Source organism: Phasianus colchicus, chromosome Z (assembly GCF_987193195.1).
Source record: "Phasianus colchicus chromosome Z, bPhaCol1.hap1.1, whole genome shotgun sequence".
In the NCBI taxonomy this organism is placed as follows: Eukaryota; Metazoa; Chordata; class Aves; order Galliformes; family Phasianidae; genus Phasianus; species Phasianus colchicus.
The window spans coordinates 1,762,040-1,826,570 of record NC_143476.1 but is presented as its reverse complement, the minus strand read 5'-3'; the positions used below and the strand labels follow the sequence as shown (position 1 = coordinate 1,826,570).

At 49.2% G+C, this 64,531-nt stretch overlaps 2 protein-coding genes and 2 long non-coding RNA genes across 4 annotated transcripts; all 4 read right to left on the bottom strand.

Annotated features, from left to right (window-relative positions):
* Positions 1-5,761: 5,761 nt before the first annotated feature.
* Positions 5,762-26,481, bottom strand: LOC149912189 (rho GTPase-activating protein 32-like). Its single transcript, XM_090130925.1, has 17 exons — positions 26,298-26,481; positions 14,429-14,513; positions 12,736-12,951; positions 11,482-11,998; positions 10,847-10,933; positions 10,426-10,503; positions 9,658-9,780; positions 9,399-9,476; positions 8,996-9,077; positions 8,373-8,516; positions 7,994-8,096; positions 7,766-7,898; positions 7,518-7,600; positions 7,050-7,157; positions 6,551-6,696; positions 5,976-6,063; positions 5,762-5,777 (listed from the first exon to the last, which is right to left on the bottom strand). Exons 6-17 carry the CDS (start codon positions 10,477-10,479, stop codon positions 5,762-5,764), a joined length of 1,158 nt encoding a protein of 385 aa, XP_089987051.1. The 5' UTR covers positions 10,480-10,503; positions 10,847-10,933; positions 11,482-11,998; positions 12,736-12,951; positions 14,429-14,513; positions 26,298-26,481.
* LOC149912187 (rho GTPase-activating protein 32-like) lies at positions 19,534-60,713 on the bottom strand. The gene is made up of 16 exons (XM_090130924.1): positions 60,406-60,713; positions 59,771-59,857; positions 59,350-59,427; positions 34,340-34,462; positions 34,081-34,158; positions 33,678-33,759; positions 33,055-33,198; positions 32,676-32,778; positions 32,448-32,580; positions 32,200-32,282; positions 31,732-31,839; positions 31,233-31,378; positions 30,538-30,745; positions 29,780-29,925; positions 29,275-29,591; positions 19,534-19,554 (listed from the first exon to the last, which is right to left on the bottom strand). The coding sequence occupies exons 3-16, from the start codon at positions 59,401-59,403 to the stop codon at positions 19,534-19,536; spliced, it is 1,746 nt and encodes a 581-aa protein (XP_089987050.1). The 5' UTR covers positions 59,404-59,427; positions 59,771-59,857; positions 60,406-60,713.
* LOC149912188 (uncharacterized) lies at positions 37,183-39,292 on the bottom strand. The gene is made up of 3 exons (XR_016462108.1): positions 39,071-39,292; positions 37,418-37,633; positions 37,183-37,317 (listed from the first exon to the last, which is right to left on the bottom strand). It is a non-coding gene; the product is annotated as an uncharacterized LOC149912188 (long non-coding RNA).
* A 164-nt stretch (positions 60,714-60,877) lies between the features above and the next one.
* LOC149912186 (uncharacterized) lies at positions 60,878-62,839 on the bottom strand. The gene is made up of 3 exons (XR_016462107.1): positions 62,728-62,839; positions 61,073-61,288; positions 60,878-60,972 (listed from the first exon to the last, which is right to left on the bottom strand). It is a non-coding gene; the product is annotated as an uncharacterized LOC149912186 (long non-coding RNA).
* Between the last annotated feature and the right edge of the window lie 1,692 nt (positions 62,840-64,531).

Genomic DNA, 64,531 nt, shown 5'->3' with positions numbered 1-64,531 from the left:
CATTCTGATTCACCCTTTGCATCCACAGCATACAATTTTTCCCACACTGCTGTTTCTATCCAGCAATGTGCATATGTGCAGTGGTACAGAGGTTGGTGGCCCTGCCTGTGGCAGGGAGTTGGAGATTCCAGATCCTTGAGGTCCCTTCCAACCCGGGCCATTCTGTGTGTGTGTGTGTGACTGGCTAAACACCAATTGTTGCTAGCTCAGCAGGTATACTGCTAATTATTGAATGTCTGACAGCTGCTTATCAACACTTGGCCACTATTTCTGGACACCTGCTCATCCCTGAATAGAGAGAAGTTTGGAAGGAGGACAGAGGGGAGTCTCTTGATGCCTGCCTGTTGCATCCCAACCTGCCCACAGAGTGAGTCACTTCCGCCTTGTGTGGAGGCCCTGGCTTCTTTGGAGTCTGTTTTTCTTTTGCTGAGCTTCTCCTATCCAAACAGAATGGCCTTACAACATGCTTTCTGGTCCTTAATACTATACCCATGCAATTTGTAACTATTACAGTTCTGTAGGTGAGAATTGATCACATGATTGAACAACTGTATTTCTAAAATATGTTATGAAATAACTTCTTTTTACTAATACTAATAAAGTCTTTCTACTTTTTCAAACTGTTTCTAAGGGCAAATTACAAAACACATTGTGCTGGACTGCTTCAGAGCAATCCCACATTTGATAGCCAGTGCAGAAACAACATTCCATCCTACAGCATTAGCTAGTTCAGAGGTACCAGCCGTGTATCTGGATATGGCTGTTGTGCATAACTGGGGCTGAGGGATCAGAAATGACAGCTCCACTCTTGGAGACCACAGAAGTAAAATGGAAAGATAAAATAGTTGCAGGGCAATTGTTCTCTGTGCCTGAAGCAGGGACCGATTTATGGGGGAGAGATTTAACAGTCAAATGAGGATTACAGCTGCAAGTCTGTGAAACAGGTATCACGTGTCAATGAATGTGTTATCAGCTGTGATGAAGAAGAAATGAATCCAAAGCTGTGGGCAGGGGAAGGAAATCGGGGTGGACTCACAATTTTCCCTTACAAAGAACTGCCCAAGGAGGGAGTGGAGCTGTGAAACAGCAACAATATCCCATAGCCTTAGAAGGGAGAGTGGGTCTAAAAGCTGTAACACAGACACTGGTTAAGGATGGTCTTCTGGAACCTTGTCTGTGGCCTTATAACACCCCAATCCTGTCGGCACGGAAGGCAGACGGCACGTATCGGCTGGTGCAAGATGTAAGGAAATGACTGAACCCGTTCTCAAAAGACAGCCTGTGGTTCCTAACCCCTATACCCTAATGAGTCAGATCCCACACGGACAGCAGTGGTTTGGTGTGAGAGACCTCAAAGATGCTTTCCGGACAGCCTCTGGACTCAGAGAGAAATGGCTGCGTTTGTATGAGGACACATTGTAATCCTATCGTGATTCGTGATGATACTGTAGATACTGGAACTCCTGCTAATCCTTGTCTTTGCAGCATTTGAAGCAAGCAGCTGGTGCTGCTGTCATGCAGAAAGCTCCCTTCCAACCACTCAGCAAGCATTTGGATGAGACAGCTTCCTGCTGGGGAGCCCTCCGACATCACTGCTGCCTCCTCCAGAACCATACCTGCAGATGCTTCAGAGCTCTTCAGCATGGACTTCCTTCCTCCCATCAGCAGCTGCTCCTGCACTGACCTTCATTCACACTGGGATACCATCTGCTTCCAGCAGGAGCTGACCTGCGAGACAGAGAAAGGAAACGTGGGATGAGCACCAATGCAGAAGCACAAGGCTGTGTCACCACCACGTCTTGCAGCCTTGGGAAGTCAGCTGCAACTGCAGCCTTGGTCAGAATTACAACGGGCACCGTAAATTAAGTGTGACCTCTGAAGTTGTTGCCATGATCAGAAATAGACGCTGAAATCGCTCACATAACTGTCGGTGGTTCCCTCCAAATTCTTTTGCTTTGGGGAACAGATGGACTCGGAATGGAAGGACACGAGAAAAATGACATCTGTTTGAGCTCAGCAGACTTGAGAGGTGGGCCTGGGTGAACCTGATGAGGTTCAGCACAGCCAAGTGCAAGGTTTGGCATTTGGGCCGGAGGAATCCCAGGCATTCTTTTGTCATCGTGGTGGTTTCCAATAGACCCCAACAATGAGACATCAGGTCGCCGTGTGGGCTCCTGGGTGACACTGCCATTTCCCAGCCATTGCAGCCTAGGGGCAAATAAAGTAAAATACTTCAGAAAGATCTCACACTGATTGCATATTTTACTGTTCTTTTACACAAAACAGAAGGGGAGGGCAGCAGATGCATGCAGCTGCATCAACACCCAGGCTGCTAAAGGAATGGAAAGACAGAAACATCAAATATCAATGCCTTATTCTAATGCAAGGAGGGATGCTTTTTTCAGTATTACTTTTTATCATTTAAAATAAGCAGTTGGCACTCTAAGGAAAATCCTAGGCCCCAAGTTCTGGCAGTGTGGCAATCTGGACTCAGCTGTGAATGATCCAAACAGTCTGTTCCAGATTTTAACATCCCTTATATGCATTCACAAGTTTTCTCTCTTGACTTCCCCTTACAGCCGTTAGATGCCAGCAAAACATCCCACAAACACTCCTTACCTCTGTGCACACAGGCACCCATCCAACCAGAGCCATCAGTCATTCCCAGCCATGCGCTCTTCCTCCAATCATGGTCAGCATCACACGGCCGTCACGCAGCTCACTTGACTCAGTTTTTCTCTTCTTTCTGGAGGTGTCCTTGCTTCTCAGCCTTACCTTCTCGTGATGTTTATCTCGCTCTGCAGCTCCTGCTCTGAATAGGCTTTCTTGGATTCCCGCATGACAGGCACAAAATGCAGCCACAGCCCCTGCCACCAAGGTCAGCTCTTCAGCACACATTACCTGAGGAGCACTTGGCAACTCCTGCAACCTGAGCAGTGCCAGGAAGACTGTTTCACTTCTGCTTCTCCTGGCTCAGAAATTCATTTTCCTACCTAGAAAATGGAAAAAGAAAGAAAAACAATCCTGACATAAGCAGACACAATTGATACTATGGAATTCTGGAAGGCAAGGGATTTGCCCTCTGTGATGAGAAGTTGAGTGCAAAGAACTAAGAAGAGCCATGACCAGGTTGTGAACTTGTGGGTAAAATCAGGAACTGCAGCAGTGCAGGGCTTCTGGAGGTGAGGGTCTGCTACAGCCGCCTGGAAAGAGAGCCTGTTGGTGGGAGCTGCTTACTGCAGCCAGCAGAAGCATCGCACTCACTGACTCTCATCCTGATGGGGGATTCCAGTCAGTCTGGGAAATCAGCATGGCTGGCTGCAAGCAATCTGACAGACTCCTGGAGTGCAGTGAGAATCACTCTGTGGTGCAGGCATTGGGCACAGCAAGCAGAAGGGAAGCATTGCTGGACATGGTGCACACCAGGGGTTACGACAGGAGGCGGTCAGGGCTGCAGTGACCATGCCCTCCTTGAGCTTGTGATCTCAAGGAATGTGGGCCTGGCAGGAAGCAAAGGCAGGAGCCTGAACTTCAGGAGAGCCAGCTGCAGGCTGTTCCAGGAATTCTTGGACGAGATCCTCTGGACAACTGTTTGTAGGGGCAAAGGGATGGAAAAGAGCTGGTCACTTTTTCAGGAAAACTTGCTCAGGTTGCACGCTGAGATGCAGGAGAGGAAGGGGAGGAGGTGCCAGCACAGCTCTGCACGATGCTCTGCCACACTGGGCAGCTTGATCATGGCTCAGCAGTGGGATCCGACGTGGAGAAGGGGAGAAGGAAATCAAGGATGGGAGGGAACCATCAGACACAGTCGGTGAGTGTCTGTGAAGTCTTGCAGACCCAGAGATTCCCAGGTTGTTTCTGCTTTCGTAGCATTTGTGTGCTGCAGGGTGAGCAAATTCTTCTGCTGCTTGATTCTTCTGCAGGAGCCGCCTAAAAGGGAAATGGCCACTGAGCTGCAGACCAAGCAGTACTGCCTGACGTTGGCCAGGGGGAGCTTCTCCTGCCGCAGTGTGATGATGACAGGTCTGGAGATGATCTGCAGGGCCAGTTCGTAGATGGGAGCCAGGAAAGGACATGATGGGAGGAGGGAGGTGTTAAGCAACATCCAAGGCATGGAAATGCATCAGAAAGCCCTGAAAAGCATCACAAAGCCACAGCCAGGAAGCTTGGGAGTATCATGAGCAGCATCCAGGATGCGAGAGATTATTTGCTACCATGCCAAATGGTAGCAGAGCTCCCCCTGCAGACATCCCAAAGCCAGACAAAACAGGAACAAACCCGGAGCTGTGCTGCACGCACCCCACAGCCACAGCATTGCAAGCTGGGGTGCCTTGCTGTGTGCTGCATTCATCCCAGTCCGTGTGAATGAAGACTCTGGAGGCAGTCAAGGCGTTGATTGAGCACGAGTGTGCTTTTATTATTAAATAAAGGACAGGAGGGTGTGAGAGGTCCACGGTGAAGATGGGACTCATCCTGTCTTGTCATGGAGAGAGTGGCTCAGAGCTCTCAGTGCTGCTGTCCGGTGCCTGGGACTGGAGGCCTGATTGAAAGTCCCCCTGCAAGAGGCTCTGCTCCTCCTCACTGACGCTGACCTGCTCCTGCATGGAGGTGCTGCTGCTGGGGCACTCACACTGTGCTTGGGATGGGCTGCACTGCAGAGACTCCTGGTTACAATCCAGGCTGGTGACTGTGGTGTCTGGCAGGCCCAGGTCAGCAACTTCAGCAGAGCCAGGTGTAATCAGAGCATGGACTTCGATGAGCTCCTTCTCTCCATTAATGTTGTTAGATGGAAGGCTGCTATTAGAACTGCAGCAATTTGTGCTTCCTATGAGCTCTCCACTGATGGAAGCACAGAGAGCATCCTCGCTACTTGCCCTGGATCTTGTGGGTTGGCAAGGGCTCGATTCACCTAGAAAGGATACACAGGGGTTAGTGTCAAACTTTCACAAGCTGAATTACGACAGTGGTTCTTGATCAGGGGTGAACTGAAGATGTTAGGAAGGGGCTGGAATGCTAGAAGGAGATAGAAGTGCAGAGCAAGCTTGAATTCTATGTTCCTGAAAAGCAGGGATTTGGAAGCTGCATTTGCACCCTTACCTGCCAGGACTACCACTGCTGTTTCTGACTGCTGCCTGGCATTGCGCTGCAGTTGGCGTTTGCTCCCAGAGGATGGCTTTCTGAGGCTAAAGCAGCAACACCAACTGCTAGCTGGTGATTCCTCAGTCTTTCTGGGTGGATTTTGCCTGGAGAGAGAAAACAGCCAACGCTGTGAGTCGTGTGTGGTGCAGGGTGAGGGAAGAGCTGCACTGAGCTCTTGGCAGCAGTTGCTTGTTCCTGGGACTGCCTGGTTTCTGCAGAAACACAGCTTAGAAACTCGCTCTGTTTCCAACAGTTGAGGATGGCTCCGTTCTACAGCTCAGCCCTGAAGTCTTGCTGGCTAAATTCCCCTCAACTCTGTCAAGCAAGATGCAGAGCATGTGAGCAAAGGCTCCACAGCTGTACAGCACAGCATCTGAGGGATGGCTTTGATGGAGCTGGCAGGCATAACTGCTTTCTGAGGAACCGTGCAGCCATAAAGGAAGTTCAGAAGCAGAAGCATCTCAGACTCTTTCATTAGCACCTCATCGGCCTCATCTCACTGCCATGTTTAATTTCTAGTGCCAGCAAGTCTGACCAACTGCTCTGCTTAGAGGAGAACTGCAATTGGTTTCAGGTACGTGGCCCTGACATCTAAAAAACCCACCAGTAGCATAACTTAGTTTCAGCAAGTTTTGGCACTAGAAATCATGGAGAGAAAAACAGAAAAACCCACCCAAACAATGATGCTAGGTGCTGGAAAAGAAAGTCCTCTTTACCTGTCAGATGGAAAGTCGATGACGGTGTGGAATTTGCCCTGCCCAGCTGCAGGGCTTTCTTCCACTTCAATGTCCCTGCTGCTCTCTGTCACAACAGGGGGATAGCTGCTGTGGCCTCGCCTCTGTGCCTGTGCCTCCTCCAGGCTTAGCAGCTTTGTGGCAGCAGAAGAGACCCCCACAGACTTGGGCCCTGGGAGAGAATTGTGCCCTGTCAGGGAAAACCACAGGTAAGAGCGAGGATCAGAAAGCAGCAGCACAGCCACTACAGTTCTGGGGGAGGTGCTGTATTTTTCTCAGGCTTGCTTATCCGAGTTACTGGAAGAAGAGGAGCTCAAAATAACTATGTGGGCAGAGGTGTGTTTATGGCAAAGGACATGGTCATCATTAAGAGCAGCTTACTGTATCAAAATAGGCAAGGAAAAACCCAAGGAAATGGTGGCAGGAATTGAGAAAACTTCGCTGCCACACTTGCATCAAGCTTCTCCTGTGTGCAAACCATAATAATGTCAGTTTCCTCCTTGTGAAGTTTGTGCTTGGACATTCTCAGCATCCAGCAACAGGATGCCAAATTCTAATGGAAGCCCAGAGGTCTGCTGTCCTCTTGATGGTAAAAGAGTATCTCAAAGGTACTGGAGAAGGCCTGCATTTGATCAAGGTGTCAGGTCAAGATCAAGCTAATGGAGGAAGAAACTCACCTGCTGCATCTGCGATGTCTGCTCTGGATTTGGAGCCGAAGAGGACGTCTGTGTGGTTGATGAGAAATTCCACCACATCTGACTGTGTCTGCAGCTCCATGCAGGCAGCTCTTCCGCTGGCGCAGGCAGACTCGTTCTGCTGTGATCTGTAGAAAAGGCAGATTTTAGAAGTCATTTCTCCAAGACCGTTTCCCCGAGTCTGAATTGTTGCAGCCAAAAGCTGTCAGCTGAGGCTCTGGAGACTTCCGCAGTGGGCAATCAGTGATGCCACTGCAGAAATTCCCCTGGATGATCAAGGACACGTCAGTCCCATCTCAACAAGACTGCAGTAATTGTCACCTAGACATTGTGCCCGTGGGGTTGGAGAATAGCCCAGGCTCCTGCGCTTCTGTCAGCCACAGATTTTACAGGAGAAGAGCACATTTGATGGAGAAAAAGAGAGGACTGCTTTTCTTAACTGGAGAACAGAGGAAGCGTTGAAACAGAACCAGAAGTTTACCTTAAGAGGTTTGGAGCCCACACAATGGCTAGGTTCTTGGCATGCATGTTTGTGGTGGTAGAGCTCGCAGCCAGACACGCCAAGTGTCTCATCAGGAACTCCAGTGTCCTGGAAAACAAGAGAGGCAAACGTTCAGCACCAACGAGCATGCCGTGCTGCAATTCAGAAAGCAAACCTCCATTCATGCTACTTCTTGTGATTGCTACTGTCACCGAAGATGAAGTAGATCCAACTTGACTGAGTGCCACGCTGCAGCACCAAGCCCCAGCACAGCACAGCCGCAGCCATCAGCTGCACCAAGCGTGCCCCCGTGCCCAGGAACTGACCCCATAAAGTAAGCCCATGGAGCCTTCAACCCTTCAGCATACACAGGCATCGTGTTGCCGGCGTGAGACAGAGCCTGGAACCGCATCGTTGCCCTCTGCAATGCAGCAGGGCTGAGCTCAGCAGGCTGAGGGCAGCACTGACCTGTAGTGAGGAGCGGGCAGCTGCTGGATGACGTCCTGCATTCTGAGCAGCCGCTCCTCCTCTGTAGCGGCACCAACAGCATCCTGGAGTAGTGCAGAAAGGGAGCGAGACACCAATCAGGCTAGTACACCACTGCGAGTAAACCTCGTGGGGCTGACAGCAAAAGGGCCTCCGAGCTGGGGCACTGCTGCAGCCATCTGCCAAGAGGCCCAGGAAGAGGGAAATGAAAGACGTGGCCTTGTGCTTACCGAGAACTTGCCGTACAGCTGGTGGGTGAGCAGAGGGTTCGGGAGCTCCCTGAAGTACATCTTGCAGAGGGAGCTCACGCTGTGAATGTCACGGACGGTGAGCTCAGGAATCTGCTCCGACTCAAATTCCTGCCTGGAGAGAGGGACGCAAACCCGGTTGAGCGAGAGGAAGGCAAGCCCAAAGCCACACCAGATGCACTCAGGCTGTGTCAGTCGCAGCACTCTTACCGCAGTCTCTGGATGTTGGACGCGACGCCGGACAGGCGGTATATCCCCTGCACCACGCCGTGCTGCTCAATGAACTCAGCGCAGCTCTGGAGGACCTGGGGGACTGAAGAACACGTGCCAGCCGTCAGTGGAGCTCCTGATTCAATCGTGCTGCAGGCTGTGCTTCACATCCCATCCACTAAGCCCAGCCAGGCTTGGCTGAAGCAAATACAGATGTGCTTGTCTCTTAGGAGCATCCGCCTCACTTTATCCTTCAGCCATCAACTCCCATTACACGTGTCTCCACGGCTATCAGCCTGCCCCCTGCTAGATATGAGCTCCCTTTCATCTTCTTCAGATGCCCAGCAGAGGAAGATCTCAGGAATGGGCAGCTCCTTACCATCACGACCGGAGTGGAGAAGATGCTCTCCCAGGTCACCGCCAAACACCCTTTCCTTCTCCACCTCCCGCTCGGTCGGTTTCTTTGGGCGGGCCTTCACCAAGGAACGAAGGAAGGTGAGGATCTTGCTGCGTTTCTTGGGCACTGCACAACAAAAGGAAGAAACCAGGTCATTTCAGGTCTGGCTCCGTTGGACGAGGCCGAGCACAGCACATTCTACAGAGCACGTCAGAACGGGAAGAACATTACCAACCAGTACATACAAAAAGGGATTTTCTCCATGCCTGGAGGAGCCCAAGGCAAGGTTGGATGGGGCCCTGGGCAGCCTGATCTAGTCTCACATTAAATGTGGGGGCTGGCAGCACAGCCTGATGCAGGGAAGTGGAAGCTTGAGGATCCTTGAGGACCCTTGCATCCCAAGCCATTCTATGAAGATTGTATAGTTTCCCCAAGTCCAGTCATAAACACAGGAGGATTGGGCCAAATCTCTGCCCCAGGGTGTGCATGAAGGATCATCAACCCAGAGGACAATGTGGGATGGATAAAGGAGGTACTAAACATGGAACGCACCCCAAATAATACTTCATTTTGCTTCCCCACACCATCAAATGTAACATCCGTACCTGGCTTTGGCACAGAGTTGATGAGTGCCTCAGGAATGTTCTTATTAATGAGTTCCACACACTCCCCTGGGAAAAATCCAACCTGTAACAAGAAGAGAAGAAGAGAGGCCAACTATTGCATACAGCACTTCTCAGATCTGAACTCTTAAACCTAAAGACACGTAACATTTCCCTCGGAACGTGCTTGCCTGACGTTCCATAAGACTATCCAGCAGAAAATGGCCATAGTTCACAGCATAAAGGTAATAATTTTTCAACATTTGCAGCCAAAGGCAAGGTCCCTTGACACCGACACAGGGAAACTGTTTATGTCCACTAGGCATCCTGAGCAGGCAGAGCAGCTCTAAGCTGAGATTCCTGCCTTTACTGAAGTTGCACTCTCCAGTCTGAAGCTTGTGCCTACCTGGAAGCCGAGCTTGCCTCTCCACCAGGGGGTCAGCTCCTTTGGTGGCATGTCGATGACACACACGATGTCTCCCACCTGCAAGAGATTGCAGTGTCAATACCAGCTTCAGCACGGCTGGGAGGAAAGCACAGCTCAAATGTCTGCATTCTTCTGCACTGCCAAACATCACCGAGCATGAGAGCACTTGCACCAGTGCAGCTCTGAAGGCATTTGCCATTGTAAAATTGAACAACAAGGAACGCCTTGAACTGCTTACCTCAAAGGAGAGTTCATCCGCTGCCTGGGCAATGTGTCTCTTAATAGCATGGGCAGCAGCAATAGCTGGAATGTTCACAGGTGCCACCTCATGGTCCAGCAGGGGCTTCCCCTTGTTCTCAGTCTGAAACAGAGAGCACAGGCCACGGTGAGGAGCTGGGAACCAACAAGGAGGACTTCAAGGTGAGGAGCACATCTGCAGAGAAAGCTGCAGGAAATGCACTCGGTCCTTATCATGGGCACTTCAGAAGGAACTGCAAGTCTAATAACGGCTGTTTCTCTCCCTGGTGTGCAGCAGGCACACGCCAGCAAAGATGCATCTCTCCCCATCCAGACTAATCAGCAATGGCACTGACACAGACAGGTGGCCTTGTGCATTTTGCCACATCCTTTCCTGCGCTGTTTGTGCAGGAAGGCTGACTGTTTAAGATGCTAGGAGACCGTGAAGAGGGAAACCAAAGCTACGGCTGCAGTTACAAGGTGCAAACAGTGCCATTGCAAGCACCAAGCAGCTCTCTTGAGCAGTCCAACCAACAGCGAGGCCAAACAGAGCAGAGAATGATTGTTGTTTCTGCAGCCATTTCAAGGGAAAAGTCAGTAGAGGACAAACACAACAGCCGAGATGGCTCTGGTACTTTTATAAACTTGCCACGCTTGCACTACTGTCTTGCCACAGAGGAGCTCTCTTGGAAAGCAGGAGAGCACATCTGCGGCTCACTCTGCTGGCTGCAGTCAGGGAACAAAGACCAATCAGAGCTTCATACTCTACCTCTGTCCATGCCAGGTCAGGCCCACAGCTGATCTCGCTGCACGCCACAGCCATCAGCGTAGGTGTGACAAGCTGGAACTGAAAAGAAACACACTTTTATTTTCTCTGTTCACATCTCTGCTGTGCTCCCTACAGCTGTCGGGCACACTCACACAGCCCAAGCACGCCTGCTGGTGTCCCTGGTGATGCTGTGCAGCTCTGCACAAGCTGGGGCTGGGACTCTTTGCCTAAGGGATTGCTTTCCATAAAACCAGCTGTTCACAGCACCACAGACAGCATCCTTCTGAGGGCTGAGCTGCAGAGCACGTGGAGAAAACCCACACGTGACCAGCGTCCCATCAAAGCTGGATGAGGCTGTGTTACTAAACACGGGGCGTCACGGGCTGCTAAAGCATGTGGGGGGACAAACCATGGCAGGTACCTGGCAAGAGATCAGAACGAGGGAGAGAAATCTCACGAATCCGCAGCCGTTCCTTGTCACTTTGCTCTGATCTTCCACGAGCAAAAGCTGCACCAGGGAAGCAGGCAGAGGGTGGAGAGAGGAGAGAGAAAGAGCAGGTCAGTTTGCTTCCACGGTTTAGCAAAGACTACGAGGGAAAAAACAAAATCTGCCCTCCCTCAACTTAAAAACTTAAGTTTACAACTTAAAACCATTTCCCCTTGTCCTGCAGTTATCTACCCTTTCAAAGAGTTGATTCCCCTCCTCTTTTTAGGCTCCCTTTAGGTACTGAAGGCTGCCATGAGGTCACCCCACAGCCTTCATTTCTCCAGGCTGAACAAGCCCAGCTCCCTCAGCCTGTCTTTGCAGGGGAGGTGCTCCTGTCCCCTGACCATCTCTGTGGCTCGCCTCTGGACCCTCTCCAACAGCTCCCTGTCTTTCTGGACACTGTACTGCAGATGGGGCCTCACAAGAGCAGAGCAGGGGGGGACGATCACCTCCCTGTCCCTCATGGCCACCCCTCTGCTGATGGAGATAATGTGATCCTATGAGCTCCGCCAGCCAGCAGTTCTCAGCACTCACTGTCCCCCCGTCTCTCCCACACTGTCTCAGCTTACCTACAAGGTGCTGCACAGCACGGTGTGAAGACAAAGGGACGCAGTCGGTGCACAAGTGCAACAAGCGAGCTGCTCAGTCAGAGCTCCAGCGCTCCAATGAAGGGACGCAGCACGCACTGCTCCTCCCCTCATTCTAGCCCTTATGACATCACTGAGGGCCACCAGGCTGCTCCACCACGACGGACAGGGTGGGGAGGCAAGACCAGTCACAAGGGCAGAAGATTCCAACAGCCCAGCCCAACGTTCTGGAATCAGGGGCTGCTTGGAATTCTACCCCAGCCAAATCCTGGAGAAGCTGGCACGGGGTCGTCATGACCAAAGCGCAGGACCTGGCGCTTGCTCTTGTTGAGCCTCGCACAACTGGCCTCAGTGCATCCCTCTGGAGGGCCTTCCTGCCCTCAGCCAGATGGACGCTTCCTCCCAGCAGCGTACCTTGCAGTGCTGGGCCCATGTCAAATCCACACTAGAGTGGGTTTTGTTACATTCAAGGGCATGTTGCAGCACCCATCTATTTCACCTGGAAGGAAATAAAGCAGGAGATGGGAGAAACACAGAACTACTGCCAGACTGCTTTATCCCTTTCTTAGCCCAACTTCCCTTGCCTCATCCCCTACCCCAACTCCTGGATGATGCCCACGGGCTGACAGTTGGATCTCAAATCCATAGGAATCCTTTCACAGGACTCCATCAAAAAGGCTGTCACACTTGTTCCGTACACTCACACTGACCCAGCAGTGGTATCACAGTCACTTAACACACACACAACAACCAAACCCCGAGCATGCACATCCCTTCCTGCGTGACTGCAGCCCACAGCTCCCCTTCACACCTCCGTGGATCTCTGGTGTTTTACACTGATGCAGCCTCGCTGCAGCTCCGTGGCTGTCACACAAGGCCTGCAGGACCTCTTTCTCTGCAAACCCCGTCTGCAGGCATTGGTTCACGAGGTTCACCTCCTGCCCTCCTGAGCAAAAACAAGCACTAAGAACAAGAGCAAAGCACACTGGACTCGACCTGGCTGGATCCCCAACCCTCAGTCCTGTCAGACGGACCCTGGTGTGGAGACTCATCCCCAAAGCCTGGCTGGACATCAGCACAGGCATCATTCTTCAAACGCCCCATCCAAGCAGCAAGGGATCAAAGCGTTGGCACAGCTGAAACAGAAATGCTGTGTGAGTTTCCTGTTAGCACTGAGCAGGAACAAATCTACCGCTGAGCAGCAGGATGTGAGACAAGCAGCAGAAGGCACCCAACCTGCAGAACCAGCTCGTTTGGGGTCGGTCCAGATGTTTGTCTGCTCCCTTCCCTGGCCCAGGCCAAGCTTGTGAGCTGCTCCTCCTTTGTGCAGGGGGACATGGTGCAGATGCCATGTGGTGGCTATGCACAGCATGCCTTGCACTTGCTTTTCCTCTCTCCATCTGCCATTAGCAAACAGCATCTCCAGCCTCCAGAGATCACTGAGTCCAACCCCTGCACAACAGTGAAAAAAAAGATATGATAAGGGGTACTTAAAGCACAGCATCTGTAATCAGATCAGACTCCTGCACTGTGAAGACTTCCATGAGTATTCCTGCAGAGTGCATCACTTAGTCTCTCTTTAGCCTTGTGTTCATGGTTTTCCTGTAAGAGCTTGTCTAAACACTGCCTATAATCGTGGTTATGCTAGAAGCATTTGGATTTCTTGATCCTTACTGTGATTTCAATAACAAATGCAGATGTTTTTTTGTTAGGGACAGCTTTCAATTTCTCAACTGAAATTTCAATATTGCATTAGGTGTTGACAACCACGGGGCTGCAGTACAGAGAATTACAGGGAGATTAATTTCTCCATTCTCCATTCTCCTAGACATTTATGATTACAGTGATGTAGTTATAGACAAAGTTGCAAGATACCAAAGCTAGAATAACCTCTTGGTGCAGCAGGATGTCTGGAGCCCAAGTGCAGAGTCTCAGTGTTGCAAAGCCTTGAAGAGGTGCACCGTATGTGCTGGGGCTGATGACACAGACACTGGAGCAAGGCCAGTGTGCTGTTAGAAACTTGACCAGCAGCTGATCTGCTGTCAGCCATTTCTGGACACAAACGGGATCTGGTCGACTTAGGACATGACCTTTGGGCTGGAGAGCAACTCCCCGAGGAATCACACAGCCACTGCAGACCGTTGGCAAGAACCCCATACCAAAACAGCTCATCTGCAATCAGTTTTTAATCTGTGCAGCAGTGATTGGAACAGGCGCACGCTCTCTGCAATTGCAGGAATGTTCACAAGTGGAATGGACATCACCTGTGTGCTCCAGCTCGTCTGTGTGCATGCTAGGAGCAGTGATCCCCCTGCACCCAGGGCTGCAAAAAAGTCCTGTGGGCTTTCTAACCTGCCCACCAGCAGCCCAGGCTGCCCAGAGCCACATCCAGCCTGGCCGTGGATGCCTGCAGGGATGGGGCATCCACAGCCTCCCTGGGCAACCTGTTCCAGTGCCTCACCACCCTCTGGCTGAAAAACTTCCTCCTCACATCCAACCTAAACCTCAACACCCCTCGTCTCAGTTTAAAGCCACTCCCCACTTGTCCCATCACTATCCACCCTCCAAAACAAAACACCTCGGCTGTTCAACACTGAAAGAGCAAAATAACCCACAGCTCTTACTTCCACTGTATGCATTTAATTCCAAATTAAGGTCACAGGTTAATTACTCATGTGATCCTTCCTGACAGAAGAACTACTCGTAGTGATGTGTAGGAGTAAGGAACAGTTTGAAAAGGTCATGGACATATTAGAACTTGCAGCATTTATCTTAATAGATCCCTACATTGCAAAGCATTTTGTAAAACACACGTTACAAGTACTGTGCACTGGATTACACTATATCAAACTCTAAGTAACAATACAGGTTGCTTTTAAATCTACACTTACATGTTTTCTTCTAACTCCTTGATAAAATTCCTTACTACCTTCAGTTTTACAGCCAAAGCAGTGTTTGAGCTGGTAATGTACTCTTGAACAGCACTGTTGCCTTTAACATTTGTATGTTTAGATCTGAAAAGAGAACTTGGTCATTATTTCATGATGAGAGAATCATATATGACAAAACAGATTTACAAAAATCTGACAATACTGTAAAATGCGAGCGTAAGAATGTGGCTTTGATTTTTTTTTTCTTCTTTTATTCTTCTTTTTATTTTTCTTTCTTTTCTTTTCTTTTTTTTTTTTTTTTTTTTTTTTTTTTTTTCAAATGGTGAGTGTACCATTAATTCAAGACCAGAATTTTGTTTGTAAGTCGATCTCTATAACTGTTCTTGGCATCATTCTGTAGGATGAACTAGATACATGGAATTTGGCACTGGCTCCCCAGGGCAGTGGTTTGGCACTGAGCTGACAAAGGCCAAAGAGCATTTGCACAATGCTCTCAGACACAGGGCTTGACCCATAGGAGGTCCGGTGTGGAACCAGGAGGTGGAATACATGATCCTCGAGGTCCCTTCCAAATACAGATATTCCATCATCCTCTAATACTTATATTCCCAAGTCCTGTACGCAGTGCTCAGATGCTTAATTGAAAGGTTCCATGAAACAGTGAGGTATCTATGTCCCTTTACCACTCAGTTATTCAATTTGCCACATGGATCTTTCATCCAGTCACATTAAAAAAGCACTCAAAGTATTTCCTTCAGTCTTCCATTCTGATAGAGCTTTCTGGAGCAAATAAAGAGTTGCAACTCAGAATGTCCACACCTCCCTTCCTGCACCCTGCATACTTTTTTCATTGCACTGTGATTACGTACCATTCTATTGTCACCCTCATTCTGTCATTATCTAGGCAGTTTACTGCCATTAAATTTTCCAGCAACAGATGCCCACAAGTACAGCCAGCCTGGACTTATTTCCAATACTTATCTTTGTCCTGATGTCCTTGTAGGAGCTGGGACATTTCTCCATCTCAGCAGCAGAGGGCAGGAGGGGTCCAAGGTGAGGGCACGCTCTCCTCTGTTTTTCTGGCACTCAAAGACAAAGGGAACAAGAAAACCAGATGTGTTTCCCTGCCCATGGCAAACACCAGCCTTTCCATCCTTACAGTCCTTCCTGCCATCAGCAGAGACATTTTGCTTTCTTGTGCCACTTCATCCCTTTAGCATCTGGCATTCTAACAAAAAAGTACTTACAAAGAATTTTAATATTTTCATATTAAATGTCAGAATTAGAACCATTATGTTTACCAAATATTTAAAACGTTCAACCCAGTGAGAAGTGAATTGATGTTGCATTTAGCATTCAGATAAGAACTTGTAAAGGAAGTAAAAAGTGCTGCTTTCATAAACTATAGTCTCATTGTCAAGCCTTGCGCTGTCTCAGCAGATTATTACAGAATGTTCATTCAAGCAGGAATTAAGAGATGCGTCTGAATTGATAAGAACAACGAATAATTAAGAAAGCTTGACTGCAGTCTGCTTGAGGATTCCAGTCTGAAGTGTGTTCCACCTGATGACAACTGGGAATGTCTTTCTCTCACCATTAGAAGCATTGCACCTCTGACTAAACACATAGCTAATCACCACTGAAAACCTAGGTGCAATTTCTGCAGTGCACAGACCAACTACGCGTTGATTAACATTCAGAGAGATTGTGCAGGTGTCCTTTTAGGAACTGGCCTACAGTATGCTAAGAGGGATGGATGTGGGGACATTAGGATAATGTGCCCTCTGCCTTTTAAGACAGCCCCAGCAGAGCAGGTCAGCAGGCTGAAGAGCTGAGTGGGTCACCAGGGCTCAGAGACTTCACTCGGCCATCTGCAAGTTGAGGGACTTCAGCCCAAGCTGCCCTTTTCCATGCAGGCAAGGAGGCCAAGAGAAGGTGGATCGGCACGGTTCTGGTGCAGACAGGGGCTGCAGTGTGAGCAGGCCTACACAGACAAGGCTGTGCCCACACAGAGTGACAGCAGCTTTCGCTGTGAGCAGATTCCCAGGGGGCCTGAGCCATGGCAGTTCTTGATGGCAGCATGTTCCAATCAGCCCTGGAAGTCTTCTCTGGACGTCTGTCGCATTCTGGAATCCACACTGAGGACGCAGTCGCTGTGTCAGAGCAGCTGGCAGAGTCACGGGGAACCGTGACGTAGTTGGCCCAGGGAGCAACAACAAGGCCTGCACTGCTCAGCCAGCCCAGGCCAAAGGGGAGCACGAGAGAGAGCAGAGGAGAGAGGGGGGGAAAGAGGGCCAGGAAGGAAAGGCCTGTGCCTGAATGGACGTGTAGCAGCAGCTGCTGACAGCAAACTCGGTGATGGCAGGGGCACAGCAGAGCAGTGCAATGCTGGCAGCTTCCTGTGTCTTTCACACAGGCACTGCAGACATGGCCAGCACTGGGAGATCAGCAGAACTGCTGCACACCTCTGCCAGCCCAGGCCAGAGGAGTGCAGAACAGTGAGCTGCTGCTGAGGGGAGAGAGGATGGCCTGAGAGCTGACCTGAGAGGCAGGGCTGGCTGTGTTACAGCAGCCTCTGTGTCCTCCTCCTGTGTCTGTGAGGGCCAGAGGGCCAGAAGAGAACATGCCCAGACAACGAAGCCCTGCTGTCCTCTGCTGCTCAGCTGGAGAGATGTTCCGCCTTCCTGAAGGACGCTGATCCAAAGGGAAGGAATCAAAGGAAGTCCAGGCTGGCTGTCCTTGTGGGCATCAGCTGCTGGCAGCTGCCTCTGTGCTGCCATGGGCAGGGCACAGCACACACAGTGTTTGCAGTTCCCTGTGTGACACTGGCCCTGGTGACCTGACAGCCATAGGGAGACAAGAGAAAGAGCTGCCTCCCTCTGCCAGATGAGGCAAAGGTGAGAATCCCAGAATCACAGCATGGCCCGGGTTGGAAAGGAGCTCAAGGTTCATGAATCTCCAACCCTTGGCTCTCCAAGGGTGCACAGGGGGCTTTGTTCTCCCTGTGGTGCAGCTTCAGTGCCAACTCACAGCTGAGCTGGTTGGCACACTGTGACAGCCTGCCGCTCTGAAGCTCTTGGGGCAGTGCTCAGTTCTTTCTGAAGTACTCTGCAAAATGCTGCTTCTCCTTCACCAAGTCTGTTTCCAGACAGACGTCTTTTTCTCCTCTGTACACACAAACAGTATCTTGTAACTCCCTGGCACAGTGCTCAGAAGTGATACTTCTGGAAGCACGTCAGAGAAAAGTGGCCTTGTCCCAGTGGACTTTCAGAGCAGATGAGAACAAGTCTTGGTTGACGGCTTTCTTCTGCTTCTGGAACTGCACAGGCAGGTTGTGTGTTGTCATACTTTATGCCAGAGTGCCAAACTGAAGCAGTTTCTGCAACCTCTTTTTTTCATACTTGTCACTCTTTGCTGAGACCTTAACTTAGTCATTTTTAATGCGCTCTCATCTAAACTACTGTGTCCTCCAGTGTCAGTGTTGTATGAATCAGGACTGTGGGATTTCATCAGTGAAAGGATTCTGCTCTAATGACTGTCATTCTAAAGCTGATATTGTTTCTACCGCATCAGGCTTGCATGAAGCATCTTTGATCAACAGGGAAATGAGAAAAATTGCTTTTCCTATTGCAGTTTCCTTTTAACTAGTGATGAAAGCTGTCAGTTTATTTTTGGCACCAGAAATCCTGGGATGCAACCAGGTTAGATAAGAAGTGAAACTGAGTCAACAGTAAAGGAACACAGATGAGATAGCATCAGACAGCTCTGGAAAAGATGTTCCAGCTCTGTGTCTACCTACACCTTCAGGAGATGAAAAGTACTGGCTTACTGAGGTGTCCTGGGTTGCAGGTTCTGTTAATCTCCATTTTTGGAAGAGCTGCTTGCAATAAATACCTTGTAAGGTGAATGAGCTTGATAGAAGTAGGGTGTGAAAGAGATGGATTTGCTGTTTCCCTGAAGGTGCAGGAGTATTGCTGTGCCTACAGTCAGTAAACAAGGCAGAAATCACTGTGTTCCTCAGAATGAAAAAGAATAAAAATCTTTTTGTGAGTGACAGCATGCCTGAATGAAGCACAAATCTAAACATTTAAAATAAGGGCTAGTGTCAAAGGGACTTGCAGTATTTCTCGAGAAGAAATATTTGATGCTTCTTTATGAAAGTCATCATAACAAAAGTGTACTGATGTCTCTGCTGAGGATTTCCTTGGTTCCAGCCTGAAGGTGTGCGCAGGCATGAGCAGGCAGTGCTGAGCTGCAGGTGAGTGCCTGTGTCCCACAGCAGGAAACCCGTGGATGTCTTCAAGGGTTTGAAATGGGCAGAGCTGTAAAACCTGTAGGCTTTCACTGAAATTGTCCTCTGCTTTAATTTGTAATCTTAGTTTCACCAATGCTTTCCAATATAATTTTCGTATGAATGCAGATACATGGGATAGGATTTACAGTTTTTATGGTGCTGCTGTATAATTTTCTGTGGTCATCGTAAGCCAATAAAAAAAATAAATGGTAATCAGGCAATCTATTAACAACCTGTGGCACGTGTCAAAACAATGAAATTCCTTGCAGGAAGACAATATTGCTATACAATAATGTGGCTATCCAAAACTGTTAATTATACTTGATGAGCTGGAGATAATCCTGAAATGCGGGACTTTGATCTTAGCCAAGAATAATAAAAGTTATTATCGTAGTTAAATTGGCAGCTGCTATCAAAAGCCTGTGTCTTATTTCCCTTTTAGTAACAATGGCTAAATCAGAGAAAGTGATAAAAGAATTTCATGATTGCAGCTTAGGGATTCTTACCCACTTGACCAGAAGTAATCAATGTCCAAAAATGTCTGTAAATACTTCTTCTGTCTTATTTGGCCACATGTATTGATATTTGAGATGAATGGCAAAAACATTTTGCGTACATAGATAAGCAATGCAAATTTCCTGGATTGTTTTAGAGAAAAAAGCTCCGGTTATCAGATCGTTTCCATGCAGAAATAAGATTTACAGAAAAATTCTCATTATTATTATTCATGCATGAATAAGTTCAAAAAAGAGATGGGGGGGATGTTGTTTCAATTCCAGGTGATTGTAGGAAGGACTGTCAGGATGGAAAGGCTAGTGTCTGCCATGGGCAAAGAAACACTTCTGGTCTTCATGTTGCCTTTGTCTTTGACTGCAAGAGGCCATGAGGAGACTGTGCCCTAAACTTGGACCGTTTTTGACCATTGCAGCAGAGATGGAGAAGTGTTGAACCTTCTAGAAGGACTTCAGGACAAAGATATGTAATGAAAATAAGTCCAGGTTGGCTGTCCTTGTGGGCATCAGCTGCTGACATCTGCATAGTTGTTGCTATGGAAATTGCAGAACAGGTGGAATCTTGCATATCCTTGGGTGACAAAAGCACTGGTGAATTCAAAGCCAGAGGGGTATATTAGAAAGAGCATCACCTCCCTGCCAGATTAGGCAAAGGTGAGTGGGATGTTGATTCAATCAGTTCTGATGTCAGGAGGGACTATAATGATGGAAAGGCTGGTGTTTGCCATGGGCAGGGAAACACATCTGGTTTTCATCTTCTCTTTCTCTTTGAGTGCCAGAAAAGGTGGAGAGGGTGCCCTAACCTTGGACCACTCCTGCCCTCTTCTGCTGAGATAGTGAAATGTTCCAGCTCCTGGAAGGACATCAGGACAAAGATATGTAATGAAAATAAGTCCAGGCTGGCTGTCCTTGTGGGCATCAGCTGCTGGCATCTGCATTGCTGCTGCCATGAGCATGGCAAAGCAGGTAAAAGATTGCTTTTCCTTGTGTGACACAGGAGCTCTTGACTTGACAGCTAGAGGGATGCAATAGGAAGAGCTGCAACTACTGGCAGACATGGCAAAGGTGAGAGGGATGTTGTTTCAATTAGTGCTGATGTCAGGAGGACTGTAAGGATGAAAAGGCCGGTGTTTGCCATGGGCAGGGAAACACATCTGGTTTTCATTTTCTCTTTGTGTGGCAGAAAATGAGGAGAGTGTGCCTGCAACTTGGAACTCTCATGCCCTCTGCTGATCAGAGGGAGAAATGTTCCAGCTTCTAGAAGGACATCAGGACAAAGATATGTAATGAAAATAAGTCCAGGCTGGCTGTCCTTGTGGGCATCAGCTGCTGGCATCTGCATTGCTGCTGCCATGAGCATGGCAAAGCAGGTAAAAGGTTGCTTTTCCTTGTGTGACACAGGAGCTCTTGAGTTGACAGCTAGAGGGATGCAATAGAAAGAGCTGCAACCTCTGCCAGACATGGCAAAGGTGAGTGGGATGTTGTTTCAGTTGCTGCTGATGTCAGGAGGACTGAACGGGTGGAAAGGCTGGTGATTGCCATGGGCAGGGAAACACATCTGGTTTTCATTTTCTCTTTCTGTTTGAGTGCCAGAAAAAGAGGAGAGAGTGCCCTAACCTTGGACCCTACTGCCCTCTTCTGCTGAGATGGAGAAATGTTCCAGCTCCTAGAAGGACATCAGGACAAAGATATGTAATGAAAATAAGTCCAGGCTGGCTGTCCTTGTGGGCATCAGATGCTGGCATCTGCATTGCTGCTGCCATGAGCATGGCAAAGCAGGTAAAAGGTTGCTTTTCCTTGTGTGACACAGGAGCTCTTGACTTGAAAGATAGAGGGATGCAATAGAAAGAGCTGCCACCTCTGCCAGACATGGCAAAGGTGAGTGGGAGGTTGTTTCAATTAGTGCTGATGTCAGGAGGACTGTAAGGGTGGAAAGGCTGGTGTTTGCCATGGGCTGGGAAACACATCTGGTTTTCATTTTCTCTTTCTGTTTGAGTGCCAGATAAACAGGGGAGAGTGTGCCCTCACCTTGGAATCCTCCTGCCCTCTGCTGCTCAGAGGGAGAAATGTTCCAGCTTCTAGAAGGACATCAGGACAAAGATATGTAATGAAAATAAGTCCAGGCTGGCTGTCCTTGTGGGCATCAGCTGCTGGCATCTGCATTGCTGCTGCCATGAGCATGGCAAAGCAGGTAAAAGATTGCTTTTCCTTGTGTGACACAGGAGCTCTTGACTTGAAAGCTAGAGGGATGCAATAGAAAGAGCTGCACCCTCTGCCAGACATGGCAAAGGTGAGTGGGATGTTGTTTCAATTAGTGCTGAAGTCAGGAAGACTGTAAGGATGGAAAGGCTGGTGTTTGCCATGGGCTGGGAAACACATCTGGTTTTCATTTTCTCTTTGTGTGCCAGAAAAAGAGCAGAGTGTGCCCTCACCTTGGACCCCTGCTGCCCTGTTCTGCTGAGATGGAGAAATGTTCCAGCTCCTAGAAGGACATCAGGACAAAGATATGTAATGAAAATAAGTCCAGGCTGGTTGTCCTTGTGGGCATCAGCTGCTGGCATCTGCATTGCTGCTGCCATGAGCATGGCACAGCAGGTAAATGATTGCTTTTCCTTGTGTGACACAGGAGCTCTTGACTTGAAAGCTAGAGGGATGCAATAGAAAGAGCTGCAACCTCTGCCAGACATGGCAAAGGTGAGTGGGATGTTGTTTCAGTTGCTGCTGATGTCAGGAGGAATGTATGGATGGAAAGGCTGGTGTTTGCCATGGGCAGGGAAACACATCTGGTTTTCATTTTCTCTTTGTGTGGCAGAAAATGAGGAGAGTGTGCCTGCAACTTGGAACTCTCATGCCCTCTGCTGATCAGAGGGAGAAATGTTCCAGCTTCTAGAAGGACATCAGGACAAAGATATGTAATTAAAATAAGTCCAGGCTGGCTGTCCTTGTGGGCATCAGCTGCTGGCATCTGCATTGCTGCTGCCATGAGCATGGCAAAGCAGGTAAAAGATTGCTTTTCCTTGTGTGACACAGGAGCTCTTGACTTGAAAGCTAGAGGGATGCAATAGAAAGAGCTGCAACCACTGCCAGACATGGCAAAGGTGAGTGGGATGTTGTTTTAATTAGTGCTGATGTCAGGAACGACTGTAAGGATGGAAAGGCTGGTGCTTGCCATGGGCAGGGAAACACATCAGGTTTTCATTTTCTCTTTCTCTTTGAGTGCCAGATAAACAGGGGAGAGTGTGCCCTCACCTTGGACCCCTCCTGCCCTATGCTGCTCAGAGGGAGAATGGCCAAGCTTCTAGAAGGACATCAGGACAAAGATATGTAATGAAAATAAGTCCAGGCTGGCTGTCCTTGTGGGCATCAGATGCTGGCATCTGCATTGCTGCTGCCATGAGCATGGCAAAGCAGGTAAAAGGTTGCTTTTCCTTGTGTGACACAGGAGCTCTTGACTTGAAAGCTAGAGGGATGCAATAGAAAGAGCTGCACCCTCTGCCAGACATGGCAAAGGTGAGTGGGATGTTGTTTCAGTTGCTGCTGATGTCAGGAGGAATGTATGGATGGAAAGGCTGGTGTTTGCCATGGGCAGGGAAACACATCTGGTTTTCATTTTCTCTTTGTGTGGCAGAAAATGAGGAGAGTGTGCCTGCAACTTGGAACTCTCATGCCCTCTGCTGATCAGAGGGAGAAATGTTCCAGCTTCTAGAAGGACATCAGGACAAAGATATGTAATGAAAATAAGTCCAGGCTGGCTGTCCTTGTGGGCATCAGCTGCTGGCATCTGCATTGCTGCTGCCATGAGCATGGCACAGCAGGTAAAAGATTGCTTTTCCTTGTGTGACACAGGAGCTCTTGTCTTGAAAGCTAGAGGGATGCAATAGAAAGAGCTGCAACCACTGCCAGGCATGGCAAAGGTGAGTGGGATGTTGTTTTAATTAGTGCTGAAGTCAGGAAGACTGTAAGGATGGAAAGGCTGGTGTTTGCCATGGGCTGGGAAACACATCTGGTTTTCATCTTCTCATTGTGTGCCAGAAAAAGAGGAGAGTGTGCCCTTACCTTGGACCCCTCCTGCCCTCTTCTGCTGAGATGGAGAAATGTTCCAGCTTGTAGAAGGACATCAGGACAAAGATATGTAATGAAAATAAGTCCAGGCTGGCTGTCCTTGTGGGCATCAGCTGCTGGCATCTGCATTGCTGCTGCCATGGGCATGGCACAGCAGGTAAAAGATTGCTTTTCCTTGTGTGACACAGGAGTTCTTGACAGCTAGAGAAATGTAATAGAAAGAGCTGCAACCTCTGCCAGACATGGCAAAGGTGAGTGGGATGTTGTTTCAATTAGTGCTGATGTCAGGAAGGACTGTAATGATGGAAAGGCTGGTGTTTGCCATGGGAAGGGAAACACATCTGGTGTTCTTGTTCCCTTAGTCTTTGTGTGCCAGAAAAAGAGGAGAGAGTGCCCTCGCTTTGGACCCATCCTGCCCTCTTCTGCTGAGATGGAGAAATGTTCCAGCTTCTAGAAGGACATCAGGACAAAGATATTTAATGAAAATAAGTCCAGGCTGGTTGTCCTTGTGGGCATCAGCTGCTGGCATCTGCATTGCTGCTGCCATGAGCATGGCACTGCAGGTAAAAGATTGCTTTTCCTTGTGTGACACAGGAGCTCTTGACTTGAAAGCTAGAGGGATGCAATAGAAAGAGCTGCAACCTCTGCCAGACATGGCAAAGGTGAGTGGGATGTTGTTTCAGTTGCTGCTGATGTCAGGAAGGACTTTAAGGATGGAAAGGCTGGTGTTTGCCATGGGCTGGGAAACACATCTGGTTTTCATCTTCTCTTTTTCTTTGTGTGCCAGAAAAAGAGGAGAGTGTGCCCTCACCTTGCAACTCTCCGGCCCTCTTCTGCTGAGATGGAGAAATGTCCCAGCTTCTAGAAGGACATCAGGACAAAGATATGTAATGAAGTATAGTCCAGGGTGGCTGTCCTTGTGGGCATCAGCTGCTGGCATCTGCATTGCTGCTGCCATGAGCATGGCACTGCAGGTAAAAGATTGCTTTTCCTTGTGTGACACAGGAGCTCTTGACTTGAAAGCTAGAGGGATGCAATAGAAAGAGCTGCAACCTCTGCCAGACATGGCAAAGGTGAGTGGGATGTTGTTTCAGTTGCTGCTGATGTCAGGAAGGACTGTAAGGATGGAAAGGCTGGTGTTTGCCATGGGCTGGGAAACACATCTGGTTTTCATTTTCTCTTTCTCTTTGAGTGCCCGATAAACAGGGGAGAGTTGGCCCTCACCTTGGAACTCTCCTGCCCTCTGCTGCTCATAGGGAGAAATGTTCCAGCTTGTAGAAGGACATCAGGACAAAGATATGTAATGAAAATAAGTCCAGGCTGGCTGTCCTTGTGCGCATCAGCTGCTGGCATCTGCATTGGTGTTGCCATGAGCATGGCACAGCAGGTAAGGGATTGCTTTTCCTTGTGGGACAGCTGTTAAGCCATTCTGATTCACCCTTTGCATCCACAGCATACAGTTTTTTCCCACTCTGCTGTTTCTATCCAGCAGTGTGCATATGTGGAGTGCTACAGAGGTTGGTGGCCATGCCTGTGGCAGGGAGTTGGAGATTCCTGATCCTTGAGGTCCCTTCCAACCCGGGCCATTCTGTGTGTGTGTGTGACTGGCTAAACACCAATTGTTGCTAGCTCAGCAGGTATACTGCTAATTATTGAACGTCTGACAGCTGCTTATCAACACTTGGCCACTATTTCTGGACACCTGCTCATCCCTGAAGAGAGAGAAGTTTGGAAGGAGGACAGAGGGGAGTCTCTTGATGGCTGCCTGTTGCATCCCAACCTGCCCACAGAGTGAGTCAATTCGACCTTGTGTGGAGGCCCTGGCTTCTTTGGAGTCTGTTTTTCTTTTGCTGAGCTTCTCCTATCCAAACAGAATGGCCTTACAACATGCTTTCTGGTCCTTAATACTATACCCATGCAATTTGTAACTATTACAGTTCTGTAAGTGAGAATTGATCACATGATTGAATAACTGTATTTCTAAAATATGTTATGAAATAACTTCTTTTTACTAATACTAATAAAGTCTTTCTACTTTTTCAAACTGTTTCTAAGGGCAAATTACAAAATACATGGTGCTGTACTACTTCAGAGCAATCCCACATTTGATAGCCAGTGCAGAAACAACATTCCATCCTACAGCATTAGCTAGTTCAGAGGTACCAGACGTGTATCTGGATGTGGCTGTTGTGCATAACTGGGGCTGAGGGATCAGAAGTGACAGCTCCACTCTTGGAGACCACAGAACTAAAATGGAAAGATAAAATAGTTGCAGGGCAATTGTTCTGTGTGCCTGAAGCAGGGACCGATTTATGGGGGAGAGATTTAACAGTTAAATGAGGATTACAGCTGCAAGTCTGTGAAACAGATATCAGGTGTCAATGAATGTGTTAACAGCTGGTGATGAGAAGAAATGAATCCAAAGCTGTGGGCAGGGGAAGGAAATCGGGGTGGACTCACAATTTTCCCTTACAAAGAACTGCCCAAGGAGGGAGTGGAGCTGTGAAACAGCAACAATATCCCATAGCCTTAGAAGGGAGAGTGGGTCTAAAAGCTGTAACACAGACAGTGGTTAAGGATGTCTTCTGGAACCTTGTCTGTGGCCTTATAACACCCCAATCCTGTCGGCACGGAAGGCAGACGGCACGTATCGGCTGGTGCAAGATGTAAGGAAATGACTGAACCCGTTCTCAAAAGACAGCCTGTGGTTCCTAACCCCTATACCCTAATGAGTCAGATCCCACACGGACAGCAGTGGTTTGGTGTGAGAGACCTCACAGATGCTTTCCGGACAGCCTTTGGACTCAGGGAGAAATGGCTGCGTTTGTATGAGGACACATTGTAATCCTATCGTGATTCGTGATGATACTGTAGATACTGGAACTCGTGCTAATCCTCGTCCTTGCAGCATCTGAAGCAGGCAGCTGGTGCTGCTGTCATGCAGAAAGCTCCCTTCCAATCACTCAGCAAGCATTTGGATGAGACAGCTTCCTGCTGGGGAGCCCTCCGACATCACTGCTGCCTCCTCCAGAACCATACCTGCAGATGCTTCAGAGCTCTTCAGCATGGACTTCCTTCCTCCCATCAGCAGCTGCTCCTGCACTGACCTTCATTCACACTGGGATACCATCTGCTTCCAGCAGGAGCTGACCTGCGAGACAGAGAAAGGAAACGTGGGATGAGCACCAATGCAGAAGCACAAGGCTGTGTCACCACCACGTCTTGCAGCCTTGGGAAGTCAGCTGCAACTGCAGCCTTGGTCAGAATTACAACGGGCACCGTAAATTAAGTGTGACCTCTGAAGTTGTTGCCATGATCAGAAATAGACGCTGAAATCGCTCACATAACTGTCGGTGGTTCCCTCCAAATTCTTTTGCTTTGGGGAACAGATGGACTCGGAATGGAAGGACACGAGAAAAATGACATCTGTTTGAGCTCAGCAGACTTGAGAGGTGGGCCTGGGTGAACCTGATGAGGTTCAGCACAGCCAAGTGCAAGGTTTGGCATTTGGGCCGGAGGAATCCCAGGCATTCTTTTGTCATCGTGGTGGTTTCCAATAGACCCCAACAATGAGACATCAGGTCGCCGTGTGGGCTCCTGGGTGACACTGCCATTTCCCAGCCATTGCAGCCTAGGGGCAAATAAAGTAAAATACTTCAGAAAGATCTCACACTGATTGCATATTTTACTGTTCTTTTACACAAAACAGAAGGGGAGGGCAGCAGATGCATGCAGCTGCATCAACAGCCAGGCTGCTAAAGGAATGGAAAGACAGAAACATCAAATATCAATGCCTTATTCTAATGCAAGGAGGGATGCTTTTTTCAGTATTACTTTTTATCATTTAAAATAAGCAGTTGGCACTCTAAGGAAAATCCTAGGCCCCAAGTTCTGGCAGTGTGGCAATCTGGACTCAGCTGTGAATGATCCAAACAGTCTGTTCCAGATTTTAACATCCCTTATATGCATTCACAAGTTTTCTCTCTTGACTTCCCCTTACAGCCGTTAGATGCCAGCAAAACATCCCACAAACACTCCTTACCTCTGTGCACACAGGCACCCATCCAACCAGAGCCATCAGTCATTCCCAGCCATGCGCTCTTCCTCCAATCATGGTCAGCATCACACGGCCGTCACGCAGCTCACTTGACTCAGTTTTTCTCTTCTTTCTGGAGGTGTCCTTGCTTCTCAGCCTTACCTTCTCGTGATGTTTATCTCGCTCTGCAGCTCCTGCTCTGAATAGGCTTTCTTGGATTCCCGCATGACAGGCACAAAATGCAGCCACAGCCCCTGCCACCAAGGTCAGCTCTTCAGCACACATTACCTGAGGAGCACTTGGCAACTCCTGCAACCTGAGCAGTGCCAGGAAGACTGTTTCACTTCTGCTTCTCCTGGCTCAGAAATTCATTTTCCTACCTAGAAAATGGGAAAAGAAAGAAAAAAAATCCTGACATAAAGCAGACACAATTGATACTACGGAATTCTGGAAGGCAAGGGATTTGCCCTCTGTGATGAGAAGTTGAGTGCAAAGAACTAAGAAGAGCCATGAGCAGGTTGTGAACTTGTGGGTAAAATCAGGAACTGCAGCAGTGCAGGGCTTCTGGAGGTGAGGGTCTGCTACAGCCGCCTGGAAAGAGAGCCTGTTGGTGGGAGCTGCTTACTGCAGCCAGCAGAAGCATCGCACTCACTGACTCTCATCCTGATGGGGGATTCCAGTCAGTCTGGGAAATCAGCATGGCTGGCTGCAAGCAATCTGACAGACTCCTGGAGTGCAGTGAGAATCACTCTGTGGTGCAGGCATTGGGCACAGCAAGCAGAAGGGAAGCATTGCTGGACATGGTGCACACCAGGGGTTACGACAGGAGGCGGTCAGGGCTGCAGTGACCATGCCCTCCTTGAGCTTGTGATCTCAAGGAATGTGGGCCTGGCAGGAAGCAAAGGCAGGAGCCTGAACTTCAGGAGAGCCAGCTGCAGGCTGTTCCAGGAATTCTTGGACGAGATCCTCTGGACAACTGTTTGTAGGGGCAAAGGGATGGAAAAGAGCTGGTCACTTTTTCAGGAAAACTTGCTCAGGTTGCACGCTGAGATGCAGGAGAGGAAGGGGAGGAGGTGCCAGCACAGCTCTGCACGATGCTCTGCCACACTGGGCAGCTTGATCATGGCTCAGCAGTGGGATCCGACGTGGAGAAGGGGAGAAGGAAATCAAGGATGGGAGGGAACCATCAGACACAGTCGGTGAGTGTCTGTGAAGTCTTGCAGACCCAGAGATTCCCAGGTTGTTTCTGCTTTCGTAGCATTTGTGTGCTGCAGGGTGAGCAAATTCTTCTGCTGCTTGATTCTTCTGCAGGAGCCGCCTAAAAGGGAAATGGCCACTGAGCTGCAGACCAAGCAGTACTGCCTGACGTTGGCCAGGGGGAGCTTCTCCTGCCGCAGTGTGCTGATGACAGGTCTGGAGATGATCTGCAGGGCCAGTTCGTAGATGGGAGCCAGGAAAGGACATGATGGGAGGAGGGAGGTGTTAAGCAACATCCAAGGCATGGAAATGCATCAGAAAGCCCTGAAAAGCATCACAAAGCCACAGCCAGGAAGCTTGGGAGTATCATGAGCAGCATCCAGGATGCGAGAGATTATTTGCTACCATGCCAAATGGTAGCAGAGCTCCCCCTGCAGACATCCCAAAGCCAGACAAAACAGGAACAAACCCGGAGCTGTGCTGCACGCACCCCACAGCCACAGCATTGCAAGCTGGGGTGCCTTGCTGTGTGCTGCATTCATCCCAGTCCGTGTGAATGAAGACTCTGGAGGCAGTCAAGGCGTTGATTGAGCACGAGTGTGCTTTTATTATTATATAAAGGACAGGAGGGTGTGAGAGGTCCACGGTGAAGATGGGACTCATCCTGTCTTGTCATGGAGAGAGTGGCTCAGAGCTCTCAGTGCTGCTGTCCGGTGCCTGGGACTGGAGGCCTGATTGAAAGTCCCCCTGCAAGAGGCTCTGCTCCTCCTCACTGACACTGACCTGCTCCTGCATGGAGGTGCTGCTGTCGGGGCACTCACACTGTGCTTCAGATGGGCTGCACTGCAGAGACTCCTGGTTACAATCCAGGCTGGTGACTGTGGTGTCTGGCAGGCCCAGGTCAGCAACTTCAGCAGAGCCAGGTGTAATCAGAGCATGCACTTCGATGAGCTCCTTCTCTCCATTAATGTTGTTAGATGGAAGGCTGCTATTAGAACTGCAGCAATTTGTGCTTCCTATGAGCTCTCCACTGATGGAAGCACAGAGAGCATCCTCGCTACTTGCCCTGGATCTTGTGGGTTGGCAAGGGCTCGATTCACCTAGAAAGGATACACAGGGGTTAGTGTCAAACTTTCACAAGCTGAATTACGACAGTGGTTCTTGATCAGGGGTGAACTGAAGATGTTAGGAAGGGGCTGGAATGCTAGAAGGAGATAGAAGTGCAGAGCAAGCTTGAATTCTATGTTCCTGAAAAGCAGGGATTTGGAAGCTGCATTTGCACCCTTACCTGCCAGGACTACCACTGCTGTTTCTGACTGCTGCCTGGCATTGCGCTGCAGTTGGCGTTTGCTCCCAGAGGATGGCTTTCTGAGGCTAAAGCAGCAACACCAACTGCTAGCTGGTGATTCCTCAGTCTTTCTGGGTGGATTTTGCCTGGAGAGAGAAAACAGCCAACGCTGTGAGTCGTGTGTGGTGCAGGGTGAGGGAAGAGCTGCACTGAGCTCTTGGCAGCAGTTGCTTGTTCCTGGGACTGCCTGGTTTCTGCAGAAACACAGCTTAGAAACTCGCTCTGTTTCCAACAGTTGAGGATGGCTCCGTTCTACAGCTCAGCCCTGAAGTCTTGCTGGCTAAATTCCCCTCAACTCTGTCAAGCAAGATGCAGAGCATGTGAGCAAAGGCTCCACAGCTGTACAGCACAGCATCTGAGGGATGGCTTTGATGGAGCTGGCAGGCATAACTGCTTTCTGAGGAACCGTGCAGCCATAAAGGAAGTTCAGAAGCAGAAGCATCTCAGACTCTTTCATTAGCACCTCATCGGCCTCATCTCACTGCCATGTTTAATTTCTAGTGCCAGCAAGTCTGACCAACTGCTCTGCTTAGAGGAGAACTGCAATTGGTTTCAGGTACGTGGCCCTGACATCTAAAAAACCCACCAGTAGCATAACTTAGTTTCAGCAAGTTTTGGCACTAGAAATCATGGAGAGAAAAACAGAAAAACCCACCCAAACAATGATGCTAGGTGCTGGAAAAGAAAGTCCTCTTTACCTGTCAGATGGAAAGTCGATGACGGTGTGGAATTTGCCCTGCCCAGCTGCAGGGCTTTCTTCCACCTCAATGTCCCTGCTGCTCTCTGTCACAACAGGGGGATAGCTGCTGTGGCCTCGCCTCTGTGCCTGTGCCTCCTCCAGGCTTAGCAGCTTTGTGGCAGCAGAAGAGACCCCCACAGACTTGGGCCCTGGGAGAGAATTGTGCCCTGTCAGGGAAAACCACAGGTAAGAGCGAGGATCAGAAAGCAGCAGCACAGCCACTACAGTTCTGGGGGAGGTGCTGTATTTTTCTCAGGCTTGCTTATCCGAGTTACTGGAAGAAGAGGAGCTCAAAATAACTATGTGGGCAGTGGTGTGTTTATGGCAAAGGACACGGTCATCATTAAGAGCAGCTTACTGTATCAAAATAGGCAAGGAAAAACCCAAGGAAATGGTGGCAGGAACTGAGAAAACTTCGCTGCCACACTTGCATCAAGCTTCTCCTGTGTGCAAACCATAATAATGTCAGTTTCCTCCTTGTGAAGTTTGTGCTTGGACATTCTCAGCATCCAGCAACAGGATGCCAAATTCTAATGGAAGCCCAGAGGTCTGCTGTCCTCTTGATGGTAAAAGAGTATCTCAAAGGTACTGGAGAAGGCCTGCATTTGATCAAGGTGTCAGGTCATGATCAAGCTAATGGAGGAAGAAACTCACCTGCTGCATCTGCGATGTCTGCTCTGGATTTGGAGCCGAAGAGGACGTCTGTGTGGTTGATGATAAGTTCCACCACATCTGACTGTGTCTGCAGCTCCATGCAGGCAGCTCTTCCGCTGGCGCAGGCAGACTCGTTCTGCTGTGATCTGTAGAAAAGGCAGATTTTAGAAGTCATTTCTCCAAGACCGTTTCCCCGAGTCTGAATTGTTGCAGCCAAAAGCTGTCAGCTGAGGCTCTGGAGACTTCCGCAGTGGGCAATCAGTGATGCCACTGCAGAAATTCCCCTGGATGATCAAGGACACGTCAGTCCCATCTCAACAAGACTGCAGTAATTGTCACCTAGACATTGTGCCCGTGGGGTTGGAGAATAGCCCAGGCTCCTGCGCTTCTGTCAGCCACAGATTTTACAGGAGAAGAGCACATTTGATGGAGAAAAAGAGAGGACTGCTTTTCTTAACTGGAGAACAGAGGAAGCGTTGAAACAGAACCAGAAGTTTACCTTAAGAGGTTTGGAGCCCACACAATGGCTAGGTTCTTGGCATGCATGTTTGTGGTGGTAGAGCTCGCAGCCAGACACGCCAAGTGTCTCATCAGGAACTCCAGTGTCCTGGAAAACAAGAGAGGCAAACGTTCAGCACCAACGAGCATGCCGTGCTGCAATTCAGAAAGCAAACCTCCATTCATGCTACTTCTTGTGATTGCTACTGTCACCGAAGATGAAGTAGATCCAACTTGACTGAGTGCCACGCTGCAGCACCAAGCCCCAGCACAGCACAGCCGCAGCCATCAGCTGCACCAAGCGTGCCCCCGTGCCCAGGAACTGACCCCATAAAGTAAGCCCATGGAGCCTTCAACCCTTCAGCATACACAGGCATCGTGTTGCCGGCGTGAGACAGAGCCTGGAACCGCATCGTTGCCCTCTGCAATGCAGCAGGGCTGAGCTCAGCAGGCTGAGGGCAGCACTGACCTGTAGTGAGGAGCGGGCAGCTGCTGGATGACGTCCTGCATTCTGAGCAGCCGCTCCTCCTCTGTAGCGGCACCAACAGCATCCTGGAGTAGTGCAGAAAGGGAGCGAGACACCAATCAGGCTAGTACACCACTGCGAGTAAACCTCGTGGGGCTGACAGCAAAAGGGCCTCCGAGCTGGGGCACTGCTGCAGCCATCTGCCAAGAGGCCCAGGAAGAGGGAAATGAAAGACGTGGCCTTGTGCTTACCGAGAACTTGCCGTACAGCTGGTGGGTGAGCAGAGGGTTCGGGAGCTCCCTGAAGTACATCTTGCAGAGGGAGCTCACGCTGTGAATGTCACGGACGGTGAGCTCAGGAATCTGCTCCGACTCAAATTCCTGCCTGGAGAGAGGGACGCAAACCCGGTTGAGCGAGAGGAAGGCAAGCCCAAAGCCACACCAGATGCACTCAGGCTGTGTCAGTCGCAGCACTCTTACCGCAGTCTCTGGATGTTGGACGCGACGCCGGACAGGCGGTATATCCCCTGCACCACGCCGTGCTGCTCAATGAACTCAGCGCAGCTCTGGAGGACCTGGGGGACTGAAGAACACGTGCCAGCCGTCAGTGGAGCTCCTGATTCAATCATGCTGCAGGCTGTGCTTCACATCCCATCCACTAAGCCCAGCCAGGCTTGGCTGAAGCAAATACAGATGTGCTTGTCTCTTAGGAGCATCCGCCTCACTTTATCCTTCAGCCATCAACTCCCATTACACGTGTCTCCACGGCTATCAGCCTGCCCCCTGCTAGATATGAGCTCCCTTTCATCTTCTTCAGATGCCCAGCAGAGGAAGATCTCAGGAATGGGCTGCTCCTTACCATCACGACCGGAGTGGAGAAGATGCTCTCCCAGGTCACCGCCAAACACCCTTTCCTTCTCCACCTCCCGCTCGGTCGGTTTCTTTGGGCGGGCCTTCACCAAGGAACGAAGGAAGGTGAGGATCTTGCTGCGTTTCTTGGGCACTGCACAACAAAAGGAAGAAACCAGGTCATTTCAGGTCTGGCTCCGTTGGACGAGGCCGAGCACAGCACATTCTACAGAGCACGTCAGAACGGGAAGAACGTTACCAACCAGTACATACAAAAAGGGATTTTCTCCATGCCTGGAGGAGCCCAAGGCCAGGTTGGATGGGGCCCTGGGCAGCCTGATCTAGTCTCACATTAAATGTGGGGGCTGGCAGCACAGCCTGATGCAGGGAAGTGGAAGCTTGAGGATCCTTGAGGACCCTTGCATCCCAAGCCATTCTATGAAGATTCTATAGTTTCCCCAAGTCCAGTCATAAACACAGGAGGATTGGGCCAAATCTCTGCCCCAGGGTGTGCATGAAGGATCATCAACCCAGAGGACAATGTGGGATGGATAAAGGAGGTACTAAACATGGAACGCACCCCAAATAATACTTCATTTTGCTTCCCCACACCATCAAATGTAACATCCGTACCTGGCTTTGGCACAGAGTTGATGAGTGCCTCAGGAATGTTCTTATTAATGAGTTCCACACACTCCCCTGGGAAAAATCCAACCTGTAACAAGAAGAGAAGAAGAGAGGCCAACTATTGCATACAGCACTTCTCAGATCTGAACTCTTAAACCTAAAGCCACGTAACATTTCCCTCGGAACGTGCTTGCCTGACGTTCCATAAGACTATCCAGCAGAAAATGGCCATAGTTCACAGCATAAAGGTAATAATTTTTCAACATTAGCAGCCAAAGGCAAGGTCCCTTGACACCGACACAGGGAAACTGTTTATGTCCACTAGGCATCCTGAGCAGGCAGAGCAGCTCTAAGCTGAGATTCCTGCCTTTACTGAAGTTGCACTCTCCAGTCTGAAGCTTGTGCCTACCTGGAAGCCGAGCTTGCCTCTCCACCAGGGGGTCAGCTCCTTTGGTGGCATGTCGATGACACACACGATGTCTCCCACCTGCAAGAGATTGCAGTGTCAATCCCAGCTTCAGCACGGCTGGGAGGAAAGCACAGCTCAAATGTCTGCATTCTTCTGCACTGCCAAACATCGCCGAGCCTGAGAGCACTTGCACCAGTGCAGCTCTGAAGGCATTTGCCATTGTAAAATTGAGCAACAAGGAACGCCTTGAACTGCTTACCTCAAAGGAGAGTTCATCTGCTGCCTGGGCAACGTATCTCTTAATAGCATGGGCAGCAGCAATAGCTGGAACATTCACAGGTGCCACCTCATGGTCTAGCAGGGGCTTCCCCTTGTTCTCAGCCTGAAACAGAGAGCACAGGCCACGGTGAGGAGCTGGGAACCAACAAGGAGGACTTCAAGGTGAGGAGCACATCTGCAGAGAAAGCTGCAGGAAATGCACTCGGTCCTTATCATGGGCACTTCAGAAGGAACTGCAAGTCTAATAACGGCTGTTTCTCTCCCTGGTGTGCAGCAGGCACACGCCAGCAAAGATGCATCTCTCCCCATCCAGACTAATCAGCAATGGCACTGACACAGACAGGTGGCCTTGTGCATTTTGCCACATCCTTTCCTGCGCTGTTTGTGCAGGAAGGCTGACTGTTTAAGATGCTAGGAGACCGTGAAGAGGGAAACCAAAGCTACGGCTGCAGTTACAAGGTGCAAACAGTGCCATTGCAAGCACCAAGCAGCTCTCTTGAGCAGTCCAACCAACAGCGAGGCCAAACAGAGCAGAGAATGATTGTTGTTTCTGCAGCCATTTCAAGGGAAAAGTCAGTAGAGGACAAACACAACAGCCGAGATGGCTCTGGTACTTTTATAAACTTGCCACGCTTGCACTACTGTCTTGCCACAGAGGAGCTCTCTTGGAAAGCAGGAGAGCACATCTGCGGCTCACTCTGCTGGCTGCAGTCAGGGAACAAAGACCAATCAGAGCTTCATACTCTACCTCTGTCCATGCCAGGTCACGCCCACAGCTGATCTCGCTGCACGCCACAGCCATCAGCGTAGGTGTGACAAGCTGGAACTGAAAAGAAACACACTTTTATTTTCTCTGTTCACATCTCTGCTGTGCTCCCTACAGCTGTCGGGCACACTCACACAGCCCAAGCACGCCTGCTGGTGTCCCTGGTGATGCTGTGCAGCTCTGCACAAGCTGGGGCTGGGACTCTTTGCCTAAGGGATTGCTTTCCATAAAACCAGCTGGTCACAGCACCACAGACAGCATCCTTCTGAGGGCTGAGCTGCAGAGCACGTGGAGAAAACCCACACGTGACCAGCGTCCCATCAAAGCTGGATGAGGCTGTGTTACTAAACACGGGGCGTCACGGGCTGCTAAAGCATGTGGGGGGACAAACCATGGCAGGTACCTGGCAAGAGATCAGAACGAGGAAGAGAAATCTCACGAATCCGCAGCCGTTCCTTGTCACTTTGCTCTGATCTTCCACGAGCAAAAGCTGCAGCAGGGAAGCAGGCAGAGGGTGGAGAGAGGAGAGAGAAAGAGCAGGTCAGTTTGCTTGCACGGTTTAGCAAAGACTACGAGGGAAAAACCAAAATCTGCCCTCCCTCAACTTAAAAACTTAAGTTTTCAACATAAAACCATTTCCCCTTGTCCTGCAGTTATCTACCCTTTCAAAGAGTTGATTCCCCTCCTCTTTTTAGGCTCCCTTTAGGTACTGAAGGCTGCCATGAGGTCACCCCACAGCCTTCATTTCTCCAGGCTGAACAAGCCCAGCTCCCTCAGCCTGTCTTTGCAGGGGAGGTGCTCCTGTCCCCTGACAATCTCTGTGGCTCGCCTCTGGACCCTCTCCAACAGCTCCCTGTCTTTCTGGACACTGTAGTGCAGCTGGGGCCTCACAAGAGCAGAGCAGGGGGGGACGATCACCTCCCTGTCCCTCATGGCCACCCCTCTGCTGATGGAGATAATGTGATCCTATGAGCTCCGCCAGCCAGCAGTTCTCAGCACTCACTGTCCCCCCGTCTCTCCCACACTGTCTCAGCTTACCTACAAGGTGCTGCACAGCACGGTGTGAAGACAAAGGTACGCAGTCGGTGCACAAGTGCAACAAGCGAGCTGCTCAGTCAGAGCTCCAGCGCTCCAATGAAGGGACGCAGCACGCACTGCTCCTCCCCTCATTCTAGCCCTTATGACATCACTGAGGGCCACCAGGCTGCTCCACCACGACGGACAGGGTGGGGAGGCAAGACCAGTCACAAGGGCAGAAGATTCCAACAGCCCAGCCCAACGTTCTGGAATCAGGGGCTGCTTGGAATTCTACCCCAGCCAAATCCTGGAGAAGCTGGCACGGGGTCGTCATGACCAAAGCGCAGGACCTGGCGCTTGCTCTTGTTGAGCCTCGCACAACTGGCCTCAGTGCATCCCTCTGGAGGGCCTTCCTGCCCTCAGCCAGATGGACGCTTCCTCCCAGCAGCGTACCTTGCAGTGCTGGGCCCATGTCAAATCCACACTAGAGTGGGTTTTGTTACATTCAAGGGCATGTTGCAGCACCCATCTATTTCACCTGGAAGGAAATAAAGCAGGAGATGGGAGAAACACAGAACTACTGCCAGACTGCTTTATCCCTTTCTCAGCCCAACTTCCCTTGCCTCATCCCCTACCCCAACTCCTGGATGATGCCCACGGGCTGACAGTTGGATCTCAAATCCATAGGACTCCTTTCACAGGGCTCCATCAAAAAGGCTGTCACACTTGTTCCGTACACTCACACTGACCCAGCAGTGGTATCACAGTCACTTAACACACACACAACAACCAAACCCCGAGCATGCACATCCATTCCTGCGTGACTGCAGCCCACAGCTCCCCTTCACACCTCCGTGGATCTCTGGTGTTTTACACGGATGCAGCCTCGCTGCAGCTCCGTGGCTGTCACACAAGGCCTGCAGGACCTCTTTCTCTGCAAACCCCGTCTGCAGGCATTGGTTCACGAGGTTCACCTCCTGCCCTCCTGAGCAAAAACAAGCACTAAGAACAAGAGCAAAGCACACTGGACTCGACCTGGCTGGATCCCCAACCCTCAGTCCTGTCAGACGGACCCTGGTGTGGAGACTCATCCCCAAAGCCTGGCTGGACATCAGCACAGGCATCCTTCTTCAAACGCCCCATCCAAGCAGCAAGGGATCAAAGCGTTGGCACAGCTGAAACAGAAATGCTGTGTGAGTTTCCTGTTAGCACTGAGCAGGAACAAATCTACCGCTGAGCAGCAGGATGTGAGACAAGCAGCAGAAGACACCCAACCTGCAGAACCAGCTCGTTTGGGGTTGGTCCAGATGTTTGTCTGCTCCCTTCCCTGGCCCAGGCCAAGCTTGTGAGCTGCTCCTCCTTTGTGCAGGGGGAAATGGGGCAGATGCCATGTGGTGGCTATGCACAGCATGCCTTGGACTTGCTTTTCCTCTCTCCATCTGCCATTAGCAAACAGCATCTCCAGCCTCCAGAGATCACTGAGTCCAACCCCTGCACAACAGTGAAAAAAAAGATATGATAAGGGGTACTTAAAGCACAGCATCTGTAATCAGATCAGACTCCTGCACTGTGAAGACTTCCATGAGTATTCCTGCAGAGTGCATCACTTAGTCTCTCTCTAGCCTTGTGTTCATGGTTTTCCTGTAAGAGCTTGTCTAAACACTGCCTGTAATCGTGGTTATGCTAGAAGCATTTGGATTTATTGATCCTCAGTGTGATTTCAATAACAAATGCAGATGTTTTTTGTTAGGGACAGCTTTCAATTTCTCAACTGAAATTTCAATACTGCATTGGGTGTTGAAACCACGGGGCTGCAGTACAGAGAATTACAGGAAGATTAATTTCTCCATCTCCATGCTCCTAGACATTTATGATTACAGTGATGTAGTTATATACAAAGTTGCAAGATACCAAAGCTAGAATAACCTCTTGGTGCAGCAGGATGTCTGGAGCCCAAGTGCAGAGTCTCAGTGTTGCAAAGCCTTGAAGAGGTGCACCGTATGTGCTGGGGCTGATGACACAGACACTGGAGCAAGGCCAGTGTGATGTTAGAAACTTGACCAGCAGCTGATCTGTTGTCAGCCATTTCTGGACACAAACGGGATCTGGTCGACTTAGGACATGACCTTTGGGCTGGAGAGCAACTCCCCGAGGAATCACACAGCCACTGCAGACCGTTGGCAAGAACCCCATACCAAAACAGCTCATCTGCAATCAGTTTTTGATCTGTGCAGCAGTGATTGGAACAGGCACACGCTCTCTGCAATTGCAGGAATGTTCACAAGTGGAATGTACATCACCTGTGTGCTCCAGCTCTTCTGTGTGCATGCTAGGAGCAGTGATCCCCCTGCACCCAGGGCTGCAATAAAGTCCTGTGGGCTTTCTGACCTGCCAACCAGCAGCCCAGGCTGCCCAGAGCCACATCCAGCCTGGCCTTGGATGCCTGCAGGGATGGGGCATCCACAGCCTCCCTGGGCAACCTGTTCCAGTGCCTCACCACCCTCTGGCTGAAAAACTTCCTCCTCACATCCAACCTAAACCTCAACACCCCCCGTCTCAGTTTAAAGCCATTCCCCACTTGTCCCATCACTGTCCACCCTCCAAAACAAAACACCTCGGCTGTTCAACACTGAAAGAGCAAAATAACCCACAGCTCTTACTTCCACTGTATGCATTTAATTCCAAACTTAAGGTCACAGGTTAATTACTCATGTGATCCTTCCTGACAGAAGAACTACTCGTAGTGATGTGTAGGAGTAAGGAACAGTTTGAAAAGGTCATGGACATATTAGAACTTGCAGCATTTATCTTAATAGATGCCTACATTGCACAGCATTTTGTAAAACACATGTTACAAGTACTGTGCATTGGATTACACTATATCAAACTCTAAGTAACAATACAGGTTGCTTTTAAATCTACACTTACATGTTTTCTTCTAACTCCTTGATAAAATTCTTTACTACCTTCAGTTTTATAGCCAAAGCAGTGTTTGAGCTGCTAATGTACTCTTGAACAGCAATGCTGCCTTTAGCATTTGTATGTTTAGATCTGAAAAGAGAATTTGGTCATTATTTCATGATGAGAGAACCTTGATCTGACACAACAGAATTACAAAAATCTGACAATACTGTAAAATGCCAGCGTAAGAATGTGGCTTTTTTTTTTTCTTTTTTCTTTTTCTTTTTCTTTTTTTTTTTTTTTTAATGGTGAGTGTACCATTAATTCAAGACAAGAATTTTGTTTGTAAGTCGATCTCTATAACTGTTCTTGGCATCATTCTGGAGGATGAACTAGATACATGGAATTTGGCACTGGCTCCCCAGGGCAGTGGTTTGGCACTGAGCTGACAAAGGCCAAAGAGCATTTGCACAATGCTCTCAGACACAGGGCTTGACCCATAGGAGGTCCGGTGTGGAACCAGGAGGTGGAATACATGATCCTCGAGGTCCCTTCCAAATACAGATATTCCATGATCCTCTAATACTTATATTCCCAAGTCCTGTACACAGTGCTCAGATGCTTAATTGAAAGGTTCCATGAAACAGTGAGGTATCTATGTCCCTTTACCACTCAGTTATTCAATTTGCCACATGGATCTTTTATCCAGTCACATTAAAAAAACACTCAAAGTATTTCCTTCAGTCTTCCATTCTGATAGAGCTTTCTGGAGCAAATAAAGAGTTGCAACTCAGAATGTCCACACCTCCCTTCCTGCACCCTGCATCCTTTTTTCACTGTACTGTGATTACGTACCATTCTATTGTCACCCTCATTCTGTCATTATCTAGGCAGTTTACTGCCATTACATTTTCCAGCAACAGATGCCCACAAGTACAGCCAGCCTGGACTTATTTCCAATACTTATCTTTCTCCTGATGTCCTTGTAGGAGGTGGGACATTTCTCCATCTCAGCAGCAGAGGGCAGGAGGGGTCCAAGGTGAGGGCACGCTCTCCCCTATTTTTCTGGCACTCAAACACAAAGGGGACAAGAAAACCAGATGTGTTTCCCTGCCCATGGCAAACACCAGCCTTTCCATCCTTACAGTCCTTCCTGCCATCAGCAGAGACATTTTGCTTTCTTGTGCCACTTCATCCCTTTAGCATCTGGCATTCTAACAAAAAAGTACTTTCAAGGAATTTTAATATTTTCATATTAAATGTCAGAATTAGAACCATTATGTTTACCAAATATTTAAAACGTTCAACCCAGTGAGAAGTGAATTGATGTTGCATTTAGCATTCAGATAAGAACATGTAAAGGAAGTAAAAAGTGCTGCTTTCATAAACTATAGTCTCATTGTCAAGCCTTGCGCTGTCTCAGCAGATTATTACAGAATGTTCATTCAAGCAGGAATTGAGAGATGTGTCTGAATTGATAACAACAACGAGTAATTAAGAAAGCTTGACTGCAGTCTGCTTGAGGATTCGAGTCTGAAGTGTGTTCCACCTGGTGACAACTGGGAATTTCTTTCTCTCACCATTAGAAGCATTGCACCTCTGACTAAACACATAGCTAATCACCACTGAAAACCTAGGTGCAATTTCTGCAGTGCACAGACCAACTAAGTGTTGATTAACATTCAGAGAGATTGTGCAGGTGTCCTTTTAGGAACTGGCCTACAGTATGCTAAGAGGGATGGATGTGGGGACATTAGGATAATGTGCCCTCTGCCTTTTAAGACAGCCCCAGCAGAGCAGGTCAGCAGGCTGAAGAGCTGCGTGGGTCACCAGGGCTCAGAGACTTCACTCGGCCATCTGAAAGTTGAGGGACTTCAGCCCAAGCTGCCCTTTTCCATGCAGGCAAGGAGGCCAAGAGAAGGTGGATCGGCACGGTTCTGGTGCAGACAGGGGCTGCAGTGTGAGCAGGCCTACACAGACAAGGCTGTGCCCACACAGAGTGACAGCAGCTTTCGCTGTGAGCAGATTCCCAGGGGGCCTGAGCCATGGCAGTTCTTGATGGCAGCATGTTCCAATCAGCCCTGGAAGTCTTCTCTGGACGTCTGTCGCATTCTGGAATCCACACTGAGGACGCAGTCGCTGTGTCAGAGCAGCTGGCAGAGTCACGGGGAACCGTGACGTAGTTGGCCCAGGGAGCAACAACAAGGCCTGCACTGCTCAGCCAGCCCAGGCCAAAGGGGAGCACGAGAGAGAGCAGAGGAGAGAGGGGGGAAAGAGGGCCAGGAAGGAAAGGCCTGTGCCTGAATGGACGTGTAGCAGCAGCTGCTGACAGCAAACTCGGTGATGGCAGGGGCACAGCAGAGCAGTGCAATGCTGGCAGCTTCCTGTGTCTTTCACACAGGCACTGCAGACATGGCCAGCACTGGGAGATCAGCAGAACTGCTGCACACCTCTGCCAGCCCAGGCCAGAGGAGTGCAGAACAGTGAGCTGCTGCTGAGGGGAGAGAGGATGGCCTGAGAGCTGACCTGAGAGGCAGGGCTGGCTGTGTGACAGCAGCCTCTGTGTCCTCCTCCTGTGTCTGTGAGGGCCAGAGGGCCAGAAGAGAACATGCCCAGACAACGAAGCCCTGCTGTCCTCTGCTGCTCAGCTGGAGAGATGTTCCGCCTTCCTGAAGGACGCTGATCCAAAGGGAAGGAATCAAAGGAAGTCCAGGCTGGCTGTCCTTGTGGGCATCAGCTGCTGGCAGCTGCCTCTGTGCTGCCATGGGCAGGGCACAGCACACACAGTGTTTGCAGTTCCCTGTGTGACACTGGCCCTGGTGACCTGACAGCCATAGGGAGACAGTAGAAAGAGCTGCCTCCCTCTGCCAGATGAGGCAAAGGTGAGAATCCCAGAATCACAGCATGGCCCGGGTTGGAAAGGAGCTCAAGGTTCATGAATCTCCAACCCTTGGCTCTCCAAGGGTGCACAGGGGGCTTTGTTCTCCCTGTGGTGCAGCTTCAGTGCCAACTCACAGCTGAGCTGGTTGGCACACTGTGACAGCCTGCCGCTCTGAAGCTCTTGGGGCAGTGCTCAGTTCTTTCTGAAGTACTCTGGAAAATGCTGCTTCTCCTTCACCAAGTCTGTTTCCAGACAGACGTCTTTTTCTCCTCTGTACACACAAACAGTATCTTGTAACTCCCTGGCACAGTGCTCAGAAGTGATACTTCTGGAAGCACGTCAGAGAAAAGTGGCCTTGTCCCAGTGGACTTTCAGAGCAGATGAGAACAAGTCTTGGTTGACGGCTTTCTTCTGCTTCTGGAACTGCACAGGCAGGTTGTGTGTTGTCATACTTTATGCCAGAGTGCCAAACTGAAGCAGTTTCTGCAACTTCTTTTTTTCATACTTGTCACTCTTTGCTGAGACCTTAACTTAGTCATTTTTAATGCGCTCTCATCTAAACTACTGTGTCCTCCAGTGTCAGTGTTGTATGAATCAGGACTGTGGGATTTCATCAGTGAAAGGATTCTGCTCTAATGACTGTCATTCTAAAGCTGATATTGTTTCTACCGCATCAGGCTTGCAGGAAGCATCTTTGATCAACAGAGAAATCAGAAAAATTGCTTTTCCTATTGCAGTTTCCTTTTAACTAGTGATGAAAGCTGTCAGTTTATTTTTGGCACCAGAAATCCTGGGATGCAACCAGGTTAGATAAGAAGTGAAACTGAGTGCACAGTAAAGGAACATAGATGAGATAGCATCACACAGCTCTGGAAAAGATGTTCCAGCTCTGTGTCTACCTACACCTTCAGGAGATGAAAAGTACTGGCTTACTGAGGTGTCCTGGGTTGCAGGCTCTGTTAATCTCCATTTTTGGAAGAGCTGCTTGCAATAAATACCTTGTAAGGTGAATGAGCTTGATAGAAGTAGGGTGTGAAAGAGATGGATTTGCTGTTTCCCTGAAGGTGCAGGAGTATTGCTGTGCCTACAGTCAGTAAACAAGGCAGAAATCACTGTGTTCCTCAGAATGAAAAGCAAAAGAATAAAAATCTTTTTGGGAGTGACAGCACGCCTGAATGAAGCACAAATCTAAACATTTAAAATAAGGGCTAGTGTCAAAGGGACTTGCAGTATTTCTCGTGAAGAAATATTTGATGCTTCTTTATGAAAGTCGTCATAACAAAAGTGTACTGATGTCTCTGCTGAGGATTTCCTTGGTTCCAGCCTGAAGGTGAGCGCAGGCATGAGCAGGCAGTGCTGAGCTGCAGGTGAGTGCCTGTGTCCCACAGCAGGAAACCCGTGGATGTCTTCAGGTGTTTGAAATGGGCAGAGCTATGAAACCTGCAGGCTTTCACTGAAATTGTCCTCTGCTTTATTTTGTAATCTTAGTTTCACCAATGCTTTCCAATATTATTTTCGTATGAGTGCAGATACATGGGATAGGATTTAAAGTTTTTATGGTGCTGCTGTATAATTTTCTGTGGTCATCATAAGCCAATAAAAAAAATAAATGGTGATTAGGCAATCTATTTTCAACCTGTGGCACGTGTCAAAACAATGAAATTCCTTGCAGGAAGACAATATTGCTATACAATAATGTGGCTATCCAAAACTGTTAATTATACTTGATGAGCTGGAGATAATCCTGAAATGTGGGACTTTGATCTTAGCCAAGAAAAATAAACCGTATTATCATTCTTAAATTGGCAGCTGCTATCAAAAGCCTGTGTCTTATTTCCCTTTTAGTAACACTGGCTAAATCAGAGAAAGTGATAAAAGAATTTCATGATTGCAGCTTAGGGATTCTTTCCCACTTGACCAGAAGTAATCAATGTCCAAAAATGTCTGTAAATACTTTTTCTATCTTATTTTGCCAGATGAATTGATATTTGAGATGAATGGCAAAAACATTTTGCGCACATAGATAAGCAATGCAAATTTGCTGGATTGTTTTAGAGAAAAAAGCTCCGGTTATCTGATCGTTTCCATGCAGAAATAAGATTTACAGAAAAATTCTCATTATTATTATTCATGCATGAATAAGTTCAAAAAAGAGATGTGGGGGATGATGTTTCAATTCCAGCTGATTGTAGGAAGGACTGTCAGGATGGAAAGGCTAGTGTCTGCCATGGGCAAAGAAACACTTCTGATTTTCATGTTCCCTTTGTCTTTGAGTGCAAGAGGCCATGAGGAGAGAGTGCCCTAAACTTGGACCCTTTTTGACCATTGCAGCAGAGATGGAGAAGTGTTCAGCCTTCTAGAAGGACTTCAGGACAAAGATATGTAATGAAAATAAGTCCAGGCTGGCTGTCCTTGTGGGCATCAGCTGCTGGCATCTGCATTGCTGCTGCCATGAGCATGGCACAGCAGGTAAATATTGATTTTCCTTATGTGACACAGGAGCTCTTGACTTGAAAGCTAGAGGGATGCAATAGAAAGAGCTGCAACCTCTGCCAGACATGGCTAACTTGAGTGGGATGTTGTTTCAATTAGTGCTGATGTCAGGAAGACTGTAAGGATGGAAAGGCTGGTGTTTGCCATGGGCATGGAAGCACATCTTGTTTTCATTTTCTCTTTCTCTTTGAGTGCCAGATAAACAGGGGAGAGTGTGTCCTCACCTTGGAACTCTCCTGCCCTCTGCTGCTCAGAGGGAGAATGGCCAAGCCTCTAGAAGGACATCAAGACAAAGATATGTAATGAAAATAAGTCCAGGCTGGCTGTCCTTGTGGGCATCAGCTGCTGGCATCTGCACAGCTGCTGCCATGAGCATGGCAAAGCAGGTAAAAGATTGCTTTTCCTTGTGTGACCCAGGAGCTCTTGACTTGAAAGCTAGAGGGATGCAATAGAAAGAGCTGCAACCTCTGCCAGACATGGCAAAGGTGAGTGGGATGTTGTTTCAATTAGTGCTGAAGTCAGGAAGACTGTAAGGATGGAAAGGCTGGTGTTTGCCATGGGCTGGGAAACACATCTGGATTTCATTTTCTCTTTGTGTGCCAGAAAAAGAGCAGAGTGTGCCCTCACCTTGGACCCCTACTGCCCTCTGCTGCTCGGAGGGAGAATGGCCAAGCTTATAGAAGGACATCAGGACAAAGATATGTAATGAAAATAAGTCCAGGCTGGCTGTCCTTGTGGGCATCAGCTGCTGGCATCAGCACTGCTGCTGCCATGAGCATGGCAAAGCAGGTAAAAGGTTTCTTTTCCTGGTGTGACACAGGATCTCTTGACTTGAAAGCTAGGGGGATGCAATAGAAAGAGCTGCAACCTCTGCCAGACATGGCAAAGGTGAGTGGGATGTTGTTTCAGTTGCTGCTAATGTCAGGAAGGACTGTAAGGATGGAAAGACTGGTGTTTGGCATGGGCAGGGAAACACATCTGGTTTTCATTTTCTCTTTCTCTTTGAGTGCCAGATAAACAGGGGAGAGTGTGCCCTCACCTTGGACCCATCCTGCCCTCTTCTGCTGACATGGAGAAATGTTCCAGCTTCTAGAAGGACATCAGGACAAAGACATGTAATGAAAATTAGTCCAGGCTGGCTGTCCTTGTGGGCATCAGCTGCAGGCATCTGCATTGCTGCTGCCATGAGCATGGCACAGCAGGTAAAAGATTGCTTTTCCTTGTGTGACACAGGAGCTCTTGACTTTACAGCTAGAAGGATGCAATAGAAAGAGCTGCAACCTCTGCCAGACATGGCAAAGGTGAGTGGGATGTTGTTTCAATTAGTGCAGATGTCAGGAAGGACTGTAAGGATGGAACAGCTGGTGATTGCCATGGGCAGGGAAACACATCTGGTTTTCATTTTCTCTTTCTCTTTGAGTGCCAGATAAACAGGGGAGAGTGTGCCCTCTCCTTGGACCCCTACTGCTCTCTGCTGCTCAGAGGGAGAATGGCCAAGCTTCTAGAAGGACATCAGGACAAAGATATGTAATGAAAATAAGTCCAGGCTGGCTGTCCTTGTGGGCATCAGCTGCTGGCATCTGCATTGCTGCTGCCAAGAGCATGGCACAGCAGGTAAAAGATTGCTTTTCCTTGTGTGACACAGGAGCTCTTGACTTGAAAGCTACAGGGATGCAATAGAAAGAGCTGCAACCTCTGCCAGACATGGCAAAGGTGAGTGGGATGCTGTTTCATTTGCTGATGATGTCTGGAAGGACTGTAAGTATGGATAGGCTGGTGATTGCCATGGGCTGGGAAACACATCTTGTTTTCATTTTCTCTTTCTCTTTGAGTGCCAGATAAAGAGCAGAGTGTGCCCTAACCTTGGAACACTCCTGCCCTCTTCTGCTGAGATGGAGAAATGTTCCAGCCTGTAGAAGGACATCAGGACATAGATATGTAATGAAAATAAGTCCAGGCTGGCTGTCCTTGTGGGCATCAGCTGCTGACATCTGCATTGCTGCTGCCATGAGCATGGCACTGCAGGTAAAAGATTGCTTTTCCTTGTGTGACACAGGAGATCTTGACTTGAAAGCTAGAGGGATGCAATAGAAAGAGCTGCAACCTCTGCCAGACATGGCAAAGGTGAGTGGGATGTTGTTTCAGTTGCTGCTAATGTCAGGAAGGACTGTAAGGATGGAAAGGCTGGTGTTTGCCATGGGCAGGGAAAAACATCTGGTTTTCATTTTCTCTTTCTCTTTGAGTGCCAGATAAACAGGGGAGAGTGTGCCCTCACCTTGGACCCATCCTGCCCTCTTCTCCTGAGATGGAGAAATCTTCCAGCTTGTAGAAGGACATCAGGACAAAGATATGTAATGAAAATAAGTCCAGGCTGGCTGTCCTTGTGGGCATCAGCTGCTTGTATCTGCACCGCTGCTGCCAAGAGCATGGCAAAGCAGGTAAAAGATTGCTTTTCCTTGAGTGACACAGGAGCTCTTGACTTGAAAGCTAGAGGGATGCAATAGAAAGAGCTGCAACCTCTGCCAGACATGCAAAGGTGAGTGGGATGTTGTTTCAATTAGTGCTGAAGTCAGGAAGACTGTAAGGATGGAAAGGCTGGTGTTTGCCATGGGCTGGGAAACACATCTGGTTTTCATTTTCTCTTTCTCTTTGAGTGCCAGATAAACAGGGGAGAGTGTGCCCTCACCTTGGATCCCTCCTGCCCTCTTCTGCTGAGGTGGGGAAATGTTCCAGCTTCTAGAAGGACCTCAGGACAAAGATATGTAATGAAAATAAGTCCAGGCTGGCTGTCCCTGTGGGCATCAGCTGCAGGCATCTGCATTGCTGCTGCCATGCGCATGGCAAAGCAGGTAAATGGTTGCTTTTCCTTCTGTGACACAGGAGCTCTTGACTTGAAAGCTAGAGGGATGCAATAGAAAGAGCTGCAACCTCAGCCAGACATGGCAAAGGTGAGTGGGATGTTGTTTCAATTAGTGCTGATGGCAGGAAGACTGTAAGGATGGAAAGGCTGGTGTTTGCCATGGGCAGGGAAACACATCTTGTTTTCATTTTCTCTTTCTCTTTGAGTGCCAGATAAACAGGGGAGAGTGTGCCCTCACCTTGGACCCATCCTGCCATCTTCTCCTGAGATGGAGAAATCTTCCAGCTTGTAGAAGGACATCAGGACAAAGATCTGTAATGAAAGTAAGTCCAGGCTGGCTGTCCTTGTGGGCATCAGCTGCTGGCATCTGCATTGCTGCTGCCAAGAGCATGGCAAAGCAGGTAAAAGGTTGCTTTTCCTTGTGTGACACAGGAGCTCTTGACTTGAAAGCTAGAGGGATGCAATAGAAAGAGCTGCAACCTCTGCCAGACATGGCAAAGGTGAGTGGGATGTTGTTTCCATTGCTGCTGATGTCAGGAAGACTGTAAGGATGGAAAGGCTGGTGTTTCCCATGAGCTGGGAAACACATCTTGTTTTCATTTTCTCTTTCTCTTTGAGTGCCAGTAAAACAGGGGAGTGTGTGCCCTCACCTTGGAACTCTCCTGTCCTCTGCTGCTCAGAGGGAGAATGTTCCAGCTTGTATAAGGACATCAGGACAAAGATATGTAATGAAAATAAGTCCAGGCTGGCTGTCCTTGTGGGCATCAGCTGCTGGCATCTGCATTGCTGCTGCCAAGAGCATGGCACTGCAGGTAAAAGATTGCTTTTCCTTGTGTGACACAGGAGCTCTTGACTTGAAAGCTAGAGGGATGCAATAGAAAGAGCTGCAACCTCTGCCAGACATGCAAAGGTGAGTGGGATGTTGTTTCAATTAGTGCTGAAGTCAGGAAGACTGTAAGGATGGAAAGGCTGGTGTTTGCCATGGGCTGGGAAACACATCTGGTTTTCATTTTCTCTTTCTCTTTGAGTGCCAGATAAACAGGGGAGAGTGTGCCCTCACCTTGGACCCATCCTGCCCTCTTCTGCTGAGATGGAGAAATGTTCCAGCTTGTAGAAGGACATCAGGACAAAGATATGTAATGAAAATAAGTCCAGGCTGGCTGTCCTTGTGGGCATCAGCTGCTGGCATCTGCATTGCTGCTGCCAAGAGCATGGCACTGCAGGTAAAAGATTGCTTTTCCTTGTGTGACACAGGAGCTTTTGACTTGAAAGCTAGAGGGATGCAATAGAAAGAGCTGCAACCTCTGCCAGACATGCAAAGGTGAGTGGGATGTTGTTTCAATTAGTGCTGAAGTCAGGAAGACTGTAAGGATGGAAAGGCTGGTGTTTGCCATGGGCTGGGAAACACATCTGGTTTTCATTTTCTCTTTCTCTTTGAGTGCCAGATAAACAGGGGAGAGTGTGCCCTCACCTTGGACCCATCCTGCCCTCTTCTGCTGAGATGGAGAAATGTTCCAGCTTGTAGAAGGACATCAGGACAAAGATATGTAATGAAAATAAGTCCAGGCTGGCTGTCCTTGTGGGCATCAGCTGCTGGCATCTGCATTGCTGCTGCCAAGAGCATGGCACTGCAGGTAAAAGATTGCTTTTCCTTGTGTGACACAGGAGCTCTTGACTTGAAAGCTAGAGGGATGCAATAGAAAGAGCTGCAACCTCTGGCAGACATGGCAAAGGTGAGTGGGATGCTGTTTCAATTAGTGTTGAAGTCAGGAAGACTGTAAGGATGGAATGTCTGTTGTTTGCCATGGGCTGGGAAACACATCTGGTTTTCATTTTCTCTTTGTGTGCCAGAAAAAGAGGAGAGTGTGCGTGCTTTCTACCCCTCTTGCCCTCTTCTGCTGAGATGGAGAAATTTCCCAGGTTCTACAAGGACATCAGGACAAAGATATTTAGTGAAAATAAGTCCAGGCTGGCTGTCCTTGTGGGCATCAGCTGCTGTCTTCTGCATTGGTGTTGCCATGAGCATGTCACAGCAGGTAAGGGATTGCTTTTCCTTGTGGGACAGCTGTTAAGCCATTCTGATTCACCCTTTGCATCCACAGCATACAGTTTTTTCCCACACTGCTGTTTCTATCCAGCAGTATGCATATGTGCAGTGCTACAGATGTTGGTGGTCCTGCCTGTGGCAGGGGGTTGGAGATTCCTGATCCTTGAGGTCCCTTCCAACCCGGGCCATTCTGTGTGTGTGTGTGTGACTGGCTAAACACCAATTGTTGCTAGCTCAGCAGGTATACTGCTAATTATTGAACGTCTGACAGCTGCTTATCAACACTTGGCCACTATTTCTGGACACCTGCTCATCCCTGAAGAGAGAGAAGTTTGGAAGGAGGACAGAGGGGAGTCTCTTGATGCCTGCCTGTTGCATCCCAACCTGCCCACAGAGTGAGTCAGTTCGGCCTTGTGTGGAGGCCCTGGCTTCTTTGGAGTCTGTTTTTCTTTTGCTGAGCTTCTCCTATCCAAACAGAATGGCCTTACAACATGCTTTCTGGTCCTTAATACTAAACCCATGCAATTTGTAACTATTACAGTTCTGTAAGTGAGAATTGATCACATGATTGAACAACTGTATTTCTAAAATATGTTATGAAATAACTTCTTTTTACTAATACTAATACTAATAAAGTCTTTCTACTTTTTCAAACTGTTTCTAAGGGCAAATTACAAAACACATCGTGCTGTACTGCTTCAGAGCAATCCCACATTTGATAGCCAGTGCAGAAACAACATTCCATCCTACAGCATTAGCTAGTTCAGAGGTACCAGACGTGTATCTGGATGTGGCTGTTGTGCATACCTGGGGCTGAGGGATCAGAAGTGACAGCTCCACTCTTGGAGACCACAGAACTAAAATGGAAAGATAAAATAGTTGCAGGGCAATTGTTCTCTGTGCCTGAAGCAGGGACCGATTTATGGGGGAGAGATTTAACAGTTAAATGAGGATTACAGCTGCAAGTCTGTGAAACAGATATCAGGTGTCAATGAATGTGTTATCAGCTGTGATGAAGAAGAAATGAATCCAAAGGTGTGGGCAGGGGAAGGAAATCGGGGTGGACTCACAATTTTCCCTTACAAAGAACTGCCCAAGGAGGGAGTGGAGCTGTGAAACAGCAACAATATCCCATAGCCTTAGAAGGGAGAGTGGGTCTAAAAGCTGTAACACAGACACTGGTTAAGGATGGTCTTCTGGAACCTTGTCTGTGGCCTTATAACACCCCAATCCTGTCGGCACGGAAGGCAGACGGCACGTATCGGCTGGTGCAAGATGTAAGGAAATGACTGAACCCGTTCTCAAAAGACAGCCTGTGGTTCCTAACCCCTATACCCTAATGAGTCAGATCCCACACGGACAGCAGTGGTTTGGTGTGAGAGACCTCACAGATGCTTTCCGGACAGCCTTTGGACTCAGAGAGAAATGGCTGCGTTTGTATGAGGACACATTGTAATCCTATCGTGATTCGTGATGATACTGTAGATACTGGAACTCGTGCTAATCCTTGTCTTTGCAGCATTTGAAGCAAGCAACTGGTGCTGCTGTCATGCAGAAAGCTCCCTTCCAACCACTCAGCAAGCATTTGGATGAGACAGCTTCCTGCTGGGAGCCCTCCGACATCACTGCTGCCTCCTCCAGAACCATACCTGCAGATGCTTCAGAGCTCTTCAGCATGGACTTCCTTCCTCCCGTCAGCAGCTGCTCCTGCACTGACCTTCATTCACACTGGGATACCATCTGCTTCCAGCAGGAGCTGACCTGCGAGACAGAGAAAGGAAACGTGGGATGAGCACTAATGCAGAAGCACAAGGCTGTGTCACCACCACGTCTTGCAGCCTTGGGAAGTCAGCTGCAACTGCAGCCTTGGTCAGAATTACAACGGGCACCGTAAATTAAGTGTGACCTCTGAAGTTGTTGCCATGATCAGAAATAGACGCTGAAATCGCTCACATAACTGTCGGTGGTTCCCTCCAAATTCTTTTGCTTTGGGGAACAGATGGACTCGGAATGGAAGGACACGAGAAAAATGACATCTGTTTGAGCTCAGCAGACTTGAGAGGTGGGCCTGGGTGAACCTCATGAGGTTCAGCACAGCCAAGTGCAAGGTTTGGCATTTGGGCCGGAGGAATCCCAGGCATTCTTTTGTCATCGTGGTGGTTTCCAATAGACCCCAACAATGAGACATCAGGTCGCCGTGTGGGCTCCTGGGTGACACTGCCATTTCCCAGCCATTGCAGCCTAGGGGCAAATAAAGTAAAATACTTCAGAAAGATCTCACACTGATTGCATATTTTACTGTTCTTTTACACAAAACAGAAGGAGAGGGCAGCAGATGCATACAGCTGCATCAACACCCAGGCTGCTAAAGGAATGGAAAGACAGAAACATCAAATATCAATGCCTTATTCTAATGCAAGGAGGGAAGCTTCTATCAATGTTACTTTTTATCATTTAAAATGAGCAGTTGGCACTCTTAAAGGAAAATCCTAGGCCCCAGGTTCTGACAGTGTGGCAATCTGGACTCAGCTGTGACTGATCCAAACAGTCTGTTCCAGATTTTAACATCCCTTCTATGCATTCACAAGTTTTCTCTCTTGACTTCCCCTTACAGCCGTTAGATGCCAGCAAAACATCCCACAAACACTCCTTAACTCTGTGCACACAGGCACCCATCCAACCAGAGCCATCAGTCATTCCCAGCCATGCGCTCTTCCTCCAATCATGGTCAGCATCACACGGCCGTCACGCAGCTCACTTGACTCAGTTTTTCTCTTCTTTCTGGAGGTGTCCTTGCTTCTCAGCCTTACCTTCTCGTGATGTTTATCTCGCTCTGCAGCTCCTGCTCTGAATAGGCTTTCTTGGATTCCCGCATGACAGGCACAAAATGCAGCCACAGCCCCTGCCACCAAGGTCAGCTCTTCAGCACACATTACCTGAGGAGCACTTGGCAACTCCTGCAACCTGAGCAGTGCCAGGAAGACTGTTTCACTTCTGCTTCTCCTGGCTCAGAAATTCATTTTCCTACCTAGAAAATGGAAAAAGAAAAGAAAGAAAAAAAATCCTGACATTAGCAGACACAATTGATACTATGGAATTCTGGAAGGCAAGGGATTTGCCCTCTACGATGAGAAGTTGAGTGCAAAGAACTCAGAAGAGCCATGAGCAGGTTGTGAACTTGTGGGTAAAATTAGGAAGTGCAGCAGTGCAGGGCTTCTGGAGGTGAGGGTCTGCTACAGCCGCCTGGAAAGAGAGCCTGTTGGTGGGAGCTGCTTACTGCAGCCAGCAGAAGCATCGCACTCACTGACTCTCATCCTGATGGGGGATTCCAGTCAGTCTGGGAAATCAGCATGGCTGGCTGCAAGCAATCTGACAGACTCCTGGAGTGCAGTGAGAATCACTCTGTGGTGCAGGCATTGGGCACAGCAAGCAGAAGGGAAGCATTGCTGGACATGGTGCACACCAGGGGTTACGACAGGAGGCGGTCAGGGCTGCAGTGACCATGCCCTCCTTGAGTTGGTGATCTCAAGGAATGCGGGCCTGGCAGGAAGCAAAGGCAGGAGCCTGAACTTCAGGAGAGCCAGCTGCAGGCTGTTCCAGGAATTCTTGGACGAGATCCTCTGGACAACTGTTTGTAGGGGCAAAGGGATGGAAAAGAGCTGGTCACTTTCTCAGAAAAAAACTTGCTCAGGTTGCAGGCTGAGCTGCAGGAGAGGAAGGGGAGGAGGTGCCAGCACGGCTCTGCACGATGCTCTGCCACACTGGGCAGCTTGATCATGGCTCAGCAGTGGGATCAGACGAGGAGAAGGGGAGAAGGAAATCAAGGATGGGAGGGAACCATCAGACACAGTCAATAAGTGTCTGTGAAGTCTTGCAAACCAGAGATTCCCAGGTTGTTTCTGCTTTTGCAGCATTTGTGTGGTGCAGGGTGAGCAAAAGGTTCTGCTGCTTGATTCTTCTGCAGGAGCCGCCTAAAAGGGAAATGGCCACTGAGCTGCAGACCAAGCAGTACTGCCTGACGTTGGCCAGGGGGAGCTTCTCCTGCCGCAGTGTGCTGATGACAGGTCTGGAGATGATCTGCAGGGCCAGTTCGTAGATGGGAGCCAGGAAAGGACATGATGGGAGGAGGGAGGTGTTAAGCAACATCCAAGGCATCAAAATGCATCAGAAGGCCCTGAAAAGCATCACAAAGCCACAGCCAGGAAGCTTGGGAGTATCATGAGCAGCATCCAGGATGCGAGAGATTATTTGCTACCATGCCAAATGGTAGCAGAGCTCCCCCTGCAGACATCCCAAAGCCAGACAAAACAGGAACAAACCCGGAGCTGTGCTGCACGCACCCCACAGCCACAGCATTGCAAGCTGGGGTGCCTTGCTGTGTGCTGCATTCATCCCAGTCCGTGTGAATGAAGACTCTGGAGGCAGTCAAGGCGTTGGTTGAGCACGAGTGTGCTTTTATTATTATATAAAGGACAGGAGGGTGTGAGAGGTCCACGGTGAAGATGGGACTCATCCTGTCTTGTCATGGAGAGAGTGGCTCAGAGCTCTCAGTGCTGCTGTCCGGTGCCTGGGACTGGAGGCCTGATTGAAAGTCCCCCTGCAAGAGGCTCTGCTCCTCTTCACTGATGCTGACCTGCTCCTGCATGGAGGTGCTGCTGTCGGGGCACTCACACTGTGCTTCAGATGGGCTGCACTGCAGAGACTCTGGGTTAAAATCCACACTTGTGACTGTGGTGTCTGGGAGGCTCAGGTCAGCAACTTCAGCAGAGCCAGGTGTAATGAGAGCATGGACTTCGATGAGCTCCTTCTCTCCATTAATGTTGTTAGATGGAAGGCTGCTATTAGAACTGCAGCAATTTGTGCTTCCTAAGAGCTCTCCACTGATGGAAGCACACAGAGCATCCTCGCTACTTGCCCTGGATCTTATGGCTTGGCAAGGGCTCGATTCACCTAGAAAGGATACACAGGGGTTAGTGTCAACCTTTCACAAGCTGAATTACGACAGTGGTACTTGATCAGGGGTGAAGATTTAGGCACGGGATTGAACGCTAGAAAGAGATACATGTGCAGAGCAAGCTTGAATTGTATGTTCCTGAAAAGCAGGGATTTGGAAGCTGCATTTGCACCCTTACCTGCCAGGACTACCACTGCTGTTTCTGAGGGCTGCCTGGCATTGCGCTGCAGTTGGCGTTTGCTGCCAGAGGATGGCTTCCTGAGGCTGAAGCAGCAACACCAACTGCTAGCTGGTGATTCCTCAGTCTTGCTGGGTGGATTTTGTCTGGAGAGAGAAAACAGCCAATGCTGTGAGTCGTGCGTGGTGCAGGGTGAGGGAAGAGCAGCACTGAGCTCTTGGCAGCAGTTGCTTGTTCCTAGCACTGCCTGGTTTCTGCAGGAAAACACAAAAACCCACCCAAACAATGATGCTAGGTGCTGGAAAAGAAAGTCCTCTTTACCTGTCAGATGGAAAGTCAACGACGGTGTGGAATTTGCCCTGCCCAGCTGCAGGGCTTTCTTCCACTTCAATGTCCCGGCTGCTCTCTGTTACCACAGAAGAGGTGCTGTGGCCTCGCCTCTGTGCCTGTGCCTCCTCCAGGCTGAGCAGCTTTGTGGCAGCAGAAGAGACTCCCACAGACTTGGGCCCTGGGAGAGAATTGTGCCCTGTCAGGGAAAACCACAGGTAAGAGCGAGGATCAGAAAGCAGCAGCACAGCCACCACAGTTCTGGGGGAGGTGCTGTATTTTTCTCAGGCTTGCTTATCCGAGCCACTGGAAGAAGAGGAGCCCAAAATAACCATGTGGGAAGAGGTGTGTTTATGGCAAAGGACATGGTCATCATTAAAAGCAGCTTACTGTATCAAAATAGGCAAGGAAAAACCCAAGGAAATGGGGGCAGGGAACTGAGAAAGCTTCGCTGCCACACTTGCATCAAGCTTTTCCTGCGTGCAAACCATAATAATGACGGTTTCCTCCTTGTGAAGTTTGGGCTTGGACATTCTCAGCATCCAGCAACAGGATGCCATACCCTAATGGAAGTCCAGAGGTCTGCTGTCCCCTTGATGGTAAAAGAGTATCTCAAACATCCTGGAGAAGGCCTGCATTTGGTCAAGGTGTCAGGTCAAGATCAAGCTAATGGAGGAAGACACTCACCTGCTGCATCTGCGATGTCTGCTCTGGATTTGGAGCCGAAGAGGACGTCGGTGTGGTTGATGATGAATTCCACCACATCCGACTGCGTCTGCAGCTCCATGCAGGCAGCTCTTCCGCTGGCGCAGGCAGACTCGTTCTGCTGTGATCTGTAGAAAAGGCAGATTTTAGAAGTCATTTCTCCAAGACCGTTTCCCCGAGTCTGAATTGTTGCAGCCAAAAGCTGTCAGCTGAGGCTCTGGAGACTTCCGCAGTGGGCAATCAGTGATGCCACTGCAGAAATTCCCCTGGATGATCAAGGACACGTCAGTCCCATCTCAACAAGACTGCAGAAATTGTCACCTAGACATTGTGCCCGTGGGGATGGAGAACAGCTCAGGCTCCTGCTCTTCTGTCAGCCACAGATTTTACAGAAGAAGAGCACATTTGATGGAGAAAAAGGGAGCACTGTTTTTTTTTTTAATGGAGAACAGATGTAAGTGTTGTGTTGAAACAGAACCAGAAGTTTACCTTAAGAGGTTTGGAGCCCACACAATGGCTAGGTTCTTGGCATGCATGTTTGTTATCGTGGAGCTCCCAGCCAGACACGCCAAGTGTCTCATCAGATACTCCAGAGTCCTGGAAAACAAGAGAGGCAAACGTTCAGCACCAACGAGCATGCCGTGCTGCAATTCAGAAAGCAAACCTCCATTCATGCTACTTCTTGTGATTGCTACTGTCACCGAAGATGAAGTAGATCCAACTTGACTGAGTGCCACGCTGCAGCACCAAGCCCCAGCACAGCACAGCCGCAGCCATCAGCTGCACCAAGCGTGCCCCCGTGCCCAGGAACTGACCCCATAAAGTAAGCCCATGGAGCCTTCAACCCTTCAGCATACACAGGCATCGTGTTGCCGGCGTGAGACAGAGCCTGGAACCGCATCGTTGCCCTCTGCAATGCAGCAGGGCTGAGCTCAGCAGGCTGAGGGCAGCACTGACCTGTAGTGAGGAGCGGGCAGCTGCTGGATGACGTCCTGCATTCTGAGCAGCCGCTCCTCCTCTGTAGCGGCACCAACAGCATCCTGGAGTAGTGCAGAAAGGGAGCGAGACACCAATCAGGCTAGTACACCACTGCGAGTAAACCTCGTGGGGCTGACAGCAAAAGGGCCTCCGAGCTGGGGCACTGCTGCAGCCATCTGCCAAGAGGCCCAGGAAGAGGGAAATGAAAGACGTGGCCTTGTGCTTACCGAGAACTTGCCGTACAGCTGGTGGGTGAGCAGAGGGTTCGGGAGCTCCCTGAAGTACATCTTGCAGAGGGAGCTCACGCTGTGAATGTCACGGACGGTGAGCTCAGGAATCTGCTCCGACTCAAATTCCTGCCTGGAGAGAAGGACGCAAACCCGGTTGAGCGAGAGGAAGGCAAGCCCAAAGCCACACCAGATGCACTCAGGCTGTGTCAGTCGCAGCACTCTTACCGCAGCCTCTGGATGTTGGACGCGACGCCGGACAGGCGGTATATCCCCTGCACCACGCCGTGCTGCTCAATGAACTCAGCGCAGCTCTGGAGGACCTGGGGGACTGAAGAACACGTGCCAGACATCAGTGGAGCTCCTGATTCAATCGTGCTGCAGGCTGTGCTTCACATCCTATCCACTAAGCCCAGCCAGGCTTGGCTGAAGCAAATACAGATGTGCTTGTCTCTTAGGAGCATCCGCCTCACTTTATCCTTCAGCCATCAACTCCCATTACACGTGTCTCCACTGCTATCAGCCTGCCCCCTGCTAGATATGAGCTCCCTTTCATCTTCTTTAGATGCCCAGCAGAGGAAGATCTCAGGAATGGGCAGCTCCTTACCATCACGACCGGAGTGGAGAAGATGCTCTCCCAGGTCACCGCCAAACACCCTTTCCTTCTCCACCTCCCGCTTGGTCGGTTTCTTTGGGCGGGCCTTCACCAAGGAACGAAGGAAGGTGAGGATCTTGCTGCGTTTCTTGGGCACTGCACAACAAAAGGAAGAAACCAGGTCATTTCAGGTCTGGCTCCGTTGGACGAGGCCGAGCACAGCACATTCTACAGGGCACGTCAGAACGGGAAGAACATTACCAACCAGTACATACAAAAAGGGATTTTCCCCATCTCTGGAGGAGCCCAAGGCCAGGCTGGATGGGGCCCTGGGCAGCCTGATCTAGTCTCACATTAAATGTGGGGGCTGGGAGACCATCCTGAGGCAGGAGGGTTGGAGCATGATGATCCCTGAGGTTCCTTTCCATCCCAAGCCATTCCATGAGTATTCTATAGTTTCCCCAAGTCCAGTCATAAACCCAGGAGGATTGGGCCAAATCTCTGCCCCATGGTGTGCATGAAGAATCATCAACCCAGAGGACAATGTGGGATGGATAAAGGAGGTACTAAACATGGAACATACCCCCAAAAAGACTTCATTTTGCTTTCCCACACCATCAAATGTAACATCCATACCTGGCTTTGGCACAGAATTGATGAGTGCCTCAGGAATGTTCTTATTAATGAGTTCCACACACTCCCCTGGGAAAAATCCAACCTGTAACAAGAAGAGAGGCCAACTATTGCATGCAGCACTTCTCAGGTCTGAACTGTTAAACCAAAAGCCACGTAACATTTCCCTCGGAACGTGCTTGCCTGACGTTCCATAAGACTATCCAGCAGAAAATGGCCATAGTTCACAGCATAAAGGTAATAATTTTTCAACATTAGCAGCCAAAGGCAAGGTCCTCTGACACCGACACAGGGAAACTGTTTATGTCCATTAGGCATCCTGTGCAGGCAGAGCAGCTCTAAGCTGAGATTCCTGCCTTTACTGAAGTTGCACTCTCCAGTCTGAAGCTTGTGCCTACCTGGAAGCCGAGCTTGCCTCTCCACCAGGGGGTCAGCTCCTTTGGTGGCATGTCGATGACACAGATGATGTCTCCCACCTGCAAGAGATTGCAACGTCAATCCCAGCTTCAGCACGGCTGGGAGGAAAGCACAGCTCAAATGACTGCATTCTTCTGCACTGCCAAACATCGCCGAGCGTGAGAGCACTTGCACCAGCGCAGCTGTGAAGGCATTTGCCACTGTAAAATAGAGCATGGAACGCCTTGAACTGCTTACCTCAAAGGAGAGTTCATCCGCTGCCTGGGCAATGTGTCTCTTAATAGCATGGGCAGCAGCAATAGCTGGAATGTTCACAGGTGCCACCTCATTGTCCAGCAGGGGCTTCCCCTTGTTCTCAGTCTGAAACAGAGAGCACAGGCCACGGTGAGGAGCTGGGAACCAACAAGGAGGATTTCAAGGTGAGGAGCACATCTGCAGAGAAAGCTGCAGGAAATGCACTCGGTCCTTATCGTGGGCACTTCAGAAGGAACTGCAAGTCTAATAACGGCTGTTTCTCTCCCTGGTGTGCAGCAGGCACACGCCAGGCAATGCAAAGATGCATCTCTCCCCACCCAGACTAATCAGCAATGGCACTGACGCAGACAGGTGGCCTTGTCCATTTTGCCCCCTCCTTTCCTACGCTCTTTGTGCAGGAAGGCTGGCTGTTTAAGATGCTAGGAGACCGTGAAGAGGGAAACCAAAGCTACGGCTGCAGTTACAAGGTGCAAACAGTGCCATTGCAAGCACCAAGCAGCTCTCTTGAGCAGTCCAACCAACAGCGAGGCCAAACAGAGCAGAGAATGATTGTTGTTTCTGCAGCCATTTCAAGGGAAAAGTCAGTAGAGGACAAACCCCACAGCCGAGATGGCTCTGGTAATTTTAAAAACTTGCCACGCTTGCACTACTGTCTTGCCACAGAGGAGCTCTCTTGGAAAGCAGGAGAGCACATCTGCGGCTCACTCTGCTGGCTGCAGTCAGGGAACAAAGACCAATCAGAGCTTCATACTCTACCTCTGTCCATGCCAGGTCAGGCCCACAGCTGATCTCGCTGCACGCCACAGCCATCAGCGTAGGTGTGACAAGCTGGAACTGAAAAGAAACACACTTTTATTTTCTCTGTTCACATCTCTGCTGTGCTCCCTACAGCTGTCGGGCACACTCACACAGCCCAAGCACGCCTGCTGGTGTCCCTGGTGATGCTGTGCAGCTCTGCACAAGCTGGGGCTGGGACTCTTTGCCTAAGGGATTGCTTTCCATAAAACCAGCTGGTCACAGCACCACAGACAGCATCCTTCTGAGGGCTGAGCTGCAGAGCACGTGGAGAAAACCCACACGTGACCAGCGTCCCATCAAAGCTGGATGAGGCTGTGTTACTAAACACGGGGCGTCACGGGCTGCTAAAGCATGTGGGGGGACAAACCATGGCAGGTACCTGGCAAGAGATCAGAACGAGGGAGAGAAATCTCACGAATCCGCAGCCTTTCCTTGTCACTTTGCTCTGATCTTCCACGAGCAAAAGCTGCAGCAGGGAAGCAGGCAGAGGGTGGAGAGAGGAGAGAGAAAGAGCAGGTCAGTTTGCTTCCACGGTTTAGCAAAGACTACGAGGGAAAAACCAAAATCTGCCCTCCCTCAACTTAAAAACTTAAGTTTTCAACTTAAAACCATTTCCCCTTGTCCTGCAGTTATCTACCCTTTCAAAGAGTTGATTCCCCTCCTCTTTTTAGGCTCCCTTTAGGTACTGAAGGCTGCCATGAGGTCACCCCACTGCCTTCTTTTCTCCAGGCTGAACAAGCCCAGCTCCCTCAGCCTGTCTTTGCAGGGGAGGTGCTCCAGTCCCCTGATCATCTCTGTGGCTCGCCTCTGGACCCTCTCCAACAGCTCCCTGTCTTTCTGGACACTGTACTGCAGATGGGGCCTCACAAGAGCAGAGCAGGGGGGGACGATCACCTCCCTGTCCCTCATGGCCACCCCTCTGCTGATGGAGATAATGTGATCCTATGAGCTCCGCCAGCCAGCAGTTCTCAGCACTCACTGTCCCCCCGTCTCTCCCACACTGTCTCAGCTTACCTACAAGGTGCTGCACAGGACGGTGTGAAGACAAAGGGACGCAGTCGGTGCACAAGTGCAACAAGCGAGCTGCTCAGTCAGAGCTCCAGCGCTCCAATGAAGGGACGCAGCACGCACTGCTCCTCCCCTCATTCTAGCCCTTATGACATCACTGAGGGCCACCAGGCTGCTCCACCACGACGGACAGGGTGGGGAGGCAAGACCAGTCCTGCGTGACTGCAGCCCACAGCTCCCCTTCACACCTCCGTGGATCTCTGGTGTTTTACACGGATGCAGCCTCGCTGCAGCTCCGTGGCTGTCACACAAGGCCTGCAGGACCTCTTTCTCTCCAAACCCCGTCTGCAGGCATTGGTTCACGAGGTTCACCTCCTGCCCTCCTGAGCAAAAACAAGCACTAAGAACAAGAGCAAAGCACACTGGACTCGACCTGGCTGGATCCCCAACCCTCAGTCCTTTCAGTCGTACCCTGGTGTGGAGACTCATCCCCAAAGCCTGGCTGGACATCAGCACAGGCATCATTCTTCAAACGCCCCATCCAAGCAGCAAGGGATCAAAGCGTTGGCACAGCTGAAACAGAAATGCTGTGTGAGTTTCCTGTTAGCACTGAGCAGGAACAAATCTACCGCTGAGCAGCAGGATGTGAGACAAGCAGCAGCAGACACCCAACCTGCAGAACCAGCTCGTTTGGGGTCGGTCCAGATGTTTGTCTGCTCCCTTCCCTGGCCCAGGCCAAGCTTGTGAGCTGCTCCTCCTTGGTGCAGGGGGAAATGGTGCAGATGCCATGTGGTGGCTATGCACAGCATGCCTTTTACTTGCTTTTCCTATCTCCATCTTCCATTAGCAAACAGCATCTCCAGCCTCCAGAGATCACTGAGTCCAACCCCTGCACAACAGTGAAAAAAAAGATATGATAAGGGGTACTTAAAGCACAGCATCTGTAATCAGATCAGACTCCTGCACTGTGAAGACTTCCATGAGTATTCCTGCAGAGTGCATCACTTAGTCTCTCTTTAGCCTTGTGTTCATGGTTTTCCTGTAAGAGCTTGTCTAAACACTGCCTATAATCGTGGTTATGCTAGAAGCATTTGGATTTCTTGATCCTCAGTGTGATTTCAGTAACAAATCCAGATGCTTTTTTGTTAAGGGCAGCTTTCAATTTCTCAACTGAAATTTCAATATTGCATTAGGTGTTGACAACCACGGGGCTGCAGTACAGAGAATTACAGGGAGATTAATTTCTCCATCTCCATTCTCCTAGACATTTATGATTACAGTGATGTAGTTATATACAAAGTTGCAAGATACCAAAGCTAGAATAACCTCTTGGTGCAGCAGGATGTCTGGAGCCCAAGTGCAGAGTCTCAGTGTTGCAAAGCCTTGAAGAGGTGCACGGTATGTGCTGGGGCTGATGACACAGACCCTGGAGCAAGGCCAGTGTGATGTTAGAAACTTGACCAGCAGCTGATCTGTTGTCAGCCATTTCTGGACACAAACGGGATCTGGTCGACTTAGGACATGACCTTTGGGCTGGAGAGCAACTCCCCGAGGAATCACACAGCCACTGCAGACCGTTGGCAAGAACCCCATACCAAAACAGCTCATCTGCAATCAGTTTTTAATCTGTGCAGCAGTGATTGGAACAGGCGCACGCTCTCTGCAATTGCAGGAATGTTCACAAGTGGAATGTGCATCACCTGTGTGCTCCAGCTCTTCTGTGTGCATGCTAGGAGAAGTGATCCCCCTGCACCCAGGGCTGCAATAAAGTCCTGTGGGCTTTCTAACCTGCCCACCAGCAGCCCAGGCTGCCCAGAGCCACATCCAGCCTGGCCGTGGATGCCTGCAGGGATGGGGCATCCACAGCCTCCCTGGGCAACCTGTTCCAGTGCCTCACCACCCTCTGGCTGAAAAACTTCCTCCTCACATCCAACCTAAACCTCAACACCCCTCGTCTCAGTTTAAAGCCATTCCCCACGTGTCCCATCACTGTCCACCCTCCAAAACAAAACACCTCGGCTGTTCAACACTGAAAGAGCAAAATAACCCACAGCTCTTACTTCCACTGTATGCAGTTAATTCCAAACTTAAGGTCACAGGTTAATTACTCATGTGATCCTTCCTGACAGAAGAACTACTCGTAGTGATGTGTAGGAGTAAGGAACTGTTTGAAAAGGTCATGGACATATTAGAACTTGCAGCATTTTTCTTAATAGATGCCTACATTGCAAAGCATTTTGTAAAACACACGTTACAAGTACTGTGCATTGGATTACACTATATCAAACTCTAAGTAACAATACAGGTTGCTTTTAAATCTACACTTACATGCTAACTCCTTGATAAAATTCCTGACTGCCTTCAGTTTTATAGCCAAAGCAGTGTTTGAGCTGGTAATGTACTCTTGAACAGCACTGCTGCCTTCAGCATTTGTATGTTTAGATCTGAAAAGAGAACTTGGTCATTATTTCACGATGAGAGAATCTTATATGACAAAACAGAATTACAAAAATCTGACAATACTGTAAAATGCCAGCGTAAGAATGTGGCTTTGATTTTTTTTTTTTCTTTTTTTTTTTTTAAATGGTGAGTGTACCATTAATTCAAGACAAGAATTTTGTTTGTAAGTCGATCTCTATAACTGTTCTTGGCATCATTCTGTAGGATGAACTAGATACATGGAATTTGGCACTGGCTCCCCAGGGCAGTGGTTTGGCACTGAGCTGACAAAGGCCAAAGAGCATTTGCACAATGCTCTCAGACACAGGGCTTGACCCATAGGAGGTCCGGTGTGGAACCAGGAGGTGGAATACATGATCCTCGAGGTCCCTTCCAAATACAGATATTCCATGATCCTCTAATACTTATATTCCCAAGTCCTGTACACAGTGCTCAGATGCTTAACTGAGAGGTTCCATGAAACAGTGAGGTATCTATGTCCCTTTACCACCCAGTTATTCAATTTGCCACGTGGATCTTTTATCCAGTCACATTAAAAAACCCCTCAAAGTATTTCCTTCAGTCTTCCATTCTGATAGAGCTTTCTGGAGCAAATAAAGAGTTGCAACTCAGAATGTCCACACCTCCCTTCCTGCACCCTGCATACATTTTTCATTGCACTGTGATTACGTACCATTCTATTGTCACCCTCATTCTGTCATTATCTAGGCAGTTTACTGCCATTAAATTTTCCAGCAACAGATGCCCACAAGTACAGCCAGCCTGGACTTATTTCCAATACTTACCTTTGTCCTGATGTCCTTGTAGGAGCTGGGACATTTCTCCATCTCAGCAGCAGAGGGCAGGAGGGGTCCAAGGTGAGGGCACGCTCTCCTCTATTTTTCTGGAACTCAAAGACAAAGGGAACAAGAAAACCAGACGTGTTCCCTTCCCACGGCAAACACCAGCCTTTCCATCCTTACAGTCCTTCCTGCCATCAGCAGAGATATTTTGCTTTCTTGTGCCACTTCATCCCTTTAGCATCTGGCATTCTAACAAAAAAGTACTCTAACACAGGAATTTTAATATTTTCATATTAAATGTCAGAATTAAGGAACCATTATTATTACCAAATATTTAAAACATTCAACCCAGTGAGAAGTGAAGTGATGTTGCATTTAGCATTCAGATAAGAACTTGACATTTCTCCGGGAAATTCTGTAATCATCATAGTGTTTAACAGTTTTCAGTTTATGAATACTAGTTAAGTCTTCACTAATACATTATCTTCTTCCCCCTTTATGCTTTCTATATTGCTTCTGAAGCAGACTTACCTCATGATTGAATAAATGTATAGTAACGTCCAAGGTGCTTGGATTGAACAAAAATAATCCCAGTATGGGGTTCAGTCAGACTTCTATAGAATAGGTGAATCTTATGCACTGGTGCCAGAGATTTCCAATAGACGACAGGAAGTTCAACAGATGAAAAGTGCACCTAAGTAAAAAGTGCTACTTTAATAAACTATAGTCTCATTGTCAAGCCTTGCACTGTCTCAGCAGATTATTACAAAATGTTCATTCAAGCAGGAATTAAGAGATGCGTCTGAATTGATAACAACAACGAGTAATTAAGAAAGCTTGACTGCAGTCTGCTTGAGGATTCCAGTCTGAAGTGTGTTCCACCTGATGAC

Excerpts from the sequence above, each read along its gene's own strand:
- LOC149912189 (XM_090130925.1), bottom strand. The coding sequence starts at position 10,479 with ATGGCTGTGGCGTGCAGCGAGATCAGCTGTGGGCCTGACCTGGCATGG. Across the intron at positions 8,517-8,995 it reads CAACTCTGTGCCAAAGCCAG|TGCCCAAGAAACGCAGCAAG; the intron begins GTACGGATGTTA and ends TTTGTTGTGCAG. Across the intron at positions 7,899-7,993 it reads TCCAACATCCAGAGACTGCG|GCAGGAATTTGAGTCGGAGC; the intron begins GTAAGAGTGCTG and ends CCCTCTCTCCAG.
- LOC149912187 (XM_090130924.1), bottom strand. The coding sequence starts at position 59,403 with ATGGCTGTGGCGTGCAGCGAGATCAGCTGTGGGCCTGACCTGGCATGG. Across the intron at positions 33,760-34,080 it reads GAGGCAAGCTCGGCTTCCAG|GTTGGATTTTTCCCAGGGGA; the intron begins GTAGGCACAAGC and ends TTCTTGTTACAG. Across the intron at positions 33,199-33,677 it reads CAACTCTGTGCCAAAGCCAG|TGCCCAAGAAACGCAGCAAG; the intron begins GTACGGATGTTA and ends TTTGTTGTGCAG.